The following is a 60948-nucleotide window of genomic DNA, read 5'->3' as shown; positions in this document are numbered from 1 at the left end:
TAAACAAGGGTTGAGTGATGTTGGGGCAAAAAAAATCTTAACTTCACATATACTATTGAGCTGAACTGGAAGTGACAAGACCAGGAATGAGATCTTCAGGTCATGGTAGATAGTTTGATGAAGATGTCAACCCAGTGTGCAGTGGCTGTGAAAAGGCAAGATCCATGCTAGGAATCATTAGGAAAGAAAATCAGAGAACCATAGAATTGGAAGGGACCTTGAGAGTCATCTAGTCCAACCCCCTGAAATGAGATGGAGGGAGAATGGATTCACTGCTGGGTAGTTTAGCAATGATCTCTCTCTGACCCACCCCAGCCACACACACCACAGAAAGGCTGAAGTTATAATGGGGGGGGGGGACCCAACACAAATTTTATTAATGCAAACAGTGGTTGGGACAGACAATATTGAAGATGCTTGTTCAGTCCAGCCCAGAGATTGAGGCTCTGTTCCATTGACTGTGCCAAAAACACACACCAGCAAAGTCACTTACAGCAACCCCCGCAGAGAAGGGTGGGAGTGTGGCCCTGGCAGGGGCTTAGAAGGCACCCATCAAATGTAGGCTGCAAACGAAGAAACTCTGATGAGGGTGCCTTTCTCAGCATCAATTCGGGACCATTCCCGGTCACACCACACTCCCAGTTCGACAAAACATGTTGTAAACAGAGAAGTAGTCCTTTGGATAGTTTGCTATGCAGAAGTTGCTAGGCCAAAGCACCGCAGAGGTAAAAAAAATAACTGGGGCCACCATAACTCAGGGGTCTGGGGACTGGGGAAACTGGTCCATAAACTCCTTGCTGGCAAGGAGAACCATTCAGGCACACAAGTCCAGTACAGAAGAAGGAGATTCATTTATATCATCATCCTGTAGAGAAGACTCTGTCCATCACCAAAAGTAAGGGTTGAAAAAAATAGTCCCATTAGTTGGGTCGTGTTCCATACCTGAACAGAGGACAGCATTTTGCAGGGTCAGGGGACATAGCAGGTTGGAAGGATCCAGACTTTTCCTCTAAGATTACTTTATTACTTAGTAAGTAAAAGGACTGCAGGGCTTATAGCAATTCCACGTCACTTTCTGCAAAGTCTAGAATAATATATTGTGGCCAGACTAGGCGAGGAGTTAAGGAACACCCAGTCTTGGAAGGAGCAGGTTAAAAAGGAAAAGGAAACACAGATGGGAAGTGGGAAGAGCCCTTAGGTGGAAGGAGATATTGCCAGACAGACTCTTTCTAAGTAAAAATGCATTGTGGGTTTTGAGGGGAGGGGGAGAGGAATGACCAGAAACAGCACAGAGGAAAATCAGGCCCACTGACTGGGCTGGGTGGGGATGGGGAAGCACATCAAGGGCACATCCTGATCCAAGGTGCTTAGACCGCAGCTTTGGCCCGTGTGGTGTGACATTTTCTACACAGCACGTGCCCGTCCAGGGGGAAACAGCCATTGTCATCTGCTTCGATGGAAAGGGGCTTCCCACAATCCTGAAAAAGAGAGGAAGAAAAGGGAGAATCAACGCCACTGAGGCGGCAGAAATGTCAACGAGGGACTGGCGGGAAGGGGAGAAGGGAATTGGCTCACCTCACAGCGGTAACATTTCATGTGGAAGTTCTTCTCCAGGGCTACCACGCGGACGGTCTCATCCTTTCCGGGCTCTGGCATGATGGGCTCAGCACACACAGAGCATCGTGGAGCGTATTTTCTGCAAGCACAGAAGAGGCGGTATGAGGACTCGAACTTTCGGTTTCAATCTTCTAGGCGAGACTTGCCCCGGTCATGTCACGAAGGTCCCAGGTGAAGTGGGAGGAAGAATACGCAGGAAATGAAAGAGGAGGTCACCCACCTGTGATAGTCGTCCACGCAATGTGGCTGGTTGGCTTTGTCCACAATGAAGGAGGCTCCCTCGAGCGCTTTGTGGCACACCACACAGGTGAAGCACTGAGGGTGGTAGGAATTGCCCGTGGCGCGCAACATCCTGTCTGTGATCGTTTGCTTGCACACACAACACTTCTCCAGGGTGCCCTGAAGAACAAAAACAGGGTCAGAAATGAAGAGGCCTGCCCTCCAGAAACGGAACCATTTGTGGAGACATGTCAGAGGAAGAGATTATAGGGTGCACTCAATCCCTGAGCTGTGGGGCACAGGCTGCCTCATGAACGTTCCCTACTTTAAGGTGAGACACTGACAAACGTACAGAACAGATATCAATGTATGGGGAAATGATCCATAATGAATTGGGGGGGGGGATGTTTTAATGTACATTCCCCAAAAAACCCAGAGTCCTTTCTGTTGGGGATAATTCAGACTGAAATTCCCAGGTGTCAAAAAAGGTTATTTAGGTATGCTACTACTGCAGCCTGTGTTTTGTTAGCCCAAAAATGGAAAATGAGCGAGGTCCCAACTAAAGAATAACACAAACCTAAGTTGACAGAATATGCACAACTTGCAGAATAAGAGAACAAGAAGAACGTAGGTTTAAAGAGGTTTGGAAAACGTTTACTAAATATATGGGAAATAATTGTGCACAGCTGAAAACGCTGGCAGAGTTAAGATAAATTCAACAGTGTAAATAAGTTTTGATGGATGCAATAATGGAATAGTGATTGGTAATAGTGGAATAATAGTGATACCGGCATCTCAAGATGAATTGACCCCACCTTGACCACCTGATCCAAGAAATGGACTAATATCTGAGGTACCTAAACACGTGAAGAACGGCTGTTTTTAATGAAAGTTGCTTCCTTTCATAATGAACTTCTGAATGGTTTCTTCTGAACAATGTCAGTATAGGAAATAGGGCAACTTTTTCGTTCGGGAAACTAGCCCAAATAATGAAATCCCGACCAGACAAATTAAAAGAGAAAAAAGATGAAGAACTCTAGCTGGTTGCCGAAGCAAGATGTGGCGGCCATTTTAAGACATTCCAAAATTCGCTTGGGGAAAACAAGCCCTCTGCTGCTGAGGTAACGCCAGAGCATGGCTCCTTCCAAAATGCCCTGATGATTGTGATTGGCCACCCTGCATAGGAGCCAACTCCTAGGGGCTGAGGTCTCTTCGGACCCCCCACAACAAAGTATTTGCTCCCCCCCACAAACATTGATAGGCAGTACCATTGAAATGGTGTGTGTTCACTGTGACATGTCATTGATTAGGTGGGGCGGAGCTTACCTGTGTCCCGTCCCCTCCATATTTTATTCAAGAAGGCGCCCCCTGCATTTCACTCACCGCATAGCACTCCTCGCAGAAGGGCTTTTCGTCCACGTTGTAGAACTGCTGGCCCTGCAGCTGCTTCTCACACTTGAAGCAGGTGAAACACTCCACATGGAAGAGCTTGTCTAGGGCACGGACAGCCGGCTGCGTCCGCGACAGGGCTTTGTGGCACAGGCCACACAACTCTGCAGCGGCAGGGAGAAGGGGGAGAGAAAAGAGGACTGTGAGAGGCTGCTGGCAGGTCATATCTCCACGCCATACGTATCTATGCCTCCAGGCAAGAAAGGGGAAGAAGAAGAAGAGTTTGGATTTGATATCCCGCCTTTCACTCCCTTTAAGGAGTCTCAAAGCGGCTAACATTCTCCTTTCCCTTCCTCCCCCACAACAAACACTCTGTGAGGTGAGTGGGGCTGAGAGACTTCAGAGAAGTGTGACTAGCCCAAGGTCACCCAGCAGCTGCATGTGGAAGAGCGGGGAAGCGAACCCCGTTCACCAGATTACAAGTCTACAGCTCTTAACCACTAAACCACACTGGCTCTCTGAACACAGCTACCATCTCCATAAGAAGAAGATTGTAGCATTCAGCAGCAGAGAGCTGAGCGGAGGGAAAGACATCAGCCCCCAAACCTCTGTGCGTCTGGTTTCTGATGAAGGCACCGTAGCAGAGAGAAAGAGGGGGGGGGGTGGCAACAGTAGACCGAAATCCCATCCACTCTCCATCACTGGCACATGCAAAATATTTAATGTACACACACACCAGAATTGGTGGCCTCTGCATGAGGAGGTTGGTCCATGTCCTTCATGAGCTTCTGGGTCAACATCTCCAGTTCCTCAACCTCTTTCATGGTCAGGACAGAGTTGCCCCTGGGAGGGTCTGATCCAGTGTTCACAAAGGGCGCCGGGTTACGCTGGACAAAGAAATCAAGAGTCACTGAGACCGGAACTTCCCTCCTGCTAGCCTCTCAGACACCACATATTCCAGGGAACAGATATACGCTCAAGATCACTTAGTATGGCCAAGCCATCCTTTAACATTGTTCTGCAACGCAGATATTCCTCTGCCTGTCCACACATGGTTTTTTCCCCGTTATCTAGCCTGTACCCTTCCTTCTCCCTGCTGAGACACCACCTTGCAGCTCACAAGATTTTGAAAAGTTTCCTTTTCCTGTAATAACTGTATTGATGAAGAAACTTCCTTTTGAGGAACTTCTGTCCTCCGTTTGCTTTGCAATGGTTTTGTTGGATTGAAAGATTCAACAGACACAGTTTTACCTGTGCCCAGTGCTCTTTTGCAACTGCCCTCAATAGAACGGGCTTAGTTGTTAAGCTGGCAGAGGGGAAATCTCTCTTACCAATACAAGCACAGAGGAAGAGAAAGAATGTAGCTTCATCCTTCTGGGAGCCCACCAACCCACAAATCTTACTGAGGCCTCTCTTTTAAAATGGCTGCTAGGAACTACAGCAACAGATGTGGGATCCAGCCAGATTTGATTTATTGCTGACTGGTATAGCTCAGTCGGCAGAACATGAGACTCTCAATCTCAGGGTCGTGGGGTTCCAGCCCCACATTCGGCAAAAGATCTAGATCATGGGTAGGCAAACTAAGGTCCGGGGCCGGAACAGGCCCAATCACCTTCTAAATCCGGCCCACGGACGGTCCGGGAATCCGCGTGTTTTTACATGAGTAGAATGTGTCCTTCTATTTAAAATGCATCTCTGGGTTATTTGTGGGGCCTGCCTGGAGTTTTTACATGAGTAGAATGTGTGCTTTTATTTAAAACACATCTCTGGGTTATTTGTGGGGCATAGGAATTCGTTCATTATTATTTTTTTTCAAAATATAGTCCAGCCCCCCACAAGGTCTGAGGGACAGTGGACCAGCCCCCTGCTGAAAAAGTTTGCTGACCACAGATCTAGATGACTCTCGTTGTCCCTTCCAACTCTATAATTCTACAGTGGTACCTCGGGTTACATATGCTTCAGGTTACATTCGCTTCAGGTTACAGACTCCGCTAACCCAGAAGTAGTACCTCAGGTTAAGAACTTTGCTTCAGGATGAGAACAGAAATCGTCCTCCGGTGGTGCGGCAGCAGCGGGAGACCCCATTAGCTAAAGTGGTGCTTCAGGTTAAGAACAGTTTCAGGTTAAGAACGGACTTCCGGAACGAATTAAGTACTTAACCCGAGGTACCACTGTACTGTACTGTACTGTACTGTACTGTACTGTACTGTACTGTACTGTACTGTACTCTATTCTACTCTACTCTACTCTACTCTACTCTACTCTACTCTACTCTATTCATTTATCTGCCTATATATAAATCCTGAATGAAAAGTCCATCCAGCATTGCACACTTTCCTTGTTTCTCCACCGCCCCCCAAGTTGAGATTTATTCCCCACTCACCACGTCTCGCGGGGCAGGCGGTTGTCCAACAGGACGTGGCTTCTCCTGAACCTGTGGCTTTTCTCGATGTTGTGCATAGGTGAAAGCAGGCGGCTGTGGCCTTGGGGCTGGCCCTGCGCCAGAAGCAGGTGGGAAGCGAGGCTGCGGAGGGGTGGCGGCCGCCTGGCGCGGGAAGCCGGACGGGATCCCTGAAGCTGCTTTGGGTACAAATCTGGGGGCCACGGCAATGGGGGGTGGAGTGTATTTGGGGGCTGACGGAGCTGGAGGAGGAGGAGGAGGAGCCGGCGGTCCTGGAAGCTGTGTCGATGGCGAGTCTCTATTCTGCTTCACCCACGGTGGAGGAACAGAAGCCGTTTCTCTCTGCGCTTTCGGCACGTAGCCTGCGCTGGGGCTGGAGGCAGCGTTGGAAGGGAAGGAAACAGGAGCTGAAACATCCTTAGGTGGAGCAATGGTTTCTGGGGAAGCTTTGTGTCCAGAAGCCAGGCCCACGTGAGCCATGGAACCTGGAGATACCTGCAGAAATAAATATGGTTATCAAAGGGGAGAAGAGGCCAGCATCGTAGCATCCAAACCAGACCCATCTTGGTCCAATCTGCTCTCAGTGTGGAGAAGAGGAACAGAGAGGAGATTTGGGGGGAGTACAGGAAAGAGGGGGTTGTTGCAGCCAGAAATTTGTCCACACACCTGCATCCCACAGTGTGGCAAAATCCTACTTATCCCTTGGCAAGCAGATACAGAGGCTTGGCTACTCCAGGGTGAGAAAGCTCACCGGAGAGTAACTTCTCCAGAGACTAGCTTTGTCCTTAACAAAAGCAGGCTTTGGATCCCTAATCCAAGCATAGTGAGCCTGGCTCCATCCTCTGTCTCTCCTGGAGAAACCATAGTTGGTCCCCGGTACTCACTGAGGGGGGTCAACCTATCACTGGGCTGCACCACGTGTGGCTGCCAGTGGGGGCTCGCCTGGCCGAGTGCTCTGTTTTTTTAAAAAATAAAAAAGTTCTCTTCACACAGAAAGCTAGCATGTCAGGCAAAAGGGTCCTACAGTGGCATTGAGCTAGGTTTTACTCAAAGATGACCCATGAAGTGAATGAACATGAGAAAGTTAGGTCTGTTAATTTCAATGGGTTTATTCCTCCAAGTGAAACTTAGCTGAATATCACTCAAGTCTTCTTAACATGCTAATATTTTAAAATATAGATATACCCAGGGCTTTTTTTCATCCAGAATTCACTTCTTGTGAATTGCCATTTTAAGAGAACAAGGGAGGTGTTCATGGTGAGTTCCGGCACGTCTTTTTTTATAGAAAAATAGCAATGGATATACCTTCAAGAACTTTTTGCATGGGGAAGGGGCTCTTCAGTCCTTGGCGCCGTCAGCTGTAGCCTGAAGTGACCAGGCACAGGCTGGCCCCCTCAGTGAGAACGAGGCCTTGGACATGCTACCCTGTTATTGCAGCTCACCCGCGGTTTGAAGGGGTCATTCTTCTCCATGTCATCCAGCATTGAGGACAGAGTATCAATCTCCAAATCAATGCTGCTCATCTTTCCACGGGCCTGCCCCTTCCGTCACGGAGAAGAAAGGAAGTTACATGTTAGAGAGGGTTACCAAGCCCGTCCTGAAGGCTGTCAGTCAACAACAGCCTTTCACATCCGTTGGTTAGTGCACTTAGCAGGAGAGCAACGTGTCGGAAGGGCACAGAGCAAAGGGCAGGAACTTTGAATTGTGGGAGAATCTCGGCTGCTGTGGTTTGCGTTTTCAAAAAGGGAGCTTCCAGCCGCCAGGATGCACTTTGAGATAGAAAAGCTATTCGCCTTTCCCCCTTATTTTTGCAAGATTACAAGGCTGAAAATGAATTGTGTATATTGTCAGCTGCGGCTAAAGTTGACTCACGCCATAGCATAGCAGCAAAAAAACATTGCTGTGCACTAGCTAGCCAGATGGTGGAGATGTCAGGCGCTTATCCTGGCACCAGGCATCTTCACTTGGTCGCAAGTAGCCAATAGTCAGGTGCAAAATGCGCCTGGCCCCTGGCTAATTTCGAACACAGCTCAGAAGTGTATGAGCAACGCCTGGTGAAATCTCAGAAGCCAGATGATTGGCTTAAGATGTATCGCCACTGCTCAGCGCATGCAAAACATAAACCTTTGCTCCTCCCCGAGCCACTGAATCAGAAACGTGCAACACAGTGAAGTATAAAATATATCATATATATATATTGCAGCATATATTGCAGAATTATGTTCCAAGTAAGAGCCATAGCTCAGTGTGCTGGGGAGGTAAAGAGTCCCAGTTAAATTCCTAGCATCTCCAGGAAATTCCAGGGAGATCATCCCTGTCTAAAGCCCTGGGAGACGTTGCCAACAATGCCGAGTCAGATAAGCCAGTCAAAGAATCACAGAATTGTGGATTTGGGACCCACGAGCGTCATCCAGTCCAACCCCCTGCATTGCAGGAATCTCAACTGAAACATCCATGACTGATGGCCATCCAACCTCTGATTTGTACTAAACCAGTTTTGTATAAGGCAGCTCCCTATGTTCCCATTTCAGTTCATTTCACTTTTAATTTGTACACCGCCGTTCTGTATTACTATAAACAAGGTGGTTAACCAGCTGAAGAAACAACTAAATCATCAGCAAAGATCTCTCTCACACACAATCTGATCCAATACAAAGAAGTCACAACTTCAAAATAAACAACTTAAATAAAGCAATATTCAACAATCCATTGGAATATAATAGTAAACAGTAAAATTAAATATCAGCAGATAGGAAATAAGCAGTTTACATTTACCAGTTACAATAAAGAATAAGGAAACTATAATCAATAAAAATAGCAGCAAGTCACAATGCATAAAATACCACAAAACATGCAAAACCATGCAAAAGGATCCAATTGAGAAACAAGGACAACTTATAAAACATTTTTTTAAAAATATCCCTTAACCCCTCTTCAACCATATACCCATTTTTCTGGATTGGTGTGCAACATCATTTCATTTGTATGGCTTACTTACAGTGGTACCTTGGTTCTCAAACTTAATCCGTTCCGGGAGTCCGTTCGACTCCCGAAAACCAAGGTGCGGCTTCCGATTGGCTGCAGGAGCTTCCTGCACTCAATTGGAAGCCACAAAAGCTGCGTCAGACTTTAGCTTCCGAAAAATGTTCGCAAACCGGAACACTTACTTCCAGGTTTACGGCGTTTGGGAGCTGATTTGTTCAACAATTAAGCCATTCAAGAGCCAAGGTACAACTGTTATTTCCCCATCTCTTGGTGCGAAGTTTTAATCTAACGAAGAATGTGAAGGACGCCTGCAATCCTGGAGAAGGCCAGAGGGAGGCGGCAGTTTTCTCACCACCTTCCCATTCTTGGGACCACCTGATCGCTTGCTTATCATGCAGTCTAGAGACCACACCTCAGCACCGCTATGGGCCACACATCGAAACATCATGGGAACAGGAGAACATGGGCGTAGGCAGGATTTTTCTTGGAGGAGGGGGCTGGACTTAGTTGAGGGGGCTGGACTTTTGTTAAGGGGGGCAGAACCAACGTGATTGGTCAATTAGTTAAGTACAGTGGTACCTCGGAAGTCAAACAGAATCCATTCCAGAAGTCCGTTTGACTTCCAAAACGTTTGGAAACCAAGGCACGGCTTCTGATTGGCTGCAGGAAGTTCCTGCAGCCAATCAGAAGCCACGGAAGACGTTTGGGTTCCAAAGAAGGTTTGCAAACTAGAACACTCACTTCTGGGTTTGCGGCATTCGGGAGCCACAACATTTGACTCACAAGGTGTTCAGGATCCAAGGTACGACTGTATTTCTATTGTTTTACTTGATTGGGGGGAGGGCATCTGTCGTCCCGCCCCCAGCTACACCCATGCAGGACAACTATGGCAAAACAGGTCTTTCCCAATAAACCTTCCACTCCCCCCAACCACTGCCATTTGCCCACCTTGACAGCATTAGCCTATATGAATACTCACCTGGGGGGCAGGTAGCCCACTCAAAGCCACGGGTTCCTCCTCCAGCATTGGCGGAGGAGGCGAAGGGAAGACGTCTTCTGGCGCTGGGGGAAATGGCTCCTCGAATGGGGGAGGCGGGGGAGGGAATGCGCTGTTTGAGGAGACAACCATCTCTTCCCCAGGAGGGGGAGGCGGAGGGGGTGGAAGTTCTGTAGGGAACAACAAACGGGCATTATTATTATTATTATTATTATTATTATTATTATTATTATTTCTGTCACAACGCCCCTTGAACACACCCTGTTAAAACCAGCATTTGAAAATCTCCAGGCGCCATTTGCAACTGGCTATCGGCCACTTGTGACCAGGTGAAGATGCCCAGGTGTCAGGATGGCGCCTAATGTCTCCACCATCTGGAGGCGCATGCCTAGGGAATCCTTGGATCTGAACTGTTTTCACTATTAATAATAATTTTTATTTTTTATTTTTTATACCCCGCCCATCTGGCTGGGCTTCCCCAGCCACACTGCGCGGCTTCCAACAAAATATTAAAATACAGTAATGCATCAAACATTAAAAGCTTCCCTAAACAGGGCTGCCTTCAGATGTCTTCTAAAAGTCTGGTAGTTGTTGTTCTCTTTGACATCTGGTGGGAGGGCATTCCACAGGGCGGGCGCCACTACCGAGAAGGCCCTCTGCCTGGTTCCCTGCAACTTGGCTTCTCGTAGTGAGGGAACCGCCAGAAGGCCCTCGGCACTGGACCTCAGCGTCCAGGCAGAACGATGGGGGTGGAGACGCTCCTTCAGGTATACTGGACCGAGGCCATTTAGGGCTTTAAAGGTCAACACATCCTGTAGAATGTTATCTGTTATATCAGGCATCTCCAAACTCGGCCCTCCAGCTGTTTTGGGACTACAACTCCCACCATCCCTAGCTAACAGGACCGGACCAGTGGCTAGGGATGGTGGGAATTGTAGTCCCCAAACAGCTGGAGGGCTTAGTTATATTTTATCTGCACAATGAGGATGAATTTCAAGGGACCCAAAAGTCACACGGTGTTGGAAAAATACGACCTTCGAGCCGTCTGGCCCCAAAACGGTAACTAGGCATACCTAGTCTGAAATCTGAAAGAGGAAACCAAGCCACACACTCCAGAACAAGAAGCCAGCAGCATATCCTTTGCTGACCATGCCAGCAGCACAAAACAAGACCTGCTGCATTCCTGTATCTTCCTGGGAGGAAGGGGGGGGGGACCTCAGCATTTGGCCTTTAGGGAAAATACTGACCCTGCCTACTCTCAAAGGATTACAGCCAGATTACAGCCAGAGGGGAGGCACTCTATCCATGTAAGAATCTGGGCCGCAACAGCAACAACAGATCCCCCCCTGCTCTCTCCCACTCTCCATCATGCAAAACCAAAAAAACAACAACATTAACATAGCGTATTCAGAGTGTTCATATACATTGTCTCATAAATCCTTTCAGGAACTCTGTAAAGCATTCATTCCTATATTGCAGGTGAAATGCAAAGAGAACGTTTGTTTGCCTATAGCAGGCATCCTCAAACTCGGTCCTCCAGATGTTTTGGGACTACAATCCCCATCATCCCTGACCACTGGTCCTGTTAGCTAGGGATGATGGGAGTTGTAGTCCCAAAACATCTGGAGGGCAGAGTTTGGGGGTGCCTGGCCTATAGGCTACCTATCGAGTTTGTGACCGAGGCCAAATTTAACCCCAGAGCCTCCTGGCTCACACCTCTAGGCTACTAAACTACACCAACTCTCATGTTTCCCTGATTTGTATTTTTGCTGGGGAGAAATGGGCATGACAAGAGTTAACCTCAGGTTGACTAAGCAGCACCTATGAGTTCATCCTTGGGCAAAGAAGTGTGAGACGTGGTGTGTGTGTGTGTGTGTGTGTGTGTGTGTGTGTGAGAGAGAGAGAGAGAGAGAGAGAGAGAGAGAGAGAGAGAGAGAGAGAGAGAATGCATACACTTGGGCGTACTATGGCAGTTACAGGGGGGATATTTTTTTTAAAAGGCATTTTATGGCCCCGGCTCCCAGACAGGGTGTTAAAATTCCTACTGTTAGAAAAAGCTGATTAGCAGCTGATGTAATTTCAAGCCTTATTCTACAGCACACTGGAATACAGCACAGAAGCATTTCTGCCGTTCCATCGTATCTTTTAAAAAATATTTCCTTCCACCTTGCGGAACATTTCTGTTATCAGAGGCAAGAAATTAAGAGGGAGGAAAAAACAGAGCTCTCTTCATCTAGTTAGAAGATACTTAAACTACCTTTTGCTTTTGTCGTGGCCATGTGGCTTAGATCGTTTTGCACCTGGCACTATTAACCTGATTGGCATCATCTGTGGCACGGCCACCGGTTGCATGCTGTGTTCTGGAGTTATCCCATGCAGGATCGGTGCAAAGTTGCAGAACAGAGTTTCAGGGTGACAGAAGCAACCAACCGGAAACCCCCAACAATTAATTGCCGGGAGTAGCGCTGGGCGATATCTGGATTTCAACACTGGAATATATCACCAGCTAAACATCCTGATATGCCGATCTATCAGGATGTCTGAAATAAGGATGGAGCTACGCAGAAGCATTGGCTGGCTTCATAGTTTTTCCTGCATTGTGATTGTTGCATAGAACACACACACACACACATCATGATTCACAATATATTGCCAGGTCAAAAACTATGAAACCGATATTGTGATACAGACTTTGTTGTAAACAAAATCTGCCCTTTTTCCCTTATGGGGGTATCCAAGAGCCCGTATAGAGTCCTTACGTGTGTTCCCTATTGGTAGGAGAAAATAACAGAGGCCAACCAGAGCATATTGAGAAGCAAAGCAGCTAGTAAGCCTGATCTTTATTAAAGCTGTTGCAACAGGGTGCTCCCCTCACACGCAGGAGGACGGAGGAGGACCCAGAACAAAGGTGTGCCTCCCCTTATATAGACATTTTTAATTCCCTACTCTGGAGCTCAAGACCACCCCCACAAACATCAAACCTACATCACAGAAAAGGTGGTCTACAACAGAAATTTGAATGTTGTTGTTTTTCCTGTCTGCCAGGTTATCTGATAATGGCTTATCTGAGTGCCTTTCCTGGTAGTGTGGTCATTCCTTTGAAATGGTGATTACCCAATTCCTGAGACAATGGGAAGGTTCCCTCACCCCCCTCTCTCCTTGCAGAGAAAAGATTTGGTCAGTTTGGGAGGTTTCAGGATGGTCTTCCTGTTCTGCTCCAGACATGTGGTTTATATATTTATGTATGTGTTTGCTTTGAACATTTATGAACATTTATTACATATCGCGGGTGGCATTGTGGGTTAAACCACAGAGCCTAGGACTTGCCGATCAGAAGGTCGGTGGTTTGAATCCCCGCGACGGGGTGAGCTCCCGTTGCTTGGTCCCTGCTCCTGCCAACCTAGCAGTTCAAAAGCACGTCAAAGTGCAAGTAGATAAATAGGTACCACTCCAGCGGGAAGGTAAGCGGCGTTTCCGTGCGCTGCTCAGGTTCGCCAGAAGCAGCTTAGTCATGCTGGCCACATGACCTGGAAGCTGTACGCCGGCTCCCTCGGCCAGTAAAGCAAGATGAGCGCCGCAACCCCAGAGTCGGCCACAACGGGACCTAATGGTCAGGGGTCCATTTACCTTTACCTATTACATATCTAAGACCTTAAAATTCTTATAATAACTTCAAACTGGTTTTGGAAGATATATTGATATATCGCCTAGCCCTAGCCGGGAGTACAGATAAGCCCTCAGCAGACACCAGCAACAAATACCCACTACTGCCAGCCACCAAATCTTCAACATTATCTCCAGATCTAAGGAAGAGCCTTTAGGGTAGGAGAGGTGGGAAGACAGCAGGATTGATCAGTAAACAAATAAAAGGTTTCCACATACCCAGGGGAGGGGGGGGGTGAGCATAGATATGCTCCCATCGGCTTTTCTCTCCCTCCCTGCCACCACAATCCTACCTAGCATGGTTTGTTGTGAGTGTCGAGTGTTGTTAGGTGTCCCTCCCAGAGTTCCTATTCAGATGGGTTGACTGTCAACCCACTCTGGGAATTGTAGCTCCACTGAGGGGAAAAGGAGTTTCCCAACAACCCTTAGCAAACCGCAGCACCTATACCGTATTTTTCGCTCTATAGGAAGCACTTTTTCCCCTCCAAAAATGAAGGGAAAATGTGTGTGCATCCTATGGAGCAAATGCAGGCTTTCGCTGAAGCCTGGAGAGCGAGATCCCTTTCGCTCTCCAGGCTTCAGGAAGCTATCTGCAAGGGCTCTCAAGGCTTGCAGATAGCAGTCTGCAGCCCAAAGCCCGGGGAGCGCAGCGCTGCCTTTGCGCTGCTTCCCTGACCTGCTCTTGAATGCACCTTGAACGCACCTTGTTTTGGAGGGGGAGAAAAAGAGAGAAAAATTTTCCCTGTTCTCCCCCTCCTATGGTCCGGTGCATCCTATGGTCCGGTGAGTCCTATAGAGTGAAAAATACAGTAATTCCTTGGGAAAAGCCATGGCTTTAAATGTATGGTATGAAGGCATCCCTAATATTTTCTACAAGAACCATTAAAGCCCCTGGTGACTAGATTTTTGCATGTCTCCTTAAAAATAAGCATTCTTATTTGAACGGGGCGGGGGAGCAGTTAGCCAGCAAGATCAACTTGATGCATTCACATCCACTCAGGCAAGCAGAGAGGGCTCTTTTAAACCCCTCCTTTCCCCTCTGAAAAGCCTCACTAAACAATACAGCCATTAAAACTTGCATGAGACAAGGTACAAGCGGGTGGGGTGTTAAAAATGCCTTTGTCCGTGCATCAACTCTCAGGAGAAAAAGCGGAGCCAGGAGGAGGAGTCCATGGGACTGGAGATTGCGATGGCTGCTAACACAACCCTCAGGCTATATATCCCTCCGTTGGAGTTGAGAGTCGGGGAATGAGGACAGCGGAAGTGAGCAGGCAGATGACTATGTCTGCCAGAAATGACAGCAGCCCTCTTCTTTTTTGGGGGAAGGGACTAATGCAATGCTTCTTGATCTTGCTGTCCTGCTCAGATGTGAGGGCTCCGTCGGCTCACACACCAAGACAAATGGAAGTTTCCCAGCTTTGTTTGACCAAGGTGTGAAGGACACATGTTTGCGAGTGGTTGGTGCAACCATACTAGTGACAGCTTTTATCATCCCTGCAAACTGATAAGATCAAAACACACAAGGCTAGGTTCCAAAAATGCCCCCCCCCAAAAAAAAACAATCCTTGGGTTTACCAGTCCTCACTCTTTTTCTCATTTCTTTTCTGGGGGGAAAAATGAGATTTATGTTTCACCAACTGCCTTCCAAAGTCCTCAGAATGAGTCACAAAGCTTTAGGTTTCACAGATGTCACACAATTTTCACCTTGCAGGCGAGTGATGCGAGGCAAGGTTCATTTGGCCATTCAGAGCCCAACCAGGCCACTCTGAGGAACATGGTAAAGGTGACGGGACCCCTGACCATTAGGTCCAGTTGTGACCAACTCTGGGGTTGCGGCGCTCATCTCGCTTTGTTGGTCGAGGGAGCCAGCGTACAGCTTCCATGTCATGTGGCCAGCATGACTAAGCCGCTTCTGGAGAACCAGACCAGCGCATGGAAACGCCGTTTACCTTCCCGCCGGAGCAGTACCTATTTATCTACTTGCACTTTGATGTGCTTTTGAACTGCTAGGTTGGCAGGAGCAGGGACCGAGCAATGGGAGCTCACCCCAGCGCGGGGATTCGAACCACCGATCTTCTGATCGCCAAGTCCTAGGCTCTGTGGTTTAACCCACAGCGCCACCCGCATCCCTCTGAGGAACATAAAAGTATGCAATTTTTAAAAATAAAGTTACCAGGCACACATAATTGTGAAGACTTCACAGGCATAAAACACAGACTGAGAGAAGGGAGAGAGTGTAAACATGCATGCAGCCCAGCAAGGCTCTGTCTCAGCCAAGCCACAGCCTTGAGAGTGGGTGATGGGGGGAAATGAGAAGAGGAAAAAGGGGCAGCTGGAATATACATGAATTCTGAACAACAACAACCAAGGAACACATGCACACCAACAGAACTGGGATGCATGGCAGAGGAAACAGGCAGTTGCAGAATCCACAGGTACATACAAAGGGGAAGAGGGAGAGAAGCATAAACAAGGAGACACAGAGAGAGCACTGCAACATGGGATGGACTGGAGAACACACTGGGGAATCCACTGCAATGTTTTGCAGGACCAACAGGAAATCCAAGAGTTAAGTGATGCTTCCCATTTACTGTCTAGCAGTTCCCAGCTAACCCTACAAATTCTCACAAAACACAAAAATGCTTGCTTCTCCTGAGGACACCAACACCACTGTCCAAGTGAACGGCTGGTGAAGAATCAAGTTATATTCTGCGTCCAAGAAAGTCCTTGAATGTACAAGCCACGCGCATCGATACAGGAAGCAGTGAAGGTGCTGGAAGCATGTTGCTGAATTAGTTGGATTTTATACCAATGTTTCTCCCTCGGGGATGGCAGGTGGCGGGGAGGAACAGAGGAACAGGAACAGCTATTTTTTTGTCTAACGTGGGTGCTGAGTGATGGAAGAACAACACACTGAAGCAGATACTTTGCACGTTGCGGCACTAAAACTGTTCCAAGCAAAGGTTTTTTTAAAAAAATTAAGAAGTTCCAACACAATGCAAGTACAACAACAACTAATAATAATATTATTTAAATAGTAGAGTTTTATATTTATTGACCAGGAACCATGTCTCAAGAGGAGCCTTGCTTGAGACGGAGTTTAGGATTACAGCCCTACCCATCGGGAGGCAAAGCAATTTATGTGCATTGCAATTTTACTCATGCATCCTGATGGAACAAGAGATGTCGGACCCTTTCAATCTCCTGTATGGCCAAAGTAGAGAACAGGGCACATGGTACAACTGTTCTTGGTCTCTGGAACAGGGGACAGAAATCTGAATGGCTCCCACACAGGGCAGGGGGGTGGATCTGCTCTTAGAAACTTTGCAGGTCAGGAAGTAGGCTAGACTAAACCCTTCTGTAGTCATCAGAACACCAAGAGCATTCAGCCATGAAGTCACCTTGCCGTCTCAACTGATGCAGCCCAGGAACAGTTTCCTCACATGATCTGTCGTGTGTGCAGCCTAGCCCTGAGATATGAATCAAAAAGGTCCTGTATTCATTACAGGGGGAGGAGGCATTCCCTCCCTGATTACTAATCTTAGGACATTCATAGGATTATACTACCATTTTATTTCTTCCTCCATTCATCAGTTTCAACGAGCAACATTAAGACTTTTGATACTTCGGAGTTTAACGTTTCAGGTCGTTTAAAAGATTTATTAGAAAACGATGCAAAAAAAGGCTTACCAAGTCCCTCCATCGTGAGCAAAATTACACATTAAGAAGTACCATGTGACCCAGCCTTTCTGGACTGCGCCACTTAATGCAGGCGGGTAAAATCATGTTTGAACGCTTCCCTCCTCTCCATCTTTTAAAAACTCTTCCCACTCATAGGAAAGGTAGAGGTAGAATGAACAGAGCGCCAAAAGGGTGGCTGTAACAAAACCAAAATTCTGTGATCCCTAAATGACCAAAAAGTTCTAAGGCAGTACAATGCGTCCAAGGATGAGAACACCCCCCCAAATACCATTTTTCAGAGAAGTTGTGCTAGGCTGTTGCACCAAAACTAACCAAGAGTCCTCTAGCACCTTAAAGGTAAAAGTAAAGGGACCCCTGACCATTAGGTTCAGCTGTGGCCGACTCTGGGGTTGCGGCGCTCATCTCGCTTTATTGGCCGAGGGAGCCGGCGTACAGCTTCCGGGTCATGTGGCCAGCATGACTAAGCCACTTCTGGCGAACCAGAGCAGTGCACAGAAACACCGCTTACCTTCCCACTGGAGCAGTACCTATTTATCTACTTGCACTTTGTGCTTTCGAACTGCTAGGTTGGCAGGAGCAGGGACCGAGCAACAGGAGCTCACCCCGTAGCGGGGATTCAAACCGCCGACCTTCTGATCGGCAAGCCCTAGGCTCTGTGGTTTAACCCACAGCGCCACCCGCGTCCCTTGTCTCTAGCACCTTAAAGACCAACAAATTATATTATGGTGTTGGCGTAAGTTCTCGTGGTTTAGAGCCCACTGCATTAGATGCACAGAGTGTGATCTACAGTTGCCAAATATCCATTTGCCCATGGGAACAAAGCAGGGGTCAGGGGAAGGGCTAATGTGCCCCTCCTGGCCCCTCCGGGCCCCCACAGGCCCCACACCTCTCTCTCCATCCCTGCTGTATGTCCGCCTCAGGCGCATTTGCCTAGCAAGCATGTGCATTTAAGGTACTGCCTGGATGGAGGATGGCGACACTGAGGGTGTACATACAAAGCTCTGACTTCGGAGTGGCTTGGATTACAAAAGAAAGGAGTCCCACCCATGGCCCTGTTCACTTTTGCCTCCACCTCCCCGCACCCCTGGCAAGTGGCCCCCAGAAGAATGCATGGGATAGAATGCGGCCCTTAGGATGAAAAAGCCCAGCCCACCCCCGTGTATAAAGGAGACGGGTGGGAATGTATAATGTGGAGTTAGATGGCAATGGGATCCAAAAACAAACAAACACACAAGTCTGCAGCAATTACATCAGAGCTTAAATGTATGTAAAATAATCCCTGGCAAAAGCCTGGCCTGTAACAATTACATCAGAGTTTAGACGCATGTAAAATAATCCTTCGCAGCAGCAGCAGCAGCAGGAGGAGGATACCAACTGGGTATTATGCACACAGAGGGAAAGAATTATAAACAGTGGTGTCAAGAGAAAGTAACATGCAGTGCGGAAACTGTAGGTACATCACAGTTTTCCAAAGAGAACAGGGCATCCAGCAAAACCCAGGGACCCAGTGGGGCGATAGTGCGGTCAGGCAAGTCATTCCAAGCCAGGCCTTCCCTTCCAAAAACTCCCCTCCTCCTCCTCTTATTTAGGTGGTTACCAGAAAAGAGAGAGCAAGAAATAGGACACGTAAAGGCCTCGGAAGAACAAGCCTATGGGAAGAACAAGCCTGAGCAGCTTGGCTGGGAGACTTTGCACCCGTGAGGATGGCAGCAAGCTGGCAAGGGCAGGGAGAGGACTTATGTGAACCCTGGCTCCCCAGGGAAGAAGAAGAGTTTGGATTTGATATCCCGCCTTTCACTCCCCTTCAGGAGTCTCAAAGCAGCTAACAATCTCCTTTCCCTTCCTCCCCCACAACAAACACTCTGTGAGGTGAGTGGGGCTGAAAGACTTCAGAGAAGTGTGACTGGCTCAAGGTCACCCAGCAGCTGCATGTGGAGGAGCGGGGAAGCGAACCCGGTTCCCCAGATTACGAGACTACCGTTCTTAACCACTACACCACACTGGCTCTCTCTGTTACTCTCTCTGTTGGGAGTAAAACTCCCATAATCCCCAGCCTGCTTAGCCAATGGTCAGGGATGATGGGCGTTCAAGAACATCTGGGGTCCCCAAAGCTGGAAAGCTCAGAGCTACTCTGCGTACGTGAGCCCTGCAGAACGGCACTCGAAGAAGTATCTGGATGGATAAAAAAAAAAAAGCCAGGAGCAACCTCCTCTGAAGTAACAGCCATTGCTGGAAAATTGGCACAGCAAGAAAGAGGAGGGCTTCCCTAACTGTGGTCTGCAAGCCACCAGCGATTCGCAAGCTTCATTCAGGTGCTGCCTGAATGTCTGTGGACGGGATAGCTGCAAATGAGGCTCCCTTGCATTAAACCTTCTTAACGATTTTGACTGTATTGTTTTCGCTTCTTTTATTACTTGCACTGTATTTTATTACAGTGGTACTTCGGGTTAAGTACTTAATCCGTTCCCGAGGTCCATTCTTAACCTGAACCTGTTCTTAACCTGAAGCACCACTTTAGCTAATGGGGCCTCCTGCTGCTGCCGCCAGAGCACGATTTCTGTTCTCATCCTGAAGCAAAGTTCTTAACCTGAAGCACTATTTCTGGGTTAGCGGAGTCTGTAACCTGAAGCATATGTAACCTGAGGTACCACTGTATTGCATTATGATCTGAATTCCACGGAATGCAAGTTGTAACGCAATAGATAAATATGAAATGAAAGAAGTGATTACAAAATACCATTTTAAAACCACACAGCATCTAGCACAGCGCGTTACAATTACAGCAGGCAGAAAAACTGCCCTGGGGTGGGGAAAATTGCAAAACAACTGGGCTAGAAAGAAGGAAGTTCACTTTCTATCATGGAGAAGTCAGTCTCAATGCTAGCTGAAGTTCAATGATCAGGCTGCTAAAATTCAGTTAAGGGACTAGATAAACTTATGAAGCCACAAGCAACACGATTATTCTCTGATATCAGTCTTCCACAACCTGGTGCCCTTGAGATGTTTTGGATTATAGTTCCAAATGGACCACAACATCGCAAGAACAATCAGGTTGGAGAATGCTTCTCTAACTGACCCATCCCCAATAAAATTGGCTCCAGTGTGATGTCAGTGTAATGCAAAGTTGGGATCCGGCCTTGAAAATGGCTCCAGGACCTCAAAATAATTTCCTCATAGCTGGGCAGACGGAGACACAGGGCTTTTATCTGAGACACATTTTCTTGGGTTTACCTCAAAGGAGATTTTTTTAAAAATGTATGCACGCTTCCTCTTTATATCTTGAGAGGGAAGTGCTGTAACATTCTGACAGCTCTGCTGTGAAGTCAAGGACACCATGGAGTCCTTGAATAGCGGCCAGCTGTAACAGGGTGAAAATATTAAAGCTATGTCTTTGGGAACTCTGGGAGCGAAAGAACAAAGAAGACTCCCTCTTTCTCTCTCTCTCTGGTTAAATGCAATTTTTAAAAACACACAGACAAAAAGACAGACCAGCTAAGCACTTTGTCCAAAACTAAGGTCACATCTGCACCATACATATAAAGCAGTATCCTGCTACTTTAAACAATCATGGCTTCCTCCCAAAGGATCCTGGGAACTGTCATTTGATAACTACCACAGAGCTACAATTCCCAGAGTTCCCTGGGAGGAGGAATCCATTTTTAAACCACTCTGGAATTGTGAGGGGAATATGGAGTCTCCTGAAAACTCTCAGCACCCTTAACAGTTAACTACTTCCCAGGATTCTTTGGGAGAAACCACAGCTGCTTAAAGGGATAAAACAGTTTGCTTTAAATGTGCAATGCAGATGTGGAATTACACATTTAAAGGGAGAAGTTAAGTGGGAAAATATCTTCTTTCACCTCTGGTGGACATGCCCTAAGGTGAAGGTCTTCTGGGAAATGATATATAATGAGCTGAAAAAGGTATTTAAGTATACCTTCACAAAGAAACCAGAGGCCTTTCTTCTGGGCATTGTCGGCCAGAAGGTGTTAAAGAAGGATCGAACATAAGTGGGAAAATATCCCACAGGACTTAAGTCCCTCCACCGTTTTCAAATATAAATTCTAACACAAGTAGTACCTCTGAACATGTACAGAGAGCCTTCCACCTCATGGTGAGCCACTGCAATCCAGCCTCACATTTAAAATTAAGTAACAAGGCTTCCTTCAGGGATCCTACATACAGGCCTCTGCCCCGACACCTCCCACGTTAAAAATTAAGCCTTGTCTCTATGTCCCTTGATAGCAATCTAACACAGAGTGCCAAAAATAAATACATATGAAGCTTGGTAAAGCTAATTTATGCTGGAACTCCAAGCCACCACTAAATTTACATCATTGCCCAGTTCCTGCCTGTACCTGCACACTTCCATTGCTGCAAGAGGAGGCCACACCCAGGCTAAAAACAGTTTGGCTTGCTTGCTTAAGGGTACTTATTTGAGTTCCAGGCCAAAAAGCTAGTCCTTATTGCTAACAAGGAACTTTTATGCAGCCAAAGAACTCCTCACACAAATCGCGAGCGGCTCCACTGAGCCGTGTGGCATTCTAGAAGGGCCAATTACAATTGAATTCAAGTCAATTACCAGGACACAAGAAGATGAACCCCTTCACTGGAAGTGCTTTTTAATCCCTCCCGGGGCGAAAGCATTCTGACAGCCCCACATAACACAGAGATCATTGCATTCATTTATACTGAGCAGGACCAGAATTCTACGCAAACGCCCATTTCACAGAATCGTAAGAGTTGGAAGAGACCTTGAGGGTCATCAAGTCCAACCCCCTGCAATGCAGGAATATTTTGCCCAATATGGGGCTCGAACCCACAACCCTAAGATTAAGGGCTTCGTGCAGGACTGAGCTGGTCCAGCAGGCACAAACTAACTAGAATCCCGAGGAGAACCTCTGTCTTTCCGACGCTGGTCTCGGGCACAGCTTTGTCTTTTTCCCAGTCCCAAGTGGAACTGAAGGAGCACTTACCTTCACAGAGGGAAAGAGTCACAGCTGCCGGGATCTCCCCCACTTTCCCTATCTGGGCACAAGCCCCCGACGGAGGGGGCGGAAACGTCTGCTCAGAAGCATTTTCCGGAGCCGATCCGCCAGCCTTGAAGGGGTTCACTTTGGGCTTAGGGGCAACAACGGGTGCAAATTTCTTCTGAGGGCTGTAGAAGCTCGGGGTGGAGATGTTTATGCTGACTGTGGATGTCATGCGAGTCCCCGGGGCCCCCGACGAGGCCATCCTGCCGCGGAGTGGATCAGGACCTATGGAAAGGAAGAGTGCCGTCAGAGAAGAGCAGGCAAGTGGGAGAGGTGGAAACAGGGCAGGATCTTTTGCGGAGAGCATGTAAAGGTGGTGGCAAAGGGGTGTTTTGTGTGTGTAGGGGGGTTGTGCATGCATGCATTCTTGCAAGCAAGCACAGAGCATATATTAAAAACGTGGATCCAAAGACCTGGAAAATCTACTCCTCCCTCTGGGGCAATAAATGGCAAAATAGGGGCCAGGCCCCAACTTCTTCCCTGTGTACACTTTGGAGCAATGCAAGCTCTATTTTGAGAAAGGCGGAGGAGAAAGAGAGAAGAGGATCTAAGGGGGGGGGGGGAGAGACACACATTACAGGAGAAAAGAAACCCACAGCGCAGGAGATGGAAAGGGGACAGAATTCTCAGTAGCCAAAACAGCCGTTCCAAGGCTGCGTTTCAAAAATAAAAATAAGAGCGACTCCGGAGCATTCCTTTTTGACTTTGCAAAGCAACTGGGGAGGGGGTGGTCTGCTACACAGAGCTTTCAGCATGGCTACGGTTCGCTCACAGGCTATCATACACACACACGCATACCCCGCCCCTTAAAACATCTCCGTCTAACCCCCCCCCCACCTCTGCTTTTGTGTTACCTCAAGGCCCCTGGCCCCGGCTGGTCAACGTGGACCGTTTGCAGCTGGAACAGAACAAAAGGAAACCTGGCGATGGAACCCATGCCATGGCGGTGTCTTCAGCGAGGGAGCCCCTTGGTGCGCGCACACGCATGCATGAACACACACAAACACACACACACTCCTCCTGCCAGAGGTTTGTCCTCTTTTCTTCTGTCACTGTGGCCAGAGACAAGCATCCCCGTTCAGCATCTCTGCCTGCTCTGCTGTGCCGCCTCCATGCCTCCCTCCCTCCCGCATGCACAGGAAGCAACTCCAGGATTCAGCCAGGCTCGCTGACACGTTCCTGGAGTCCCCCGCCTCCTTTCCCAGCTCCAGCTACACACACACACAGGCGAGAGAGACCGCCCATTTTTCGCAGGGGCAACCAGAGGCACAGCACAGGAGGGGGGAGCAAAAAAAAGAAAGACCCCTTCTAGCCACCTAATAAAGTGGCGCTTTATTAAAGGAGAAGCTGACTTGGGAAAGGGCAGCCCAGAATCCCCGGAATTGTACAAACAGGCAAAAAGAGAGAGAGTCCTAGCAATACAAGAATATAAAGACAAAATGCAGAATCCTAGATAGGACATTTTGCCCCAGTATCTCCAACACTGGAGGCATGTGCCATATATATGTTTCTTTTGAACTTCAGCACATGCGGACGGTCAACAATAAATGGTATGCGTTTTTTCCGTTGCATGTTATGATTTTACTTTCGTTAGCATATTTCAAGAGGCCTCGGCATGGTCTCCATTCCCACCTTGCCACCAACCACCCACAGAGAGAGAGAGAGAATTTTACCCACCAAGGATTGCAAATATCTTGTTCTACTGGTACTTCCACAACATGCTGGGCTCTACGAAGGTTGAGAGAGCAGTCCAGCAAAATGAGTCTGCCACCGACATTCCCCTCAAAGTAAACAAAGGTATTGGGAGGGTCAGCACAGCCCACCCCAACCTTGGGGCCCATTTCCAAGGTTCTTGCTGACTGAGCAATTCAAGTTTGCCAATGACACCCATCAACTTCCAATGGGCTTCACAGCTGACCCCCAAACAAAACGCAACAGGAAGCCTATCGCCGCCTGGTGGGGGGGGGGTGTCCCAACATCATACAAGACCCTTCCTGACCTCCTCCAGTGCAGTCCTTCCCTATAACCTCCCAGTTGAATCGCTGAGATTCACAGAATCGCAAAGTTGGAAGGGGACACAAGCTTCGTCTAGTGGTCCAATCCCCTGCAATGCAGAAATCTTTTGCCCGATGTGGGGCTCAAACCCACAACCCTGAAATTAAGAGTCTCGTGCTCTACCGACTGAGCTGTCCCAAGGCCCAACTGGCCACCACTACAAGACATAGCTCAGTTGGTTAGGGCACGGTGCTGATAATACCAAGGTCCAATCCCTATATGGGACAGCTGCATATTCCTACATTGCAGGGGGTTGGACTAGATGATCCTTGGAATTCCTTCCAACTCTATGATTCTATGAGAGTGAGTTCTATAAGTATTTCGTGTCGCCAGGCCCAAGCTGTGGAACACACTTCCAGCAAACAGCGGGCACCCTCCTTTCAGATTTTCAGGAGTCCCTTTGCAGCTGTTTAATTTGCTGGTCACTTTAATGACTGTCTCTATTGCTTCTAATTGTGTTTTACCCACCCACCCTTTTAATACCCTCCCAAAAAATATTTTATGATATGGGTGTGTCAATAATTTTATAAATAAGCAAACACACTTGGTGCCAAACTCCCATCATCCCCAGTCAGGATGGCCAATGCTCAGGAATGATGGGATTTGTAGTCCGATGACATCTGCAGGGCACCAAGTTGTGGGAAGACAGAGCCAAGGCCTCGAACGACATCACTGAAAGCTTCCGCTTGGACAGAAGGCAGAATTTACTGATGAGTCCATGGGCATCTTCTACATGTGGAAAGACTGGAACCAGCCTACTCTGGAGCCTGCCAAATCTCTCCAGCATAAAATCCCATCACAAAGAAATGCACCAGGATACCTTGTTTCCCACACAGGACTTTCCCATTAGGCCTTCTGACTTTCCCAGGATTCGGCAGCTTCCTGCTACATTCTGCCCTTGGCGAGAGTTAAGGCCAGTTCACCTCAATCTCAAGTGATTTTTTAAAAATCCCTTTGCTGGTTTAAAGGCAAAGTATTGGAAGACACAAGATTTGCCCACTCTGGAAGAATGGCAGATGCAAGTGATAGACTATATGGAATTGGCAGAAATGACTGGCAGAATCCGAGACCTGGGAGAAGAGTCGGTGGAAGAGGACTGGAAGAAGTTCAAAGAATATCTTCAGAAACATTGTAAAACGTTTGAATGTTAAAATGATGTTGGATATAAAGTCAATACGGCATCAGTGACATAGTTAAAAGGAATATGCAAAAATGTTTTAAAAGAAAAGGGTGAAAAGACCAGAGCAAAAACTATGTCGAAATTAAATAAAATGATACAAGGGACTCAGTTATAAAAAGTATGTAAAAATGGATCTAAAAGGAAAGGGAAAATTGAAAATGTAAAAATGGATCTAAAAGGAAAGGGAAAATCGGAGACATAATAGGTTGAAATGTATAATATTTAATAAGAGCTGAAAGAGGGTAAGGAATTGCTGAATTTGATTGTGTAAAGGGGAAGACAGAAAAGGGAGACGTGAGGAAGTCAGGAAAGAGGGATATAAAGATAATAAGCAAAAAATTAGATTTTTTCTTTTTGTTCTTTGTCTTTTCTTACTTTTTCCTATGTCTTTTAGTGTACCTTTTTGTTTTGTTGGAGTGTGCTGTTTTACATTGTTTTTTTCTATTGTTTTGTTGGATTGTGATTATATAAAACTTTAATAAATATCTTTATAAAAAAATAAATCAAGGCAAAAGGTTTTGGTAATCTTAAATTTGCAGCTTGTATTTGGTGCATTAACCAAAAGGAGGAAAAAATGGGAGAGCACAACATAGTTTCAAAGGCAAGAGTCAGCTGCCCCATGGAGACACTGAATTGCATAGACCGGGCAGCTGTTCCCATCTCCTCAACCTCAGGACAACACAGTTTCCCCACTTGCTCTCAAGCAGCTGTCCTGCTCATCTTACTCTTTCTCTCCCTTGCTAGTGACCTCATCCCCAGCTCCAACCCTAGAGAAGTCAACACTCCTTCTTATGATTTGCAGCCAGTTCCTTAAGTGACACTTAAAATGAAGTGTCCGCAGATGAAAAGGGAGCCGAACAGGGTTTCAAGGAATCCAGATATGGGAGCCATTGAGAAACACTTGGACACAACTCAAGACATGTGTATCGCATATCAGAAACCAAAAGGGAGAGCTATGAGATGCAGGCAACACACCCACTGTTCACATGGACAGGAAAGACTGGGGCATGCCCCAACGAGTTTTCAGGTTTGCCCAGAGGGGAAAATACGTTCCTGGACTCCAGGACAGCTCCAGCACTACCTCATCTTGCAGTTATTTGAGAGGGATTGGGCTGTAAAGCAGCCAAGCTGTTGCCAATAAGCAGAGATGGCCCTGACAATGTTCTTGGGACGACAGCCTAGTGACTTCCAGATGCTGGTTGGACTCCAACTCCCATCAGCCCCAGTAGGCATGGCCAGTGATCAGGGAGGATGGGAACTGTAGTCTAACAGGATCTGGAGGGCACCAGGTAGGGGAAGGCTGCTTTAGGGAGAGAAAAATTTTTAAGCAGCCTATGCTCAGGAAACATTTCTTCCTATGGCCATGTTCTCCCGCTTCCCAAAGATGCAAGTGAAACCCTCTAGATTTCTGCATTAGAGGCCGATGGCAGCTGCAAAGAGCAGAGCTTTCTTAGTGGTGGCACCTTCCTTAGAGAATTCTATTCGCAGGGAACCACACCATTGTGAGAATTTGAAGACCAGTTAAAACAGGTGTTCCTTGGCCCATTGTAAAGGGAATACCTGTTTGTAGGTGTACGTGTAGTATTTAACGTGAAATGTCAGATTGCTTTTATAGCTCTTATGTGTAAGTCACCCTGAGAGCCTCTGAAAGGAAAGCATATATAGCGATACCTCGGGTTAAGTACTTAATTTCTTCCGGAGGTCTGTTCTTAACCTGAAACTGTTCTTAACCTGAAGCACCACTTTAGCTAAAGGGGCCTCCTGCTGCCGCCGCACCGCTGGAGCACGATTTCTGTTCTCATCCTGAAGCAAAGTTCTTAACCTGAAGCACTATTTCTGGGTTAGCGGAGTCAGTCTGTAATCTGAAGCGTATGTAACCTGAGGTACCACTGTATGTTGTTTATTGTCGGTGGTGGTCACTAGGAGCTGCTGGAAATGTTAAAACACATTTTAAATAAAACACTCATGATATGTTTACAATCCAAGTATTTCTGCCTGGGGTGTTGCAGGGCAAGAAGTCCAATAATATTGCCCACCACAGTTTCTGCCAGTTAACTATAATCTCATTGTGCATTTCTTTTTTAATTAATATTAAATATTTCTTGGTTTACAAAAATATGTACACTCTTTTTTCAAGTTGTGTTTTCTACAGATCAGTTTCATTGGTTGCGAGACATTAATGTTGCACGCAGTTATCACAGTCCATCTCATGACGATTTAGGCACGCAGTCAAATCAACTGGCACCCACCCACTGAACCTTCTGCAATTAAATAGCCAACGGGAAAACAACAGTTAGGAACTGTAGGGCTGCATCCCTGTAGGAGAAGGAACAATTTTAGCAAATAAGCCTATTTATTGAGAGGCCTATTAAGTGCGAGATCTCCTGCAGAAACTTTTTCGGGACTATGCAATCAGTGGCATGATGGACAAGCCCTGTTAAATACAAATTATGATATAATCTGGCTATTGTAGGCCTCTCAATAAAGGGATTAACACCAGGCTCGTGTGAGCTGGTGCAGAGTGAATTCTGACAGAGGGGAGGAACGTTGACCGGGAGCCAGTTTATACACTGAGCAGAAACAAATGGTGAAGCTTTAATGGGCTGCACCATTTCAGGCAGTGGGTGAAGAATGAATGCTCTTTGATGGCAGCGCTCTAAGCCTAGAAAAAAAGCTGTGTTCAGCCTAGCCTTCCCTTCTGTGCTAGCTGTCTAAGTGCAGGAGGGTTTTCTCGGGAGGAAATCAAAAACGCCATCATACTACCTGCAGTGCATTAAGTTTCACAGTCCTGCAAAAAGCTTTATCGCTTGGTTTTGCAGACTGTATATAATGGCCATATAAATCTTTTGGCTTCTGCCATTCCCAATCAGGCTCTGGAAATGCACGAGAAATGTCTGCCTTGCCCTTCATCATAAGATCTCAGATCCTGCTTTGAGCACGGTTGGACTAGATGACCACCAAGTTCCCTTCTAATTTCTATAAGCCCACAAGCCACAAATAATGGCTGGTGTGTTATGCTACGATTGGTGGGTCACAGGTTAGGCAGGTATATGTGTGTATGTGCCATCATATAGTTTAGTCACTAGGTGGCACTGGGCTTAATTAAAGCATCGGGGTGGAGTCAGGAGTTTCCTGTTTGGCTCTTATTTTAAGACATACTGTAGTAAACGTTGTGGTCTAGCAGCTTGGCTAATGTGTCTTAAATAATAGCAGGTCTACCCTAGAATCAGATGTTGAACTGGGCAGATTTGTGCATTCATCTAACCCTAAAGAGATGCAGCCCACACACATGTCCTAAATTTAGCAGGTCTGTTTAACACAGCCCAACATTTTAGCATTTGAGGCATAAAGGCAGCTCATGAACTATGGCCAGTAGGGAAGTGAAACTAGCTAGTTGTAGCACTGTTAAAAGTCAGCCAGCAACATCTCTCCCAACCCTAGACCACACCCCTTTCTGTAAAAGGTTGACATGATCTTCCACTGATGTAGAAAATATTTGTTGTTTAGTCGTGTCCGACTCTTCGCGACCCCATGGACCAGAGCACGCCAGGCACTCCTGTCTTCCACTGCCTCCCGCAGTTTGGTCAAACTCATGTTCGTAGCTTCGAGAACACTGTCCAACCATCTCTCACACATATATATGGAGAGTCATACCAGAACTTTGAGAAATTAACGCAGCAAACTCTCCGTTCTGTTTTCCAAAGGCTGTGATGGCTGCTCGAAATAACTCCAGTTCCCTCCTTCTCCCATAATGTGCAAACTCACTGGTTGAGCTTTTAAGGTTGTCCAGGATCACCCCAAGGCAAGAGTCCCTTTTGCTGGATCAAACCAAGTTTCCTCCAGCTCCTCTCTGAAGCAGGGGCCGCTGAATTAAGTTCTTTAGGGCGGGAATAAATGCACCAGCCTTCTCCTGTGGGCTGTGCACAGCATTTGGCATTTAAAGGTAGACTGCTTCTGAACAGAGAGGTTCTCCAGTGCTAGCTTGGCAAACACCCAACCAGCTCACGAACAGGATGCAAGATTCCTGCTATACCATTCCTTCCCTCTCCCCACCCCCCACCCCGCGCCTGCAGGGATCCACTGTTTCTAGGGATCTCAGCGCTTCTTTTCTGCTATGTGATCAAAAAGCAGTAAAAAGTACTTTCTTGTGTAGACCGTAATAAGCTGGCGAACGCGCGTGTATAGAAGTAACAGTGCGGCCTATGCTCAGTCTAATGCAAGCGGCTGACACGTCCACACCCCTTTTCTTTGCTAAAAGTAGGGGAAAAGTCTGGCCGAAAAGAAGTGGACTGGAAGTCTTGATCCAGCCAGCCAGCAAGCCAGCCTCCCTGTAAAGGGCGCGGACACATCGCACCAGTTGCGTCGCCCCCTCCCCGCTGCCGAACCTGGCGGATTCTTGCCGCTACTTCGCCTCAAACATCTGGAAAAATGCTCCGGGCCGCGGCGGGCGCACACCCCTTCCTGCAGCTCCAAAGCAGGCAGGGAGCAACTCCCAGGCCGCTTCTCCGCTTTCAGCCGCTGCCAACCCTTTAACAAGAGAAAGGAGGAGACTGCCGGAGGTATTTCCCTTCAGGAGGGGAGGGGGGCTCGCCAGAGAGACCGGACGGCAACGGCGCGGCGCGCCTCGTCACGGTTTCCCCCGAGGAGGAGGAGGAGGGGGGGCGCTCGGCAATCCTGCAAATCTCTCGCCCACGGGAGCGTTACCACCCTATCGCGATCCTAGACTTCCTCGAGAGTAAACCCCCCCCCGGCCCCGCGATCCAGGGCACTTTCGAGGAAACGCGCCCCTAGTTTCTCGCTCTTTTCCCAAATGCCTCCGGCGCTGCAACTTTACGCGCGCGTAAACTTTTACGCGCACTCAGCCAAGCCCCGCGTTGCAACGGGGATGTGCGCAAAAGTGGCCCGCTCGAGAATCCACCCGGCCCGCCTGCGCCTCCGAGGAGGTAGGGGCACCTAGCCCTCCCTTCGAGCACGAGGCACACGTTTTAAAAGCTCTTAAAACCACAGTAGAGTTTCCGGGGGGTGAGGAGGTGGAGATAAGCCCGGAAGGTTTCTCCAAGGAGAAGGCAGCCTTACCTAGAGGGCAATGGTCTGGTCCCAGCAGGAGCGGCGGCGGCGGCGGGTGGCGCAGCTTTAGGGCGCAGAGAAAGAGAGCTGCCCTCGGATCCCCGGGGGACCTGAACGAGGACTGTGCGCGCTGCTGCTGCTGCTGCTGAGGATCGCAGCCTCTCCTCGCGACTCCTCCCCGCGGCCAGGAGGGTTGTGCTCGCCTGGCCCGCGCGCAACTTTCTGAAGCTGCCTTGGCCAAGAAGGGGTGTTGAAGAAGCTCGGAGGGGGCGGAGGAAAAAGGAGCTGCTGTAGCCCCGACACTTCCGAGCTGATCGCAACTTTTTCTTTTCTTTTTTTTTTTAAGGGAGCCTCGCTCTGCCCAAGTTGTTTGACCATAAAAGGAAAGAGGCTGCTCGGAGCGAACAGCTGAGCTCACTCCTCGGGGAATGTGGCAAGGAGGGGAGGCTGCCGGCGACCACGCAGAAAAGGAGGAGGGGGCTTCCTCCCCTCCCAAAAGGCTGCAGCCCCTCGATGAATCCGAGCCTGGGCATGTTTTTGCTCTGTGGGGCCCGGCGGCCCGATGCGGTGTGGGGGCCGCCTCCTAAGGCTAACCGCGTGCGCAACGCCGTCTCCCTTGGGCTTCCTCGGAAGTAAGCGGCGCCCGCCTCCCCGAGTTCACTAGCCCCCGGTAAAGTGGCCATAGGCTTGGTGTTCTGCTCGATCCCCCACTGAGGATCTGTTAAGTGTTTTTCCCAGTAGGTGAAAGTTCGCCACGTTAGCGCCCCAAGCCTAAAAAACTGCTGAGAAGGAAGCCTCGAGACGAGAGTTCAGTAGTTTAAGGATGCGTTAAGATTGCAGTCCGGAAGGAATGGGAAAGGCGGCAGCACACAGGTTAATGCATCTCCGTTTCTCTGGCCAGCCTTTAGGTGTTTCATTCCTCCCCCAGCCCTTTTCGTGGCCCCTGTCCCCCCCCCCCACGGCCCTCAGCTCAAGGCCCTGGTGAGGTTTATGGTTTCCTTCATACTTTTGCTGATCTCTTCCCCTCACCCATTCTCCAAAACCACCTTGACTCTGGGTGTGTTTTTCCCCCCTTATGCACATCTTGAGTTCGCCTCCTGCAGCTTCACTCCCTTTCTCCCTCTAGGAATGACTTCATTTCCTTGGGAGGCGCGCGCCCCCCTCCAAAAAGCTGTTCTTGATGAGTCAGGGTCTGCCTTGGCTTCTCCTCCAACCACCCACCCACCCACTCCCTCCCCTCCCTGCCCGAACCAGCTGCAAGGCTAGCATCTGACTCAGAATTTCCTCTTAGAAAACTGTGAGGAAGTTTGTTCTTTCCACATACAAAAAACCCAGTGTTATCATGACCCAACATGGGGTTTTTTTGTTTGTTTGTGTGTGTGTGTTGTTCTTGTCCTCTCTAGCCTGGAGTGCGAGTTCAGGGTACAATAGGAACTCCCTTCCTAACTTGAATGGTGCCATTCAGAAGCATCAGGAATCATGGAGGTCTCCTGACATAAGGGCCACAAAGGGGGGTGGGGTGGGAGGGATACAGTTCTCCGAATATATCTGTGGTGTTTCTCCATCCTGGACTGCAGCCCACAAGACGTCGTCTATTTCCCATTCCCTATTTGTGGTTTGCTTCTGGGACCCCCTTAGGTATAGATTCATTTTTTCCCCTACAAAGAATTCACCTATGCAATGCTGTCTCTTTAATTTTAGCTGATGGAGTCTGTGAGGTCTGCATTTCTATACAGTGGTACCTCGGGTTAGGTCCGTTCTTAACCTGAAAATGTTCTTAACCTAAAGCACCACTTTAGCTAATGGGGCCTCCTGCTGCAGCCGCGCCGCCGGAGCAAGATTTCTGTTCTCATCTTGAAGCAAAGTTCTTAACCCAAGGTACTATTTCTGGGTTAGCGGAGTCTGTAACCTGAAGCGTATGTAACCCGAGGTACCACTGTACAACCTTGTCTGTCTTGCACAATTCAGGTGACTAAGAAAGACTGAGAAATCCTGTTCCTAGCTTGTGCTGGAGATACACCACTGCTATGCAAGCGAAATAAAATAAAATAAAGTTACAGTGTTTACACAAATTAAAGACTTCTATGTGATTTACAAAAGGCAAAAGACTCCCAATGCCTGCTCAGTGAGGGAGGGGAAATAAAACACCAATAAAATATATAGAAATGGGGAAATAACCAACACACCCAGCCCAGACTGCCTCTGTGTCAACATGTCGTGTGGACACAGTGGCAGCCGGTGAACTGAGTAATAGGGATGCATCCTCAGAATTGCCACAACATGCAGAAATCCTCATGCTCCCACCGGCACAGCTAGTAAGTGATTTGGCTCAAATCCCTTGATGCCAATCCCTGCCATTTTTGAGCGCAACATCTAAAGGGGAGCCCGTACAACATGGCACCCACGTGGCTTCCAGGGCAAAAGGAAGCCAGTCCTCCTGGGACAAGGGTTCAAAAGCCCCTTGGGAGTGGGAAAGACAGTCATGGCAAGCTGCCCAAGGAAGTGGGGGGCAAAAGAGGCAAGGAGAGCAGCCTACCAGCACACATGGACCACATGGACTTCCAGTGGCCTTCTGCCTGGGGCTGGGAAGCAGGACTTGGAAGCCTCCACCGGGGAAAGGGAAGAAATGCCCCCTATTAAATGCCTTACAAAGAACAGTCCCATCAAGGGCAAAAGAAGGTGATCTCCTCCTGGGGCTTGGATAGGCACCGCAAGCCCCACTCGGCCACAGCAGCACACAGAGATCAAAACACACCCTGAGGATCTTCTGCAGGGGTTGCGAAAGAATCTCTAGGTGGGTGGAACAGCTTATGTTTCACAGCAGCCATAGCCAATGTGGTCCCTTCTAGATGTTGTGGGCTGCAACTCTCATAAGCTCTGACCAATGGCCACGCTGGCTGGGACTGATGAGAATGGGCATCCAACAACATCTGGATGATGCTGCCATGTTGCTATTTCGAATCCACAACAGGAAAGAGGTGAGGCCCTTTGGTAATTTGACACACCAAAATTTGACACGCACCCCCCTAAATATTTCTTGTTTTCACAATAATTCCCATAGATACAATTGCTTTTTATAGATCTCAGTAGGTACCCGTATAAATATAGGCTTCTTCTTGTTGTTTTGTACCCTCTTGGCTCGGGGCCCTGCGCAGGGGAACTTCCTGCACTGTCCTAAATCAGGCATTGCCCCCCCCCCGCCGCAATGGGGACACCTGATGCAGTCAGCAAAACTGCTGCATAGGCCAATAACTAGCCCTGCTGGCCCCCCATGACAGCTCATGTGACCAGTCCACCTCCCCTGCTCTGTGGTTTGATAGGCCAGCCCTGCTAGGCAGCATGATCCCGCCAAATGCCATTCCCCTATGGTATCCTTACCTCATTGTCCCTCTCCTCCCCACATGGCATCTGGGGGCAGCATCACCCCCAGAGGCCTATCCCATTGCAATCTAGAAAACCTGAGTGGCCAGAGAGAGAAAGGACCCTGGACTGCATCCGTCCACTCTTAAAATCACATTCTTATAGGTTTGCAGGGATCCCCAAATCCCTATAAATTAATAAATGGTAGGACTTGCCGATTAGAAGGTCGGTGGTTCGAATCCCCGTGATGGGGTGAGCTCCCGTTGCTTGGTCCCTGCTCCTGCCAACCTAGCAGTTCGAAAGCATGTCAAAGTGCAAGTAGATAAATAGGTACCATTCTGGCGGGAAGGTAAACGAAGTTTCCATGCACTGCTCTGGTTCACCAGAAGCGGCTTAGTCATGTTGGCCACATGACCTGGAAGCTGTACACTGGCTCCCTCAGCCAATAAAACAAGATGAGTGCTGCAACCCCAGAGTCGGTCAGGACTGGACCTAATGGTCAGGGGTCCCTTTACCTTTAGGATATTGATTACGTGAAGGGAGAGATACAAGCTGCAGAGGAATTCATGGGCTAGCCTATGTAAAACGACCTGGCCAAGCTTGGACCATTAAGAAACAATACAGGGCCATTGAGGCCATTGGCAGTGCAAGAGAACTGTCCCCCCCCCCCCCGTCCTGAGATGTGAACAAAGTCTGGGGGGTTGGAAGTTTGTCAGGGTAACTGAGTGTGAGGTGACAGGAAAAGAGAGTAATTAGCAAGAGTTGCTGGGAAGAAGAAGGACTGGGATCCATCTTGGGCAGGCTGGCTGAAGGCTGGCTGGGAGAGATGCCTTGGATTCCAGCACTGAACTGCTTGGGAAAACAAGCCCCTCTTGAGATGACCATGCTGTAAGATCTGGACTCTCTCCATGAAGACTGAAAGTGGAAATGTGTGTAATTAAACCATATTTCTTAAAGCTACAACAGCCTCCGTTGTGTCTCAATTCTCCAAAGGAGCACAGACTCTGGTTGAGGGCCAAGACCTCTGGAATCCTTTGCAACAGCTTGGCAGGGATATCAGTATCAAACTAGAGTGGAATAAAGTGTGTCCCTCCCCTTCCCTTGTTTACTTCTCTGCGTACTCCTCCCAGGAACCCTCAGCGCTTGGGAACGGAATTTGGTGCTGGATGTTTGTGTCTGGAGTCCAAAGCGAGGTGCCTGTTAGGGTTCTAGGCAGCAGAGGGTTAGCAATGTGCTCAGGTATGTTCTGAGGCCTTGTTGTTTCATGCAAAGTCCTTTCTCCATAGTGTCCCTTCTCCGCAGCCTCCTCACCCCATGAGCTCTGAGTCTGTGCAACCTGAGAGATGTCAGAGAGATATGCAGCTTTATGTCATTCAGCTTTATGCCGGTACTATACCAACTGCACTGGCTCCCGGTGGAGTACAGGATCAGGTTTAAGGTGCTGGTTTTAACCTATACGGCCTAGGACCCTCATACCTACGGGACCGCCTCTCCTGGTATGTCCCATGGAGCAGGCTTCCTCAACCTTGGTCCTCCAGATGTTTTTGGACTACAACTCCCATGATCCCTAGCTAGCAGGACCCAGTGGTCAGGGATGATGGGAATTGTAGTCTCAAAAACCTCTGGAGGGCTGAGGTTGAGGAAGTCTGCCATAGAGGACCTTACGGTCTTAAAACAAAAACATCTTGGAGGTCCCGGGCCACGGAGAGGTTAGGCTGGCCTCAACCAGAGCCAGGGCTTTTTCGGCTGTGGCTCCAATCTGGTGGAACGCTCTGTCACAAGAGACTAGGGCCCTGCAGGACGTGACATCTTTCCGCAAGGCCTGCAAGACAGAGCTGTTCCGCCAGGCCTTTGGCCAGGGCACAACCTCACCCCCTGCTTTGGCAATCCTCACAGAGCCCAATGGTTGCCATTAATCTGATTTGAACTGATTTTATAATGAAACGATTTTAGAATGTTTTATCATTTTACTGTTGTTAGCCGCTCTGAGCCCAGCTTCGGGGCTGGGGAGGGCAGGATATAAATAATTTATTATTATTATTATGCGCTCTATCATCTAAGTTCTGCCCTCTTTGTATGGGGTCTATAGTGGTGTGCTGCAAGTGGGTGTTGTGTCATATCTTATGCTCTGTGGTGATGACATGAGTCAGTTGTGGGGCTTCCTCTTCTTTTAATCCCCTTTCTGTTGAAATCAATGGGAGATAAATTTGTTGTGCTGGGACTGGGGTTGAATTAGCAGCGGAGGTGCTGAATGAAGGGGTATCGGATGTGGCATAAATGTGCTCCTCCCTTGGTCTTCCCACCTGCAACTCGGCCCTGTCTGTGCTGTTCCACCAGCGTATTTCTTATGGCGCCAGCACACCTTGCGTTCTGTCAGCAAAGTGCCATGTCTGCTGCCTCCTAAAGCGCCTTCGCCATTAGTGAAGGATTGCAAACCATGCTTTGCACCTCCCCAGTTAAGGTCAGCTGCCGTAGTGTAATGGCAAACAGTTCTGAATAAAAGCGGAATTCTTTACACCACGAGTGGGTAGCCAAGGTAGTGCCCTCCCTATGTTTCAGACTACAACTCCCATCATCCCTGCCTATTGGCCATGCTGACTGAGTTGTAGTCCACCATTTGTCTGACAGGCACCACATTGGCTATCACTGCAATGCACACTACACTGCAATGCACACTACACTGCCTGTATTCCCCCCCTTTTTATTTTGACAAAGTAATAATAATAAATAAGAATAAAAATGTGCGCCCCACCACCAAGACCATTCCATTGTAACTATCCAACCTCCCAGAATTTCAACACCTCTTGCGATGGTTTGACCCCTTTCTGTTTTAACAGTACAAATTCTGCAAACACCTTCCATATCTCCTCAAAATAATTTCTCCTGCATATTCCCCATCTTGCCTTAATGGCACACTCTAATTCATCATTGATAGCTATATCCCACACCTCTTTATACCATTCTTCCATTTTATATTCGCCTTGCCCCTTCCACTTCCTAGCTATCGTAATTCATGCAGCTGTCAAAAAAATTGTGAGCAAGTCCTTCATAGCCTGCAAACCTTCCACCCCGTCGTAAATTGAGAATAATGCTACCTCTGGACTTTCGGTCATCTTTAACCCAGTGGTTTCTGTTATCTCATTAAACACCCTTTGCCAGAAAAATTGTACATATTTACATCCCCACCACATGTGAACATAATTCCCAGTTTCCTGGCGTCCCCTCCAACACCGTATAGTCCTTGTTTATTTGATTTAATCTGACTGGTGTTAAATACGATCTCCAAACTAATTTATAATAATTTTCTTTTAGTCTTATAGACAACATTTTCAATGTACGATTCTCCCATATTTTCCCATGCCTGTATTTCAAGAGAATGACTGGTGCATCGCAATAAACAAATAAGCTCTCCAAAATACCCACTTTCAAAGGACTGTGCCCATTGTAAAAGGTAAAGGTAAAGGTAAAGGACCCCTGACAGTTAAGTCCAGTTGCAGATGATTCTGGGGTTGCAGCGCTCATCTCGCTTTACAGGCTAAGGGAGCTGGTGTTTGTCCACAGTTTTTCCTGGTCATGTGGCCAGCATTACTAAGTTGCTTCTGGCGCAACAGAACATCAAAACCAGAGCAGCGTGAGGAAACGCCGTTTAACTTCCCGCCGGAGTGGTACCTATTTATCTACTTGCACTTTTTGGCATGCTTTCGAATTGCTAGGTTGGCAGGAGCTGGGTCTGAGCAACGGGAGCTCACCCCGTCGCAGCATAATTCTCAGCATAATTCACTGTTCTGGGGTCACCTTTTCGCAGTCAACCTCTCCTAGTGATGGCTCTGCAAGTTGCCACGGCATGGTTCAACATTCTTGATGGAAAAACACAGCAGAATGACTCATTCTCAGAGGAAGTGGCAGATAGTACGTTTCTACATGAGTTACTATACTCCTCTGTGGGCTGGTAGTTCCTGCTGCTGCGAACTTAAAAAAAGTAAACATTTCCGACTGTTAAGATGGAAGTGTGCTTTCGTTTTTATGTCAGAAATCTGAAACTGAAATCTTCCACAGGGATCAAAAACCTGAGAAATACTGCCCCATAGATTGTGGTATTTATAATTACAGTGCAACAAAATATGTAAGAGGCAAAAAAATAATAATTTAGGAACGCAAACAGCTTTAGATCTAAATGAGAAAATTATCCTAGAGAACAGTTAGTTTATCACCAGTAGGCAAACATTTATCTCAACACGACCACTCCCTTTCTGATACCTTGTCTCCTGCCCTGATCTAGACAACACCGGAAAGGGTGTGTTCCAAGGAACTAAAAGACTTTAAACTCTTGTTACTGGCATGAGACAATTGGTTTAAAAGATACCATTCTGCTTCTGAAGTCATTGTAATAGTTTGTAGCCCCCTGCTGGTCAATGTATTTTGTACAGTATCTGAAATGTGGTCTGATTGGCACCCACGCTAGTCATGGCATTTCTTTGCTTACCTGATTTGCCTTCCTGTACAGCTCCTGCGAAGCTCAGAGAAAGGACGCAATGAGGTGTGTCCAACCATTTTCCTCCCATGCTTACCCTATATATGCCGACTTGACTGCTTCAGTCAAGCTATACTCCTTCAGACCTTACACTTTCAAAAGTGCTATATAATTTGTGTTCTGCATTTGCTAAAAATCAGTCTGCTAGTCTTTTAGCATGCTCTGGAATCCCTCACCTTCACTGTTCTGCTTTCGACACCTGCTAATATTTTGTTTTGTTTACGCAAGCCTACCCAGACATATAATTTACTTATGTCTACTTGTTTTTAAATTATGATTTTATCTATATTTATGATAACCTTATTATGTCTACAGTGGTACCTCGGGTTAAGTACTTAATTCCTTCCGGAGGTCCGTACTTAACCTGAAACTGTTCTTAACCTGAAGCACCACTTTAGCTAATGGGGCCTCCCACTGCTGCCGCGCCGCCAGAGGACGATTTCTATTCTCATCCTGAAGCAAAGTTCTTAACCTGAAGCACTATTTCTGGGTTAGCGGAGTTTGTAACCTGAAGCGTATGTAACCCGAGGTACCACTGTACTTGCTCAGAAAGTGCACAGAGCAAATGTTATCAGCCCCTGGCTATCATGCTTCAGTATGGGCAAATGGAGATTTTGGGGGCAGAAGGCAGCAACATCCATTTACATTTGGTGCTTTAAAAAAATTATACAGAGCTCTTGTGCAAAACTGATATTTAGCTATACTTACATGCCGGTAAAGAGGTCTTGCACAAGACTTCTATGGGGTTTTTTTGTACTTCAGGTCTCATTCACACTTTCTCTTGCCCCAAATTTTGTTCGGATTGTATACCAATTAATTCCCCCCTGGTCTGAGAGCTTTTCTTGCTGTCCTGCAGTTGTGCCTTGGGAAAATCCAGTCTTACCTGCTGAATCAGAAGCTCGGTAAGCAAAGTCTCTCTTTGGATTTTCCGTGCATGGAAATTTCCAATTCAGTAGGTAGAATCCAATTTTCGCAAGGCGCAGCCGCAGAGAAGCTCTTAGACCTGGAGGAATTAATCAGTACACAACACAAGCAAAATACAGGTCAAGCAAAAGTATAGATGAGCCCTCAGTTACGATCTCCAAGGTAACTCCCCATCCATGTTGAGGTCTTGAGAGAATAGTCCTTCTGAACAAAATTCAAACATACTCTCAGCAGTTGGAGAAAACAAGTACAGTATGCTCCTGGAAACAAAATGGCCAGATCGCGCTCAGGTGAGGAGCAAGAGGAAGCAGGGTGACAATAGGGACCACCCGCCAAAACATTGTTTGTGACTAACTGCCCACCTCGAAAAAGTGTGTTAACAGGCTTTTACATCAGCAGTGACTGCGGATGTATAGTCCGTTGTTTTTACTTAATGGGTTTTTCACAGGAAGAAGTAACCTGGATTAACTAAAAAGTAATAAGTACGGGCTGGCATTTTGATTTTCCATTCTGACTGATGAAGATTTATGTGTAACTCAAAAGCCTTCTTTCTTCTGCATCAATAAAGCGTTGTTCTGTCTTGTTACCTATTTTGTGTCTTTTCGGAACTTGTCTTCAAATGTTAGACAGAGCTACAAAGTGGATAGCCATGAGCCATGAATTCGTTTTTGTCCGTCCCACAAAGCTACCTGTGAAATGGACAATTTCCCCTCTTGCTTTGCTTACACTGAGGTCCACCTCCGAGGGCCTTCTGGCAGTTCCCTCACTGCGAGAAGTGAGGTTACAGGGAACCAGGCAGGGGGCCTTCTCGGTAGTGGTGCCAGCCCTGTGGAACGCCCTCCCATCAGCTCTCAAGGAAATAAATAACTATCTGACTTTTAGAAGATGTCTGGAAACAGCCCTGTTTAGGGAAGTTTTTAATGTTTGATCTTTTATCGTGTTTTTAATATTCTGTTGGGGGCCACCCAGAGTGGCTAGGGAAACCCAGCCAGATGGACGGGGTATAAATACTGTATTTTTTTCCGTGTATAAGACTGCATTTCCCCCCAATTTTTTTAAGTTTAAAATTGGAGGTCGTCTTATACACGGAATGTTGCAGTTAATTATTTCTTAATTTTGGGCTCAAAAAATAGGGATCATCTCATACATGGGGGCATCTTACACATGGAAAAATGCAGTTATAAATTATTATTATTATTATTATGCCTCAGAGAGGACTTTTGCTCCAGCCACTGTGGAACTAGTTCTCCAGACTGGCATGAAAACATGGTTTCCTGTGTTATTTATTTCCTTAAACTAGATTCACTGAGCTTGCTCTGCAACTGATCTGCAAGCCTAAATTAACACAGAATAAGCTTGTTCAGCAGGGGTGGTGAATACATCCTTAGAGGACGGAAATTTGTATGTCTCATCTTATTCAGCCACACATTCGTGTGAGAACATTGCGCTGAAGAATGAATGGTAACTGACCTCAAAGGACTTGGTGGAGTCCACCTTAGCTACAGAATGGTTGATTCAAGAAACCAGCATTAACTTCAAATCAGTGTCTGTGTGATCAGGCTGGTGTACAATTTAGTTGTAATATGAGCTATGCTCAACTATCCCGGAACGGACATTGTACAAATAATCAGGTACTGCTTCATCTTCACGGCGTGAAACTTTCAGCCCTGGCTGGATGTGTTCCTGGAGGTTTCATAGCATGATGTCATGCTTTTAGATTTCATGCATTCCTGGGGAATCTGTAGTCTCGTTGGTTTTGGAAAAACAAAGACACAAAGAGAACTAACAAAGAGCCAATAACACCAGTGATTCCTGGAACAAGTCTCTGTGATGTCCCTCCTTTCCCCCGCCCTGGTTATTTGCAGCGCAAATATGTCCTGGAAAGATGTCTACCATTCTTGGGAGACTTCAGAACAGTAGAAAAAGGAATTCTCCACCTTTCAGAATCAAAGGGATTAGATTATAATGAAGTAGTTAATGGGATAGTGGAGAGATACACATGGCCTTGGTGACTTAAGTCACATTAGTCTGCACAGCCGTGGTCAGGAGCAGTTTCCTCATAAGCAGCATACCAGGGGCTTCCAGACCGTTGCTGTTTTGGACAGGATTCTGTCATGTAACTAGCAAATTCAAGTTGCGCAACGGCAGTTCATTGGAAGGTCTTGTGCAACAAGGCAGCTTCCCCCAAAGATCAGATTTTTTTTGTGCTAAGTAAAATGACTTGAAAGCGTACTGGGAATCATAGGAAAACTCTTGCTTTGGTGCAACTGTCACCCGGCTTCCCCCTCAAACAAATCAGAGGGTGTTATGTACTGAGTTGAATAGGATCCAAAAGGCAGCAGTCTGATTGGTCCTAGAACAATAGGATTCAGAATGCAGCAGTCGGATTGGTCCTAGAATAATAGGATTCAGAATGCAGCAGTTGGATTGGTCCACAGGAGCCACCCAATCCAGCTCCAGGTGGAAGGGAATCCGCAACCTGATTGGCCTACAGGAGAATCCCGGAATTAGCCAATCACGTGGGGCCCATTTTGTAAATAATGTATATAAGGCAGACATTCTGGGGGAACTTCCATTCCTCCTCACCGCTATGAGCTGAATAAAGAGTAAGAAATCCTCTCTCGACTCCGAGTATATTTCAGAGTGGATGTTCATTAAATAGCAAACATATACTCTCCCTGCAAGCCAATCAGGATAAAGGCTCATTATACAGGCTCCCTGGAAGTGCCCTAACTTACGCAAAAACACATAAAGCTTAACAAATATTAAACTCAAACAAAACACACAAAGCAACCTCAAAACAACTATAAAAGTAGACAGTTTAAAACAGTTGCAGAATCTAAAGTCTGAAAATGCAGCAGAGTTAAGGCTCCTCCCCAGTGGAAGGTTTATCACTCATGGGTCATTTCAGACCTTCCACAAATCCCTGTTTCAGTCACCGATTTTCATTGTCATTGTGCTGCTTGGTGTCCACATCAGGGGACAGCTTGGTGGCATATGCATATGCATCTGGAGGCGCCAGGTATACGAGTATTTCTACACCTGTGTCTGCACATCTTTTTCTTTTTAACATTTTGCAATTGGCAGAATGGCTGGGTTGTGCTCTGGTGAGGAGCAGACAGGAGTTGGGGTGTGTGGCATGTCCACTGAAACATCACCTTTGGTGGACATGCCCAAGGATTAAGGCTTTCTGGGAAATGATTTATAACGAAATGAAAAAGATATTTAAATATACTTTCTTGAAAAAACCAGAGGCCTTTCTCCTGGGCATGGTCGGCCAATTGGTGCCAAAGAAGGGTAGAACTTTCTTTATGTATGCAACAACAGCAGCAAGAATACTTATCGCGAAGTATTGGAAGACACAAGATCTACCCACCCGGGAAGAATGGCAGATGAAGGTCATGGAGTACATGGAACTGGCGGAAGTGACTGGCAGAATCCGAGACCAGGGAGAAGAGTCGGTAGAAGAAGATTGGAAGAAATTTAAAGTCTATTTACAGAAACACTGTAAAATTAAGGAATGTTAGAGGGAGGTTGGAATGAAGTTAAGTGGTTTTAGCAATAATGTTGTTAAGGGGTACGTAAAAATGGATTGTTAACATGTAAGAATGTAAAATTATAATTTATTATGATAAAGTATCAAGATAAATGCAAAAAGGGTAAGGACTTGCTGAAACAACTATTGAAATAGAATACAAAAGAGGGAGGTGTGAGGAGGTCAGGGAAATAAGTAAATGAAAGATAAGACATGGAAAGATTGAAATGTTTTTAATTGCTTTTTTATTCTTTTTTGTACTTTGTATTTCTTTTTGTTTTCTTTTTCTCTTTTTTCATTTTTGTAATCTTTTTGAAACTTTAGTAAATATTATTATAAAAAAAAATGAAACATCACCACATATATGATGAACCACCCCCCAGAAATAAAAAAGTCCCAACCCACCACAAACAATATTCCACATCAGCAGTGACTGCATATGTGTTTGCTTTTTGAATTTTCCACAGGAAGGGGGAATTCAGATTAAATGCTTAAAAATCTGACATTCCGGTGACAATGACACTGTGGCACAGCTGCACAGAACTTGTGCGCGTAAGCAGTACTCCTTCCACAACAAACTCCCACCCAAGTTCAGTTCCCCACTGCCTCACTGGCTATCTCTGAGACTCAGGTGGACAGATCTGCTCTGACCACTTCAGCCAGCCAGGATGGGCAAGGCCTAGAACCTCAAAGCAGCCTGTGCACATCCTCAGGGAGAACCGAAATATATCCATTGCAACATGGATAGATGGTGCCTTAGCAGCTCCCACCTCTGACCGTGCCCCCAAAGTGGAACCCAGGCATTTTTAGAGCATTTCTGTGCAACATCTGCTTCCGTCGGGACTCAAATACACACACAGGCAGGAATATTCAGAACTGTGTGGGGCTGCCCCATGTGGCGGGCCACTGAACTGCATGTTGTAGCAACTGCATAAGCAATCTGATATGCTCATAACCCACTAACACAGCTTCCTGATCCTTAAGCATCAAGTCTTCTCTGAGCTCTTGTGTTTCTGCATCCTTTGATTGCTCTTTGCTTCTGCCTTGTTTTTCTCTACCTTTATTTCTGGTTGTCCCTTTGTCCTGGCTTTGGTCTTGATTGGCTTTATCCCATGGTTCCTGGCTCACCTGGTTCCTGGCCCATGGCCCAGCCCCATCGGGTTCCTTACAAATATACAAGGTGAGCATTGGCACAGGTAAGCATCCAAACACAACGCTAGCTTTAATACCACATCAGCGCCCCTAAAGGCAATCAGCATCTCAGCACTGTTTGGTGGAATGACAGGGTACAAACGGAAGAAGCAAATACACGAAATGACTTGGGCATTTGAACTGCCAAAGAGTCTCCATCATATGACCTGGTCCTGAACATCGTGTGTGAAATAGCTAGTAGCCACCAGCCCTCAAATGACATTGAAAAAGCACCTCCTAGCCTTTAGTGCCTATTGAAGAATCACAGTCGGCTCTTGCACTTAACACAACATAATACATTTATCTGGTGCTGTGCCTAGTTCCAGGGCTGAGGTTGGATGGTTCAATGCAACTGTGCCCTGCATGTAGTGAGTTGTGAGGTAGGAGAGTTGGGGGGGGGGAATTTCACATCTGGCAATCTTGGGTTTCAGAAAGTATATAGGTAAAGGTAAAGGGACCCCTGACCATTAGGTCCAATCGTGGCTGACTTGCTTTATTGGCCGAGGGAGCCAGCGTACAGCTTCCGGGTCATGTGGCCAGCATGACTAAGCTGCTTCTGGCGAACCAGAGCAGCACACGGAAACGCCGTTTACCTTCCCGCCAGAGTGGTACCTATTTATCTACTTGCACTTTGACGTGCTTTCGAACTGCTAGGTTGGCAGGAGCAGGGACCGAGCAACGGGAGCTCACTACGTGGCGGGGATTCGAACCACCGACCTTCTGATCCGCAAGTCCTAGGCTCAGTGGTTTAACCCACAGCGCCACCCACGTCCCAGTAGATAGATAGATGAGTCTAAAAAGCCCGGGACACAAATTTTCACAGCCCTCTAGTGGCAATCCAACCATCTGGTAATTTCAAACTTGCTTGCTCAGGATTCCAGTGAATTGGGAGCTGATGACAAATTTGGAACCTTGCCTTGACCTCAAAGCAGATGGGCAGTCTCCACAATATGTACATGGGATAAAATATTGCAGCTACGTCACAAATGGCAGCCATCAAGTGTGGCAACCTCTCACCATAAGGCACAAGAAAGGATGAACTGAAATTTTAAATGTATCATAAACAGAGAAGAAATCTGAACCACTCTCCCGATGTGGGAGAGACATGTTTTGTTGTAGCTGAGGCAGATGCACCGTGGTGTTTCTTCTCCCTGAGCTCCTCCCAGCACAATTCACTGAGAGTAGGATTTTTAAAAACCAGGCACTATTTCGGCTATGGCTTCAGGTAACACCTGAACTGGCTCAAACATAGGAAGGAAATCATTGCTCAGCAATAGTGTCCCTGATTATTATTAAAGCTGACATCAGCTGGAACTGTGGCCCAGGGTTGAGAATGTGTCTGTGCCGAAGATCATGCACTTTTCCCAATGGTTGTATACCAACTCAAGTGTCAGAGGGAGGAAGACTAAGAATTGCAGGAGCTGGGGAAAAAGAGTGGCAAGCTTGCTCAGGTTTTGCTTGCATGCGGGAGTAGATGAGCCTTTGGTTTGATCCAGCAGAGCTCGTCTTATGCTCGTGTTATAGGAACATTGGTGAACTCACTTGTCCATCTAGCCAAGACTGTCTATCCTGTCTGGCAGCGGCTCAACAAAATCTCAGATTTGTTGCTGGCTGGATTGATCCTGAGACCTGGCCAAATATGTGCTCTGCTACTGAGCTACCTATGCCACACATACCCCAAGCTATGTCACAGCTCTATTCAGTGCTGCCCCCACCCCGGCTTTTTGCAGTTTGGCAATGGGAGGTGGAACTTAACAGGTTCCGTTCTCATTGCTGTGATTAAAACAGTATTCGGGCTGTACCACTCGTTCTTAAGTGTACACCTTCAGAACAAAAATAATAAAACGAAACGGGCATGTTAAGGAGTTAAGCTTAGGACACTTCTTCCTAGCAAGGAGCTTTCAATGGGGGATCCCATTGGAAACAGAACAAAGTCCGCACTAACGTTGTGGGTCCAATTGCTCAACATGGTCATGCCTGCTAACAGAGCAGTAACAGTTGTATTTGCAAGCTTTCGCAATGTTTGGTTTGTTGACCTTCATTCACCAGATCTCTCTCTCCAGCTATCGCACCATTGGAATAGCAATGCTCATTAACTTGGGGGGGGGGGAGGCGGCCCCCTCAAATATTGTATGGGGGGGGGGGACACGCGCAAAGGAATTGGCTCCTATGGTCTGGGGCAATCACAGCCCTGCTGGGGGATCTGTGAAAGGGCGTTGTGTGGGGAAGTCATGTGCATCTGTGGGTTCTGGCCCAGGCAAGACTCTGCCCCAGTATATCTGTCAGTGTTTCAGGGTGCCTCTTTCGCCACACCCACCCCGCCCTTGCAAGAGACTAACAGGGCTGCTGTCTCTCTGGCATTAGGCCTCCAGGACCCATCATCCCCACCCACCAACGACCCACGTCGAGGGATAAGGACTGCCGGCGGGTCTCCCGGGCGTTCCCCGAAGATCAGGTCGCCGGAGGAGGGGCACCTTTGGACCGGATCGACAGCGTGGAGCTGCTCAGGTCGTCCCGGCGGTAGCTCGCTCCTCCCTCCCCGTCCCGGCCGGCTGCCGCCCTCCTCCAAGCTCTCCGTCAGATCGGTCTGCTGGCTCCCGGCTCCCGAGCGCGTGCCGGGGATCCCCTCCTTCGCGCCCCGCTACGCCCTCCCCGCGGACGCTCCGTCTGCCACGGGCAGGAACCCCCCCCCCCGGCACGCGCCGCAGACAATGCGAGGGTGCCGCGCCGTCCACTGCGGGTGTGGTGCGCGCTCGGAGGCGCCGCTGCACTTCCCGGCGGCGGACGCGAGGAGGCTCCGGCGCGCGCGCCTCCTTCTGGGTCAGAGCCGCAGAGCCCGAAAGCGCCACCAAAAGAAAAAAAGCGGCCCCAGCTCGCTATCCCTCCCCGCGCACCTGCCGTCTGCCCGGGGCAAAGAGGGCTTGCCAGGAGTGCCAACTTGGATAAAATAATGGGGGGGGGGGCAGGTAAAACCCCGCCTGGCATAATCGATCGTTTGGTGCCATGCACGCACAACTATTTGAATGGCAATGCCCGTCAGCTGCGGGGGGGGGAGGGATAAAATATTTGAGAGGGCTGCCCTCCCCCTAGTTGATAGGCATTGCAATTCAAATAGTGCGCGTGCACCCCGCCATGTGATCGATTATGGGGGCGGGGCTTACCCACTTCCCCAATATTTCATTCAAGTGGGCACTCCTACGCTCCAATATTTTAGTGGGGGTCCCTCGGCCCCTAGGAGTTTGCAGCTATGGGGCTTGCGATGCTGGCCCGGGAGCTGGCCTCGCCCACCCCTCTCGCGCCCTCTGTCCCGACGGGCCTCGCTGTTCCTCTCTTGCAGCGCCCTCCTGCGTCCGTCGACTCGCGCTAGGCGTGGGCTTCCTCGCCGGCGAAGGCCGAAGACGACTGCAGTCGTGGCCGCTCTCCGCCGGCTGCCCTTCTGTGCGCAGTGCCCTCTCCCGGGAGCCGGGTGGGCGCACGCACAGGCTGGGCAGCCGCAGCCGACCAGCGACGGCTCTGCTTCTGGACAGGTGCGGATTACGACGCCCGCCGGACTCCCCTCTCCGACCCTTGACCCGAGGCGACGACCCTGGCGTCTCGTCTGAACCCCCGCCACGATGCCACCCATAGAATCCAGGAACCGTAGAGTTGGACGGGACCTCCAGGGTCGTCTAGTGACTCTAGTCCAACCCCCTGCAATACAGGAACCTCGAGTGAAGCATCCGTGGCAGATGGCCGCCATACCACCTCCTCGGGAGGAGAAGCCGCAACAACCCGTGTGAACCCTCCCGGCTGGCTGGCTGGCTTTCTCCACCCACCCGCCCCGTTTGCTCCTCGGTGCCGCTTCGTACGGCGGCATGCCTCAAAATGGCCCCCTGGTAAAGAGCGGAGACCCGCTCTGCTTTCTCGTGTGAACGTGCCAACACGCCGCTTTGCAGCTTCTCCTCTCCACCCACCTGCCCCCCCCCCGACATGGCAGGGCGTGTACCAGGCCGGCTGCTAGCTGGCTGGCTGGCTGGCAGGCAGGCAGCCCCCCCCCCCCCCAGCAGCAGCAGCAGCAGCGCGCGTCTCCTTGCCGCCTTGCCTCCTCGCTCGCCCGCCCGCCCGCTCCCTCCTTCCTCCCGCCGCGGCTCCGGCTCAGCCAATGGCAGCGCCGCGCCGGGCTCCGGAGCTGTTTACCCAATCTGAGCCCTCCTCCCTCCTCGCCTGCCTCCCCCCCTCCCTCCCTCGTGAGCCCCGGGAGCATCTTCCTTCCACCGAGCCGGGCAGAGAGAGAGCGAGGGAGACGGCAGGAGGCGGGTCTGGCTGCTCGTCGGGGAAGCGTCTCGCGCGGCTCCCTGGGGGCGCCTCGGCCTGCCGGGCTCGCGCGCGCCTTCGCCCCTCGGCGCGGGGATGAGCAGCCCTGCGGGGCCCCCGGCGGGCCGCCCTGGGGACTCGCCGTGACGGAGCCCCCGCTCCGCAGCCCCGCCGCCGCCTTCTGCTTCGGTGCGCACAGGCTGCGGCGGCCGCTTCCCCCGCCGCCTCCTGCACCTGCTCCTGCGCGCCCTCCCCGACGAGGGAGCCCCGCGGGCCGGAGGAAGGATGGGTTGCATCGGCTCCAGGACTGTCGGTAAGGAGGGGCGGAGAATGGGCCGCTGCCCTGTGCCCGAGTGGGGAGGGGGTCTCGCTGGCTGGCCTCACGTCTGGAGCGCGGGGTCTCCCCTTTGCAGCCTGGGCTGGTTCTCACCTGCTGCCAGGATGAGAGCCCCCCATCCCCAAGGGGTTGGCGGCAGGCGCCCAAGGAGGCACAAGGTGTGTTTCCCCTGTGACAAGGAGAGGCAGAAAGAGAGGATAGTCACCGCCTCCGTCTTCCCCCAGGAATGCCCATAGCTCGCTGGCCTAGGTGCCTTTGGCGTGGAGATGGAGGGAGAAAGCCTTAAGGTAAAGAATAAGGAATGGCAGTGGCCAGACCATTCCACCACTCCTTGAGTGAGTTTCCCACCAGCGCCTGGGTTGCCAGCTGATCCCTTCCCCTCCCCTTCGTGGTTATTGTTATCAGATTCTCCATATCACTGCAGTGATGGCTGCTCATCCCTCTCTCGCTCCCTCCCTCCCCGTGGCTGCCCACGCCTCAGCAGAAGGAGCAGCCACTGGATCCCTCCCCTTGCCAAGGGCACCCCCGCTTGCTTCTGCTACACAGCTCCTCGCATCCCTCTAGAATCGAATGTCACCCGCCCACCACGGTCCCCAGCGGGGTTTACGGGCTGCAGCCTCAGGCATTTCCAAAGAATTGCTAAAAAACCGAAAAGGACATATTGTGGGATGAGTCTTTGCAAAGGCCCTTCCTGGCACAAGGTGTATCAGGGTGGGTTTGGGTACCACTTAAGAGGCATCCAGGCTGGGCTTTTGACCCATGTGCCACAACTTCCAGGAAGGCTCAGTGCAAAAGGGAGGAAAGTGCAGAAAAATCAGTTGGATGAGTATTGCCCAGGAAAGCCGTCCCAGTGGATTGTGCCCCACCCACATTGTCCATTAGTGGTGGTGCTGCCATTTAGCTTTTCCGACTCTGGCGCTGAAATGCTTTTCGCCCAAAAGCTCTGCCTCTTTCCCCCTGTGCGATGTTTGGCATATCAGTTAAATTACTCTTCCGCGTTTGTTTAACGTTCCTTCCCTGCCAGATCTCAGGGTCTCGTGGTGCATTGCAATATAGATCCCGTTTCACCCTCACGACGCAAGAGTAAATTAGACAGAGGCAGCAATTGCAGCTGCACTTGGCAGTCCCTTCACAGACTCTTGTTATTTCTAAGCAAACATGCTCAGGAATGCCATGACTTGCCCGTTGCGTTGCCCACCCAGTGAACTTGGTGGCTTGGCAGAGATTTGAAGGTGTCCTGAGTGACTGACTGCATCTCTTCCTTCTTCCTAGTAACCAATACATCTCCTCCCCATATCTACACTTCAGAAAGCATAGCAGTCGTCAGCAGGGAATTGGTGCTTTCTTGAATAAGATGTAAAGAGGGCATTATAGGTAGCAATTTTTTGGAGGCTATGGAAGCCTTGCTTCCCCCAGATTCATGGCACCTGCTTAATAGGTACAGTACCTGTGGCCACAGTATGGCACAAGAGACCTGAGAACCCTCACCCCATAAATGTGCTATATAGGAACATAGGAAGCTGACTTACACTAAGTCGGATCATTTATCTAGCTCAGTATTTCTGGCTGACTGGCAGTGCCTCTCCAGGGTTTAAGGTGGGTCTTTCCCAGCCGTACCTTGAGATGCCAGGGGCACCTTCTATGCATGAAGTAGGTGTTCCACTGCTGAGTTTCCACAACATACAGTGTGTTGTGCCACATAGTCCTGCATTGCTGAAATGGAGTTGTACCTTGAAATGAGCTGTACTCTAATTTTTTCTCTAATGTCAGAGTTTTCTTCTAGCAGTGCTAGTGTTGGTATTCTGCTATACCCTTCCTTGGAAGTGAGATCGCATGACTTTGCCAGTGTAGGGAATCTGGTGGCTCTTAGTGGTGGCCCTAACCTTTGGTGGCAGAGCGGGAGACAACCAAATCTGATCTATGAGCCCTAGGTAGGAGCCATTCATTAACACAACAGCGGTCCTGCGAAGCTTCTGTTCCCTTCAGTGATACTTACGTAGGAGAGCTTCCAGTGCTGCATGCCCTAGGTATTTTCTGCCTCCATCACTCAAATGCTTAGACTGACCTTTATTCTAAAATTTTAATATTTTGTGACATGACTGTTGTAGTGTTAAATGTATGCCTTTGACAGCCACATAACAGAACGTTGAGCTGTAGGGATGGAAGTATTTTGGACTTAGTTTTAAGGTGTCCCACCAGATCTCAAGGAAGCATCTTGCACATTGGGTGATCCCTTGCTTATTAGCATGTTAGGATCCCCTTGAAAAGTTGCCCATGCACCTGATGAAGCAGCATCTTTTGCAAAAGAAACACCCAAAAAACCCACCACGTTGCCATCTTAAAGGCGTCAGACTACCAAGTTGACATAGGATTTTTTTACTGGTTTTGCTGTGACACACTAAAGGCAAGCATATATTAAAGTCAACTGGTTGCTGCTTCTGATTGAAACTACTTGTGAAAATTGGGGGAGGGCGTGATTTGCAGCAGAAAAGTGACAGGGAGGAATGCTTGCAGTGATATCTTACCCATGGCTAGTAGGAAGTATGTCTCATTTGAGTTCAGTGGGACTTTTCCCCAGGAGTGTATAGGATTGTATCCCTAACCCTTTCCCCCATGTACTGCTTTCCCCCATGTTTGCAAAGGTCTAGAAGGGCTGATAGGCAGGTAGGCTAAAACATCTGGACTGCTCCAAGTTGGCGAGGACTATCTTAAAGGCTGAAGACTGAGCTTTCACAATGCACTGGTAGCTATTGTCCATGCTGTGCACATCCATCCCACGATTGCCTTTAGATAAATAGATCTGATAGGTTTTTACAGTGCCTCGACATTCTGTCACACCTTATCCTGCAGCCAATGGGTACAGTTGGGAGTATGTTGCTTTTGTTTATTTGTCTTTCAGATTCTAATGTGTTAAGCTGAAAATAACGTATTTATGGGAGATGATATACAACCGGTTTGAGCCAGGGGGTGGTCAAACAAAGGAATGAATGTTAACACCATGGGTGTCATTCACATAGGTATAAACAAAAATCTGGAATATAGGCTAACCCAGTGTTCCCCAGCCTTGTGTCCTCTGGATGTTTTGGACAACAGTTCCCATCAGCCCCAGCCAGCATTACCAGTGGTCAAGGATGATGGGTGCTGTAGTCCAAAAAGATCTACTGGTATATAGAGCACTTCATTGGGTAAGGCTGGACTAACCTGTGGCCCTGCAGGTGATGTTAGGCTGCAACCAGGCTGTGCTGACTGATTGAAGTTGGAGTCCAACATTGCCTGGAGAGTCACCAGTTAGCCACTCCAGGCCTCAAATGAGATGCAGTCTGAACTTCTGGTAAGAATGGAACGCCACCATTAGCTATGGTTTCCTATGGTAGCATTGCTCTGTTTCTTGGGAAATCTCTGTGGTGCAAACCATCTGGATGTGAGAGTGGGGGAACAAGTTAATTCTTCGCCAAAATTGCCAGTGAGGACTGTGACGGTAGTCATTGTGTGTGACTCTAGATCTTCTCCTAGATCTCTGGTAGAGATGGGAAGCCTGTGGCTCAAGGGACCATATGCACCCCAAGATCTAATGTGATTCATGTGGAAAGCGAATCATGTGGCTTTGGTACCACTGACCACCAGCTGCAGCACACAACCCCAGAGGTATAACCCCTGAGGGAATGTGTCCTTGAGGGGGGAAGGAAGGTTCTCCATCTTTGAACTACTCTCATCATGCTAACTTCAGCTCTCAAAAATCTTGCTTGTCTCTGGCCCAATATACTTTCTGTCCTGTTGTCAGGTGAGCAATAAATTACACAGAGTAAGTGAAGTTAACTTTGTAATAGAAGAAACAAGGCTGCTCAGTTATGCCAGGCCTGAAGAGCACAGCAGCTCTTCCCAGTAGGTCTTGCCCCATGTGGGGAGTGAAGCTCCCCGCCTTCCCACAGCTGCCTAAGACTTGTGGTTATCCCGGGTGCTTCCCAAGCAATCTGAGACTCAGCCGGCACTCCTGTCTCTGCTCCTCCCTCTCTTCATACCTCTTCTGGACCCGGGAGACCAGTGGGGAAGGGAGCTTGTTGCAGCAGGAGTGGGAGACACCCTGGTTTCTTCACCAGGTAGACTCATCTCTGCTTCTTGGCCTCCCTCCTCTTCAGCTTCTGCCTCTGATTCTGGTCCCTAAGCCCTGATACCTCTTCAGCTTCCAACACCTCCTTCTCCCAGTCTTCTCCCTCTGGCCACTTAATCTTCCCTTGGTGGTTCCGCAGCTGGTTCCTCCCACCATTCCTCTGAGTCTACCCAGTCCATGAAACATGAACATATGCTTCTGTTTACTAAGAGTAATTGATAAGGTCACCTTTTAGTTCCCCCTTCCTGAGTTCTTAAAAGGTGCCAGCTTCTGACACCTTCTCTTCCCAGTCTTCTCCCTCTGACCACTCATTGTTGTCTCACCGCCACTCCCCAGGCTCTGAGCCTTCTTCCTTTGGTGGTTCCCCAACTGGTGCCTCCTACCACTCCTCTGTGCCCAGCCTGTCCCTGACACCTGTTGAAGCCTTTTCCTTATAGCATTTCAGCACGTAGTCAAAGGTGGCATAGTTCAAGTATATTACCCATTAATCTAAACCAAAACCAGTCTCATCTGTCCCCAAACATACAGTACTGCACTCTTTTTCTTGCATACGAATCCATGGCATCTGATGATCTTCCTTTCCGTATCACCCACGCATTCTCCTAAAATAACAAGCGCCCTCCCCGGTGACACCCACTCTTGGTTGGCCAAGCATTTAACCCAACTGCTCGTAATTATCTGTTTAGGAGACTTTTAAGGCAAATTAGGACCAAGTGCCTGAAGCAAACAATATTGCGGAGGATCAAGTTTATGCATATTCCCACAAGGGTTCTGCTGTGAATTTGTGTAGAAGAAAGTGGCAGTCATGGATGGCTGATGGCGGTGGAGAAATCCCCCACTTAAAATCTCACCTCTGCCGTGAGCTCACCTCCTCTGCCTGCAATCTGAAGATCATAATTCTCCCAAGTGGATGGGGCTTTTTTAATTGAATAAATTTGTTTATGGCTGTGCTGTTGTTGACTTGACTGCAGTTTTCATGCGTACACACCTGTGCTGTCTCTTTCCTTCCCCCTTCCAGATTGACTGCACAACGTTATTGAGTCTGGGTAGAGTAGGACGCATTGCAATGCTCTTGCCTTGCTCAATCTGCCACTGTTTAGTATTCTCAGCTCTGTGGGGGGAGCATAAATCTCTCCGCTGATGCGTCTTTGAAATGCCAAGCTAGTTGGGGGGTTTAACAGCCTCTGAGCAATGTGAACAAGGCTCCTGGTAACATGGGATATGATTCAGAGCTTGCTGTGGGGGTGTGGTTCTCTTCCATTGCGGTCTCCAACTAGTCTCATCATTTGGGAAGCACAGTGGCTGTGAAATGTGAGGACAGCAAAACTGATCATAACCAGGACTGCCAATTTCATGCTTTAGTGTGTGTCAGTGAGGGGGATCTTCTTAAAAACAAGGTACTACATGGTGCTGTTTTCTTCAAAGTAAGTATTGTTGTGTTCAGGTAGGTGCGCATAGGATTGCAGCATTAATCAGATTCCTTTTCCTGTTAGGTTTTTTTTTTTTTTTAATAAAAGGAACATGAAATAAGCGAAAGCGACGTGAAACAAAATGACAATGGGAACCGTAGCATAGAAATAAAACCGAAAACAACATTGTTATAAAACTGATGGAAGGAGAAGAAAGCAAATCAAATAATTATTATAGCTTGTTCATAAAGACAAGGTTAGTTTAAGAAACAGAGAGGGCACCTGCTAAATAATGAGCAACAGATCTGCTGGCTTCAAGCGTTAATACAGTAATATAGAACCTTTCTACCCTGTTCGTTTAACTGAGGCTGCAGTCCCAGGAGCACTTGGGAATAAGTCCCACTGAACTGAGTAAACATACATAGCATGTCACGGGGTCCATTGCTTTTCTAATCCATTTCATTTTCTTCATATTTTCTTGCTTTCCTGTCCTTTGCATGTGTCAACCGGGCAACAAGATGTGTAAGAAAATATTGCTGATAATTTTTTTTTATTGGGAAATGCCGCCATATAACTTACCGGTAACACTGTGTTAAGAAGGGATGTTATAGGTGATTCGCTGTATTGTGAAGATCTCATGAGGCACATGAATTCAATGTGTGTGTGTGTGTGTGTGTGTGTGTGTGTAAAAAAGAATCACCTTTGTGTGCTGAAATAACACCTGCAACATGGATCTTAGTTCTGTATTGTCAAATGACAATGGATTGCATTGGTAATTGCCTTCTAATATTTGTTGCATGTAAGTGAATAAAAAGTGCTGAAGTTTTGAAATATTTTTCTGGTCTCTATTCTGTCAAAACATCTACCACTTTATTTGCTCTTCCAATAAGGTAGGGTGCACTTCAGATATTTTGGGAAATTCCTCTGCGGATACCTTTTGTTAAAATTCAAACTCTGTCTTTTGTCCAGGTAATATAGGCTTGGATCCAGAGATCCTGGATTCCACAAAGAAGGTACTTGCAGTCATACACGGTGGGTTGCTGTTACTCCAACCCAACACTACAAATGTCCCTTAAGTAGCTAATCTAAAGGATTTCCGAATCCTCTGGAGCTTGTTTTCATTAGGAGAGCAGACAGGAGGACATCAGTGAATCTCCTAAAGGAGAGGAACTGACTCCAACTGCTTCTTTGGATCTAACCCACTAAACCTCTGCTAAAAAACCAAAAAAACCTTTGGAAGTATTGGTAGAAAGGCATGGGTCTTGAACTCACTTTATTCAAGTACTGTAGGAATTAAGACTCTGGTCTCTGAAGGCTTTCGTAGACTCTTGTAGTACATGCAACAAGAAACAATAAAACAAAACATTAAAGCCAGCAGAGCAGCCATAAAAGCAGGGGAGAATGTTCATTTTTAATATTTCTTCTTCCAATGAAAGGTCTATTGAAATCAGACCATAACTTCATATCATTCTGGACCCCTTTCCAGTGATTGGGTATAATTATTTTTAAGTGCTCTGATTGTCATTATAATAAAATATGTCTAAGTGGTATATATGGGCTTTAGTCGGGGTTGTTTAAAAGCAAGGGTCCTGTGTCTTTTTACCAGAAAAGCAGCGAGGTGGGGAAATAGGATAGAAATCTACTAACAAAAATAGTTTGGAAGTTATTTAGAAATAGCTTTTGAGGAGGCTATTGAACCCTTGCTGTGCCACCCTGCAAGTAGCTTGATGACAAATTGTGTGGGTCTCCACTATGTTAAAAGATGCAGCGCCGGTGATACATAACTTCTTCCCTTCCCCACACACAGACTGGAAATTTGAGCTAGAAATGAACAAGTAGATACAGTTAGTGTCTGCTATTTGATTTTGGACAGTCTGCACATCACTCGCTCCTTCTATCCTTGCTTGGAAGAAGCAGAGCTGGAGCGAAGGGTAATATTCCAGCACATTTTACTCAGAGTAGACCTACTGAAATTAATGGGCCTAATTTAGCCATGTACATTAATTTCAGTGGGGTCTGTTCTCGGTGAAAGTTCGTTGAATACAACCTGGAGAGCTAAAATGTCTCATTCTGTCTGCAAGGCACTCCTGAGTCTACTGGGTCAGACTCTTTCTTGACTGTGTGCAGGAAAGATAATATTTTCTCTGGGGCTCAGTCACAGATGGCCTCAGCACTAGAAGCCTGTCTGCTTTCTTGAGATCAATTATAAGATGGAAATAAACATCAGATGCTGAACATTCATTATGAGGTAGCAATATGCCCAGCTCTGCCTTGAGAGTTCTTACAGCAAACATTTGGTTAGCATCTTACGTAGGAGGGCCTGTCATTCCTGTGTGTAGAAGCTATGTTCAGATGTCATACCATAGCAGGATTTCCCAAACTTGGGTCTACAAGTGTTTTTTTGTTTTTGTTTTTGACTACTGTTCCCATCATCCCTGACCACTGGTCCTGCTAGCTAGGGATGATGGGAGTTGTAGTCCAAAAACAGCTAGAGATCCATGTTTAGGAAACACTGTACTATAGTTTAGTGACACCTGAATAAGCCTAGCCTCTTCCTAGGGTGACAATTCTGCCAAGAGCAGTTTGGATGCTTCTGCTTTTAGTTAAACATAGCTTGCCCTGTCACCCGGACCCAGAATTATTGATAACTTAAAACAAGCCATCTTCAGAAACCCTGACTTGAAGCTGGTTTGTTTTAAAACTAACCATAGTTTGTCAGTTTGGATGACATGGCAAACCATGGTTTGCCAAAAGTGGAAGCAAACACTTCCAAACGCCTTCTTGAAATGCTTCAGAAGGAAGAGGGGTGAGGTATTAGTGTAGGAGCACAAGGGGAGTGTACGCTTGCTCATGTCTTGTTAAGCCACATTTTTGGATGGTATCTAAACACATCCATTCTGTCTCTGCACAGAACCCCAAGAGACCCATTGCCTCCTGGTTCCAGGATCCCCGCCATATAGAATTTCACTGTTCCTCCTGCCATACTCCATATGCCCCTCAAATAGATGCTCTGAAATATATTCTAATTTTCAGGAGCTGATCGTAAGGGGTGGGGGTACTGAAGTTGATCAGTGAACCCTCTACATGAAGACGTGCCTGTAGGATATTTGGATCCAGCTTACTGTCCAGCATGTTAACAAGATTTTATTTATTTTAAGTATTGCTAGGTGAATGGAGTATTGGTCTGGTACTTGGGTTTGGGTTTATAGCCAGGTTTAGATAGAGCTGCACACACCCCTGGAATATTAGGTGCATAGTTTGGGGTGTTGCTTTATCTGCTGCTAGGGACGTGGGTGGTGCTGTGGTCTAAACCACTGAGCCTCTTTGGCTTGCTGATCAGAAGGTCAGTGGTTCAAATCCCTGCGACGGAGTGAGCGCCCGTTGCTCTGTCCCAGCTCCTGCCAACCTAGCAGTTCGAAAGCACACCAGTGCAAGTAGATAAATAGGTAACACTGCGGTGAGAAGGTAAACAGTTGTTCCATGCACTCTGGTTTCTTTAACGGTGTTCCGTTGCGCCAGAAGCGGTTTAGTCATACTGGCCACATGACCCGGAAAGCTGTCTGTGGACAAACGCCGGCTCCCTCAGCCTGAAAGCAAGGTGAGCACCACAACCTCATAGTCGCCTTTGATTGGACTTAACTGTCCAGGGGTCCTTTACCTTTTACCTTTTACCTGCTGCTCATGTTAGATATGTGGCCAGCATTGGTAGTGAAGGTTGCTTGGTACCAGCTAAAGCTCTTCCAGACAACCTTGGATTTTTCAACAATCATTAACATTCCAGTAGCTAGACTACTGGGACACACTTTACATGGGACTGGTCTTGAAAACTGCAGCGTGGAAACTGCAACAAGTTCAAAATTATGCCACCAGGATGCCGTTGGATGCTAAGAGAGTTTTATTCCATTATGCCAGTTTTGCATGATATATATCGGTTACAGTTATTTAACTGGGGCAAAGGACTCCTGACTTCTGACATATTTTAACATGACACAATTTGTTAGCTGCCTGGAGTCTCTTTTGAAAATTAGGTGGGATTTAAAAAATATATAAAGTATGTGTAATTAGTTCTGGTTCTCAGTGTGGTTACATGACCCTTTTGAGGATCATCCAAAACAAAATAGTTTTTCAAACTTTGTGCCTTCAAGGGACTGTTTTCCAACCAGTGTGTCTACTGAGGTACCCCATGTCTTCCATGAACCTCTGCGGATTGTTGAAGTTTGCGGTGTGATGGTAGGGTGCATTGTCAATTCGGATGGAGTGCTGGCGACGTCTTGGCCCTCACTGTTGGCACTGCCTGAACTATGAGATCATTGCAGAGCCCATCCAACAATCTCCAACAGCTGCAAATTAACAGGAGAAGATCGACAGTGGTAGACAAACCATCTTTCAAGAAAGGATTGCTGAGATAAGGCAAGCAAAGTGCCCAAAGTACAGTATAAACACAAAGTAATTTGCTGCTGTTTATCATAATCAGTGTACCAAGTCATGTGGTATTCTTTTGGGAGTGGTTTCCTGCTTCTAGGAAATAGTAAGGCATTGCTTAATCTTAAGATGTGTGTTTTGGAGGACTACATTTGGACAATCATATATTGGCTTATTAAGATGAAATACACATGAGCCAATACAGCTGCTTCTCTTCTGCGTTTGTGCTGCATAACAATAAAACCAGGAAGCCTCTAATCAACTCTAGTTTGACTGAACACGGAAAACCATGGTTTATCAGTTTCTGGACGAGCCAAGATCTCAAACCACAGTTTGAAGTGGCTGTTTGTTTGTTTTTGTTTTGTTTTAATCCTAGCTTATACTGCAGGTTTTAAGTATAGTTTTCCGGTTTGGACAGAATGAGAAACTGTGGTTTAATTAGAGACTTTCCTAGTTTAATCATGTGAAGGGAAGAGTGTCAGGGTTGCGTGCACAGGGAACAGGCTAACCAAATGAGAGATGATTATGTAAACCAGGCCATTGAAAAGGACAGCAAGGAAGGAAGGATGGAAGCCCTTGAAAGAGAAAGAGCTAATCAAATTTGGCATTATTAAGAGACCAGAGCTGGGTGGTGATAGCTCCATAATGCATTAAAGCTGATTGGGGAGGCAGTGCCAAATCACAGCGTGCCTTCAAGCAGTGAGGAGGAAGGGGAGGGCAAATGGAAGAAAAGAATACAGCGAACCAGGGGGATCTATCATTAAAAAAGGAAGGTTAGCTGTGCTGGGCTACAATCCTAACTCACTTACCTGGAGGTAATCCCAGTTGAATTCAATATGGCCTACTTCTGAAGAGACATGGCTAGAATTGCATTGTTAGTCTGTCATGGTAAGAAAGCAAAAAGCACAGGCCACAATCTAACTGAATTACCTCTGGCATGAGATTTCCATCTAAGGCAGCAGCCTTTTTCATCAAACCCAGGGCTTTTTTTCACCAGGACTCAGTTCTGGCACCTCTCAGGTAGCCACCATTACCATTATAAGGGAGGCGTTCATAGTGAGTTCCAGCACCTCATCGTCTATAAAAACACTACTGATCAAACCTGGATTTGAACAAGAAGTAGGGTTTTAACATGAGGTTTTTAAATGTGTGGACACAGCCCTGGGGCAGGAACTAACTTGTTTTATTGCTCTGTAAGCCATTGCAGCAGGGTGAAACATTCTTAAACAAAAGTCAGCTTTTCTGTCTGACTGAAAACCATGCTTCTACATGTGGCAACTGCGTATTTTCTGTTTTGCTTCATTTTCATTCACTAGGAAGCACGATCGTAGCTTCCTGGCGGTGCCTGTTACCTGTATGCACACAGCAAAACATGTGTGCCATCATCATGCTATCATTTACATATGTTTCCCCAACACACAATAACTCTGTGCTAGAGTTTCTTAATGTTAGAAGCTGCCTTTCCATAGAGAGAAGGCAAATGACCGTGGAGCTGAATATAATATGTGAATTAGTAACTTGGGTAGCAGCAGCAGGTCACCAACAGCTTGCACTGAGTTATTCACTGCCTTGAGATTCCTGGAGCCGCTTTGTCATCCTGGCTGGGGCTGATGGGAGTTGTAGTCCAACAACATCTGGAGGGCTCTTAGACGGACTACAGTTCCAATGATTGCTGACCATGGGTCCTGCTAGCTAGGGATTATGGTAGTCCAAAAACAGTGGGAGAGCCATGTTTGGGAAACACTGGTCTCATCTATTGTACTACTGTTGCTTAAGTGTTGGTTCAGTCATTGGCACTTTATTTTCTCCCTCTCCTGCTTCTCCTCAGTTTGCCTTCATGCTGCCAAAGCACTGTCAGTCTGCAGATACATTTGTTCATCTGTTTTCCTTCCCCAAACAGTGCTGCTACCCTCCATTGTTTAGTCTCTTGACTGTTTTCCAGATCCCACAAAACTGCCCCGTCTAATTTCTCTAGAACGGTTTCCGCTTAGCAGTCATACAATGTTGTTTAGCGTGTATAAATCCAGTTCCAGTTCTTGCGCAGTGACATCATTCCAGCACATTAAGAGATGCTATTACATGTAATGGTATTAATATAACATTGACCCCCCTCCCTTTCCTTCAGCTAGCTTCATTCCCTGGGCTAGCTAAGCTCTTTCTGATTTAGTGTGGTGAGAGAGAGAGAGAGAGAGAGAGAGAGAAACAAACTCTTGTTTTTCACTACAGGAAGCAATGTTTATTATTATTATTATTATTATTATTATTATTATTATTATTTTATTTATTGCAAGAATTTAATATCTCATGGTTCAGTTCAAGTGACTTACAAAATGTAAAACAATAAAATAAAAATTATTGAAACCAGCAGAGCACCTTGAATTCAGAATAATAAAAGAGTGAAAATAAAAATAAAAATCTGCACCCGGCACAAAAAAAATAACAAGGCTTATTATGCCAGGCAAGCCTCCCTTGGGGGAAGCTTTCCAAAACTCAGGTGTTGAAGTGGAAAAGGCTTTAACCCTGCTCACTG

General features: G+C 47.6%; 2 protein-coding genes and 1 long non-coding RNA gene across 7 annotated transcripts in view; 1 reads left to right on the top strand and 2 right to left on the bottom strand.

Moving 5' to 3' along the window:
* Positions 1-336: 336 nt before the first annotated feature.
* ZYX (zyxin) lies at positions 337-30553 on the bottom strand. 2 transcript variants are annotated; one of them, XM_081845189.1, is made up of 10 exons: positions 30318-30553; positions 21950-22231; positions 9591-9778; positions 7069-7167; positions 5609-6121; positions 3962-4112; positions 3220-3389; positions 1838-2016; positions 1576-1696; positions 337-1478 (listed from the first exon to the last, which is right to left on the bottom strand). In XM_081845189.1, exons 2-10 carry the CDS (start codon positions 22206-22208, stop codon positions 1368-1370), a joined length of 1791 nt encoding a protein of 596 aa, XP_081701315.1. In that variant the 5' UTR covers positions 22209-22231; positions 30318-30553; the 3' UTR covers positions 337-1367. The 2 variants fall into 2 exon arrangements, with proteins under 2 accessions (XP_081701315.1, XP_081701316.1); XM_081845190.1 differs by lacking the exon at positions 7069-7167 and having other exon boundaries at positions 30318-30547.
* Positions 30554-48329: 17776 nt separating this feature from the next.
* Positions 48330-60948, top strand: part of FAM131B (family with sequence similarity 131 member B) — a 52476-nt gene continuing 39857 nt past the window's right edge. The window contains exon 1 of one of the 3 annotated variants that reach the window (XM_081845372.1): positions 48330-48455. In XM_081845372.1, the coding sequence (XP_081701498.1) occupies positions 48428-48455 (28 nt within the window). In that variant the 5' untranslated portion in view covers positions 48330-48427. Of the gene's footprint in view, positions 48456-48740; positions 48815-53541; positions 54012-60948 lie in introns of those variants that run through there. The other 2 variants (XM_081845371.1, XM_081845373.1) reach the window with 2 other exon arrangements.
* The window catches only part of LOC309332566, a 13749-nt gene continuing 9751 nt past the window's right edge, over positions 56951-60948 (bottom strand). For both annotated transcript variants that reach the window (XR_014152181.1, XR_014152182.1), the window contains exons 2-3: positions 59349-59520; positions 56951-58336 (exon numbers count right to left, since the gene is read on the bottom strand). This is a non-coding gene — a long non-coding RNA (uncharacterized lncRNA). The remainder of the gene's footprint in view (positions 58337-59348; positions 59521-60948) is intronic.

This window comes from Podarcis erhardii (assembly GCF_964252035.2).
Source record: "Podarcis erhardii genome assembly, chromosome: 17".
Taxonomy (NCBI): domain Eukaryota; kingdom Metazoa; phylum Chordata; class Lepidosauria; order Squamata; family Lacertidae; genus Podarcis; species Podarcis erhardii.
The sequence above is the reverse complement of the archived record's forward strand: the minus strand, read 5'-3'. Positions and strand labels throughout refer to the sequence as shown.

Coding starts and splice junctions, on each gene's coding strand:
- ZYX (XM_081845189.1), bottom strand. CDS start 22,208: ATGGCCTCGTCGGGGGCCCCGGGGACTCGCATGACATCCACAGTCAGC. Junction 9,779..21,949: donor GACTCTTTCCCTCTGTGAAG/GTAAGTGCTCCT, acceptor TGTTCCCTACAG/AACTTCCACCCCCTCCGCCT. Junction 4,113..5,608: donor CGCCTGCCCCGCGAGACGTG/GTGAGTGGGGAA, acceptor TTCTTTGTCCAG/CGTAACCCGGCGCCCTTTGT.